Consider the following 72,089-nt stretch of genomic DNA (forward strand, 5'->3'; position numbering starts at 1 on the left):
ATTCCTACAAAATTTCAGATATTTATGGTCCCCCTTATGGACTTTGGAGATAGGCTGTGGGTTGTTAACCATTTCCCGATATAGCAGATGTGCTCATCAATTCTAGTTTTTATTTTTATTTTCATTTGTATATACTGATGTCTGCATGGACATTCCAAGATATATTTGGCTCCCTCTGTGTTACAGGATAAGTGTCTTTTTATTTTGTATTGTTTCTTTGTTTGATTGAAGATGACATAAGTAGTTGGTGTCATTGTGTTATTTTCTTTGTTTTTGCAGCCGTTACAGTTCTGACAGTAATGGAAACCTATTTTTCCCATATCTTTCCTCATGTTTGTTTCAGTTGGGAAGTAGCTTGCAGTTAGTTTTTGCTTTATATTTTTATATATTTAATTTTTTTATTTATGTATATTGGACTTTAATTCTTCAAATACAGTAACTTCAGTACATGCCAATGTCTGTGTATCATTTTCTCTATTATTTTGTTATTGCTGTTATAGTGGGTAATCATGGCTGTTTTCATTTCTTCATTCTGTTCTTGTTGTTTGAATGAGTGAGTTCCATTCAATGTATTTAACTTTCTGAACATATCCTCTTAGAACATGTTCCTGCCTGGTAACCTTTTTGAATATATGTGTCAGGTCTTTGTTCTTGAAATCTTTTAAAATCTGAACAGTTTCTCCTTAATCTACTGCATTGGCTACCTGGAATATTTGCTATCCATTTTTGTGATGATTACAGTTTGCTAGTAACATCATGTTGCAGTCAAACTCCTTTATATGGGTTCTTGATTTGATATTGCCTTCTTCAATATGCATTTCCAAATCCAGAAAAAAACATAAGTTTATTGCTTGTTGTTGTAGTAAACTCTAGATTCATAAGATTGTTATTCAAGTACATTATGAATTATTTTAGTTTTATTTCTGGTCTGTCCTTTATAAAAAGTAAATTGTCTATATAATGGTGCCAACAGATGATATGTTCTTTAAACGTGTTGTTGCTCCATATTATATCATCTTCCTACTTTGCAACAAATACGTTTGCATAACTTGTCATAAAACAGGTTACCATTGCTGTCCCATTGATTTGTTTATAGAAGTCCCCCTTATACTGGATATTGTGGTTTAAAATGTAGTTGATACAATCCACAATAAAATTATATTGGTTGATGGGTTGTGTGTCCATGGTGGAGAGGCAAAATCTAGAATGTGTTCACAAACTAATGTATATCATGCTGGATATGTATAGGGACTTGACATCACTAGTATATAAAGTATATGTATTTTTCCATCCCAGTTTCTGGAGCAATTGTAAGACCTGCCTAGTGTCCTTTAGATTACATTTTTGATTTTCTACATATTGTTGAAGATATCTGGGATTATGAGAGTCTCATTCTTTTTTAACCCTGGTCTCGTGTACTGCACTTCATAAACTACTGTCCATTACCCTTCAGTTACACAACACCACAAACACATATTGGTGCTTGAATGCAAATATATTTTAATAGTGACAGCAGAGAAAAGCAACAGAGGATATCCTGTGTATAACTCCAATGTGACCTGGTTTGCTTTGGGCAATCCCCAGTTTTGTCCCAATAACAGATTTAGCTTGCAAAGCTCCTTTTCTCATAAGAGCTCCAGTAACAGAAAAAAATTGGGTAAGGGGTTCAATTCCTATACCAGATCTGTTTACTTTGTGAATAAATTGATAGGATGGTGTGAATTTTATTGCCTTAACAAACAGCTCACATTGATGTCTCATTAATTCATTTCAATTTGACAGGAGCCCTAATACTGGCAACAAGTTACAGTATGTGAGGTCAAAGAGAGAATAAAAGTGGCAGATTAGGTGCATAGAATCCATCTTCTTTCTAAGCAATGAATACTTCACCAGTAGGGGTTTGTGGCAAAAGAGAATTGTCTTTATTTTCAATAGGCTTCTGTAATACAAAGCAAACAAATGGAATGTTATAGTATCTTACTATGACAGGCCTGACAATATATGACATTTTATTTTTTTTATATGTATTTTGCTTAAAAAGGGATGAAAGCCCAAACAAAAAGTGCCTCATGTCACAGTGATTTTCTTAGTTAATTGAAATGGATAAAGTCCATAAACCTAGGCGTATTGGGGCTGCAGAACAACCTTGGCATACCTCTATGGCCAGAAAAGGGGCATAACCACACCTCACGGGACTTGGTCGCGCCTCATGGGGCATGCCGTGAGTCACTGGGTAGTGGCCTGGTGATACACCCCTCGCCTCTCCTCATGTCATCCGAGCAGAGCAGAGACAGAGCTGCTCAGCCAGGCTTTTAGGCATTTGCCAGAAATGCCAGATGGCCAGTCCAGCCCAGTTTATAAGCATTTATTTATTGCTCAACTAATGTTGTCAAGCAAACAGTTATAATAAATGTACAGTATACTGCTAGAACTGAAGCCCTGCACTTTATTTTCCTTTGTGAAAAACATAAAATTTCACAATGATCTCATTCATTAAACATTTGTTTATGTTAGACTGAAAAATATTTACAAAAACATTAGCAAAACCATAACTGGATTTAATGGACATTGCTTCCACCTCTGTGTTTAGGTAATTAGATTTTTGTAGTTATGTTAGCATTTTACATTTAGACTATAGAGGGATCAAGCAACAGTATGGCACTTCAAACGTTCTTCACTAAGTCTCCCTGCAAGGAATTCCTCATATTTCTAATAAAGCCGAACAAATGAATATTGTGGAAACTGTGAGATGTATCAAGTATTGCAAATCATAATTTTCTGATACATTTAACACACTTATAAAACGCCTCTCCTATGGATTTTTTGTAGCTAATTGCTTTTTTTTAAATCTTTTCACCTACTTTAAGAAATGAAACCCCTTAATGACTGAACAGATTTCAGGCCAAAGGGCCTGATCAGACTCTGGGGCATCACTCTCCAATGTATTACTTTACAGAGCTTAGTACATCTCCCCCCCTCAGAGATGTACGCTAGCCTGATGGTTAGCATACATCTCTGATGTTTAGCGGTCTCTGCAGGCACATCTCGCTCACAGTGCCCCCTTAGCCTTGCAATGATTGGCTTTGTGTGGAAAAAGCTGTGGCCGCTGCATCGGAGCACTTTGCATGCTGATTGAGAGACTCAGACACACAAGTGTCACTTCTCAAATTAATCAGCACAGTCTCCTGATGCATTCCAGTCACATTGCATCGTATCACATAGTGACAGACTAATTTCCTTAAAAAAAAAAAAGACATGAAAAGATGTCCAGCATTAACATAGTCTCATCGGACCTGGCACCCTGAAAGGAGCTGATTGGTCCGACTGCAGCAAAGATATACGAGGACACATCTCTATGTTGTTTGTACTAGGGCCATAACAGTGCTGAACAGTGCCTGGTGTCTGGAAGATGGACATTTGTCCAAAACGCGTTGGTATTTTGAATGACTTTCAGGATCCGCAGCTGTCTCTACTGCATATACAGTAAAATCTTTGAAGGATTATACTATTTTCCCCTTATAACCATCCAAGGATTTGTAGATTCTGGACTTATTAGCTTGAGTTTACTTCATATAAAACCAGTGTTGAAGGAAGGTGAATACCATACAGATCATAGATTACTCCCAATAGATATTGAAAGAAACCTTTATGTGCACCATTATCACCTTTTCAGATGAGTGAATTTATTGGATGGCATTTGATCATCAACGTTGTATTCATAGTTTCACCACTAAACCCCTCTTTGTTTTACATGAATTGATGAGAAGAGACTTTGACACACATAGATTAACAATGGAAACAAACAGCTCTTTATCCACCTTCTATTGATTTTTGTATGGCTTCTTTATGTATGGACATCATACATTACCAATATGAACATTTTCTAGTACAAGGTGCCTATAAAAAGACAAAGTAAAGTAGAGTAAAGAAAAATGATCATTACTTACCTTACATGTGCGACCGCAACACAAAGCTTTCAGTTTATAGCCCAGACTAATGAGAGAGATGCAGAGACCCCAGATCATCATGAGCAAAGTCATAATCACCAAGCCTTTCAACAGGTTCTGTAGGGAGGAGAGGGTGGAATAGAATGAGACAATGCAGGGGACACTTGTGATCATGTGAGAGAGTCACTCCAACTATTGTAGCCGGTCAGTCATTCTCACCCCTAAATACGGGCAGTGCACTGCATTATGGCCAGGATGTAATAACCTGGTAATACTTTCTCAAGCTGAGATGAAATGGATTCATAATTTGGGGACCCTTGTTCCCAGGGGACTAAACAGAGATTTCGAATTGAAATATTTCCTCATTTGATATTATCCTCTATTCTAGTCTCATTTGTGCAGATTTTTTCTGCACTTTTGGGCACTACTGCACCTTATGCATAGTCTTGCACTTGATTGGTTAGTTTTGCACACTCTCTATATTTTTAATATGTCTTTAATTTGTTTTTTAATTATCTGCTTTTATATGTCTTTTTTATTGGTAACCTTTTGGACATTATTGAGGACTTTTTGTATGATGTGACCATTTGAGCCTCTACGATGGCTCAAGTAGTCACTTCTTGGTTGCTGCAACGCAACTGGAATGCATGGCGGCCATATTGTTTCCGATTTTCTGGAGATCAGTGCAGATGCACTATGGGATGGATGCCGATTAGCTACACCTGTGTAAGTGTCCATGGAGGGTTTAAATAGTGTGTTTTTAGAGCCGAGTACACGCTTCTGATGAAGGTCATTAACTGTCAGAAATGCGTTAAGCGTGGCTCTACTTGTTTCTTTGGATCCTCGTTTTGCTGCGTTTGCTGCACTGGTGGAAATTACCTGGTAACTGGCTGGAGTATCCAGATCTCTGACCAGGCTGTGTCCTATTCAACATCCGTGGACTGCCAGGACTTTCATCCAGATCGCTGCTGTGTGCCACTGTTGGATCCTATCTGATATGCCTGTACTACATCTATGTTTGTAAGTGCAACTTGTATATTAAAACCTGTGTTCTGTCTTTTATTTCCTGCCTTCCTGAACCTGTGTAATTGAGTTTATGCAGTGGAATTGGAGGACATGTTTTACAGATCATAAAATACATAGAGGAGAGAAGCAATCCTGTTATTCTGACTGGTTGTACAGATGAATAACGTTTTTTCCTTTACAGACAACTTCTTTATTTGAAAGGATATTATTTCTGGGTGATTATTATTATTCATCGGATATTTTTTTCTTTTTTTGGTGACCTTTACACTGTTTGGATTATGGTATATAGAGAGCGCCTGACTTTTGGTGCAATTTTATGTTTCATTTAAAACACAGTGACTGATAAGTTGCCGCAAATCAAAATGATTTTCTGGCAATTTTGTCCATCAAATTGCCGGATGTATGTAACCGTTGATTTGGAGGCTGAAATCAAGCCAATAGGCCAATTGCACATTTGCATATGTTGTATCAAAATGAGCTGTTAACAGGAAAAGCAGCGAATTCCTTACTATATATTGTGAATAGCAGAATATTTGAATATCCACAGTTGCTTTAGTAAGAAAATTATTTCTAAATAAGTTAATTTGTTTCTAAAACTATTAGCTAGTCTATGGTCTAGTGACACTTCTTTCAGGCAATTATAAGACAAATTTCCAAACTAGGGGCCTGATTGGGATTTCTAATCAAACCCAATAGCTTACGTACAAATCTAATGGCTCCAAGTCTGCGCAGGCACACAACCATTTCTGCGCAGACCTGGTCCAGCTGGACACTCGCATTCCCTTCTCGTTGCGGTGTTTGGAGCTTGGCAGCGAACAGGACCATTCTGCAAAAAAGGGGTGGTTTGTTGGCATTCCGAGCTCAGGCTCTGCGTTTGTGGATGCAGACTTCGGGACCCGACAGAGGGCTTCCAACAGTCAGGTAAGTAATCTTCAGCTTAAGCAGACTGGTCGAGGACAGCGACTATTGTTGACCTGAAGCAGTCTCTATGGATGCACTCAGATCACAGATGCATGAAGGGGATGTCTATCTCCTACAGACACCACCTGTTGTACAGGATTGCACAGCCGCTTCCCTGCACCTGTACAATACCATACAAATCTGAATTAGGCCCTAGATCCGGAACACAAAGACATTGATGATGATGACAGGTACTGATACTGTTCTGCAAGCCAGGGAAGTCTTGAGAGATGGGGCAAGAGAAACATTCTTCTAGGTAGCCCTGGATAATCGGGACTGATGAAGAATGAGCTGCGTCATGCACAATTCCCAACCAGTAAGAGATTTTGCCTGCACCAGAAACATTTCCACTCTTATGCCTCCCCACAGCTGCTGTTCTCACCTTAGCAAGCAGGAGCAGGGGGCATAATTTATTTCCCCTTGGGCGGAAAGTGTGGTGCTTGACTGTGGCACACTATCAGTATAATACTGAGGAGCAGCATCCTGTAGTGTCACATAAAAAAAAACACCTTGCTGCTTTCCCTTCATGACAGTAACTGGTGCTCAATGTGAGGATGATGCAGGGCTATTAAAAACATTTAATGCATTCAGGGTTTATGACCTTGGAGTACTAATGTGCATTCATGGCCAGTGCATGCGCAAGCTGCAGGAGGATGGAGAGGCATCCTACGGGAGGCTGGAGAGGCATCCTACGGATTCCTTTGATGGATTCATTGTGATAAGAAGCCCATAGGCTTCTATAGGCAACCACATCTATAGATGCCATTGCTGAATGGTCAGAATCAATGGAAAGTTAAGCTTTCTGGAGTTTGAGGCATATGGGAACATCACAGCCCTGTAGAATTTAGTCATCCCACCCAGCTAACCCATTTAGAAGTTAGGCAGGGGTAGGAAATAGCAAATTTGTCAAACTATACTAATGATCTTTATGGTGCAATGTTTTGTAAACCAGAATGATATAATAATAATAATAATAATAATAATAATAATAATAATAATAATAATAATCATGCTCAAAAAATTCCGTATTTCGGAATAGTCCGTATTTCAGAATATTTGGATATGGGAGACTCAACCTGTAATAATAATAATAATAATAATAATAATAATTATTATTATTATTATTATTATTTACATAAATTACAGTAAAACAATCAAACCATGAATTATGTGGTTAAATAAATATTACAATGAATAAATTAATTTAATAATGATGATAAAAGAATGTCAGTCTGAGTTGCAGTAAAAGGGAGGGAGTGTCCGGTAATTTTTTGAGGGAACAACTAGGTCATTACACCACATATTTATGTTGGTCACCATAATGGAAAGTCAGTTGGCTGGTTGGATAAACACAGCATCAGTAACCCGTGGTGCTTGGTTAACAGGCATGGCTGCATGGTCACATGGTTACCCAGTATGATGAATGCTTAAAAACAGTAGACAGTAGCCATAACCTCTATACTGCTCAGTGGTGTGTCATTCATTCATGGGTGATACTATGATGTGACTTTGTAGAACAGTGTGGCAGTTAGTTTCCAAGTAGAAGGTTAGGGACATACTTGAGATTGCACCAAGATGTAAACATCGAACACACATGCCAAGTTTCCCACCTGGTATTGCTGAAATCCCATCTTGCATCTGCTCAGTCCCCAGTCTGATTCGTAATAATTTCTGGGAGGTCTTGTTGTTCCATAGCCATAGTTATATCCGTCTTTCCCATAAAAAAGACGATCACAGAGATAAAGAAAGCTGTTATCCCAATTAACCCAGGTGAGATCCTTAATTGCACAAACCATGCCCGCAATAGAAACTCCAAGGCTGACCAAGACGCCGATGAAAGCTAGTGCCTCCTGTGTGTATAAGAAGAAACATAATTATAAGCATTACATATAGTGTGCAAGAAAAACCTCTGGGCACTGATCTTATTGGTGACAATATAATACCAACTAATTTGCAGCTTTCTAAGAAGTATTGCTCCTTTTACTCAATTGACAAAAATGTATTTATTCAAAAAACTTCCATAAAAAAGAAGAAAGCGCTATCAGTTGGTTTTAATTGAAGAATTTAACCATTCAAATTAGTAATACCATAAAATAAGGAATGGTCATAAATCACAATAATCGTCAAAAAGACTCAACATAATCCCAAATATGAGATAAGACCTCTTAATGTCAGATCAATACATTTGTTATAAAGTTGCTTTCCAACAATTACATAGTACACATATATTAATTATTCCACATTATCCCGTCTTAGTCATAACTGATACACAGCTCATAATAATTGACAAATTTATAAAAAATTAAAACATTAAACCTTGAAAGCATACTGACTATAATAGGCCTTATTTGTGTCCCAAAAAAATTGGCAATTCCCAGCAAGAAAAAATTGTTGAATATACAGTCACTTCAATGACTCATTGGTAGGATCCTTTCCACTACTAATTATTTAATATATAATATATTGTTTTATGGAACTTCAGAACTGTTTCTGACAGGCTCCTTGAAATGGGCTGTATAGCCCCACAGTCCAGGTCCCCAGTGAATAGATTTGATAAGTCGTATCACCTGCTGTTAGTGTTCCACAATCATGCAGTCATATTTATAAAGCGCTTTATGCAAAGTAAATACTTCACCACTAGGTCTGGTGGTCAGCCAAAGAACATCGAGCCTTGTCAGAATATAGCGGCAGTGTATCACGCATTTCTCTGCCTGCAAATACAGTGTCTGCAGCTTCCTCAGATAGCAGATATTCTTTTGCTGACCACCGGACCCAGTGTTGACGTATTTACCTTGCATAAAGCGCTTTATAAATATGGCTGGTGGGGCAAAAATGATGTGATCATGCATTACCCGCCCCCTGCTCTGCCCACAAATAACAGTAAACTGTCCAGCCCTGCCCCCTGCCATGCTGACCTGGCTGCTCCCTCCCAGAAGGGGCAGCCAGAATATTGGTAACCATGAGGTGTAGTAGTGGAAATCAGAGAGGACTTGTGGAGCAAGAAAAACTACCAGAGCATCACTAATAAGGCTAGCACTACCAGAGCAGTCTTTGGGCCTGAATCAAAGATGGACCCAGTAGAACAGTAGCTGTGTCTAAGGAAGCAGGTACTGTGCTAAAATATGGTTATGCTGCGGCATCGTAACTAGCGCTCCCGGCATCTGGTGCAGGCCACGCCCCCTCTGCATGCTGTAATGTGGAAGGGGCGGGGCCACAATTACTGGTGAATCTAGGCACCCTGCTAGCCAGATGCAGGGACTGTGGGTGAGAGCTGGTGCGGCACACAGAGTGCTGCAATTTGTGCAGCCGTATCGCTTACACAACCCTAGTTATGGGCCTGTTATGCTGCCACTCCCGTGACGAGAAACAGCTTCGGATCACTCTCAGTTAACATCAGTCAGCTGAGTAATCTGCAGGTGCTTTCACGCAGCTGAAGCCAGTAAAGTTGCAAACAAGGACGCAGCATTTGGTTTCAACAGGCGCAAAAAATGGGGCCAACATGCCCCCATTTTCTGGGACACTGCCTGGCGCCACCCCTAAATGGCTGTAGCCTCTCAATCAGGCTGCGGCATCCGGGCACTGCAAGGGAGCTTGCAAAAGGAGATCTGCAAATGTGCAATACAAATCTTTAAACATCGGAGATGCACACAAACCATAAGGTTCAGGGGCGCCGAGAGGGGTGGGTACTATTTACCCAGACCCGGGCTTGCTGGAGGGGCCCCGCGGGGGCTCGGGTCCTGCACCACCCCATCCCTCTTACTTCACAGCAGCCCAGCATACACAGCTGTGTGCTGGGCTGTAGTGGGAGATTGCTTGCAGCTGCAGCAGTCTCATATGCCTGTGATCACACTGATCGTGCCCCCCTGGCTTTGAGCCAGGCTGAGGGGCTCACAGCGCCCCTCTTCCCAGTGTGCAGAGTGTTTTTATACATTTTTATACTAAGGGGGTGTGACCACACCCACACAATTAGACCACGCCTCCTTCCCACCACAGCTCTCTGCATCCCTGATTAGATTTGCATACAACTCTGTAGCAGGGCCTATGTCAGGTGCAACAGACAGGACATGAATTACTGTAATTAATCACAAGAAAAAGATATGGCCAATTCTCTACATCCTGTCCCAGCCTCACAATGAGCTCATGCCACTACCTACAGATATGCCCAGTTTCATTGTTGCTGCTTGTGTGGTAAATCGCCCCATGCATTGGGGCAAATTGCGCGGCCGCAAATGGTTACACGCCGTGACCCCATAGGATTGCATGGTGCATTGCGCGTGCACTTTTGTAGCGCGATCAGCAACAATGTAAGCGGACACATCTGTAGTCTGCAAGCAGGGTTGGACTGACCCACAGGGGTACAGGGGAAATCCCCAGTGGGCCCTACTGCCTGAGGGACCCACCCCCTCCTCTAGGTTCCATGTTTCAGTCTATGCAGTGAATTCTACATTGTTACTTTATTACAGGCTCAGTTACCAGGTTGGGACAATTAATAAACATTGGTTCTTGATTTGCTTCTATAGAAACTACACCAAAATTTGCCTAATGGTTATTCAAGCTACTGTGGTGGCTGACCACACCCTTTATGCATGGGCCCCTGATATGGCAGCGAGAAGACAAGATGGTGGCTGAATGAAACCATTGCAAATTGTTTTTATATAACTATGACTTTAATGAAAATTTCTTATATGTGCACATATTTAATTCTTAATGCAACCATTGCAAGATTTGCAAGGCTATAAGGAAGTATATCCAGATGCATACTATGACTAGGCTTAAAATACAAGGTTGTGGTAGGCCATTTATCGGAATCATGGGGAAATTATAAGTTTGTATAAAGGTTAAACGTCCGTTTTGATATCTGGATCATACACTCGTGATTAGGGCTACGTGACTATCTCAAGATTAAACTTGAGAGCGATCAGTTAAAACAATACCTTCTCATATTCCCCAGACAAGTGGTCCTTTCCAGATAATACAGATTGATTTAATTCAGCTTCCAAAGGTTAGAATGCTTCAATATGCATTGGTTTGTGTGTTCGTTTTCAGGCTGGATCGAAGCTGCATCAATTACAGCAAATAAACTGACACAGGAATTTGTCTGTAGGTATGGTATACTATATGTGATATCATCTGATCAGGGTACACATGTTATGGGAATAGTGTTTAAGAATATGCGTCAATTATATGGAATAAAACAACATTTACACACCATTTATCATCTTCAGTCCAGCGCCAAGGTTGAACGTTATAACTCAACTATTAAGAATAAACTTGCCAAAATGTGTAAAGAGACTGGTTTACAATGGCTGGTGGCTTTACCCTTGGTCTTGCACTCAATCAGAGTCACCCCCAGAGGACAATTGAACATTTCCCCTTATGAGATCCTGTTTGGAAAGTAATTTAATGTTATTTTTGCACCCGCATATGAACTAAGTAAGAAAAATTACTTAACTGTGAATTATCTTATCTCATTAAGTAATCAGCTAAAGAAGATACAGACTGATGTGATAGGCACACAACCAGTTCCTGTGGAAGGTGCTTGTCATAACCTAAATCATGGTGATGAAGTAATGGTCAGGAATTTCCTGAAATCAGGTTCACTGACTGACCGGTGGGAAGGACCTTGCCAAGTTTTGCTGACAACTTTAACTGCTGTTAAGATAAAGAAGAAGACTGCATGGATCCACGCCATGCATTGTAAAAGAGTCACGCCTCCAGAGACAGCCCAAGCAGAGGAGATCCTTCAAGACAAGTAAGTGGTCTTTGCGGGCACAATAAACCCCGTGCCACTTGTCAATGCAGTAATTCTAAACAGATAGGCAACTCTAAAGAGTACTGTGAAGATCAGGACCATGCTGAACAGAGCAATGTTGATAGGCATTACCCAAGGCCAGATTCGAGACTTTGGGGGTGCAATTATCTCCTGGGGAACTCTGATTGTAATGACTTTTGCTTTAATTGAATTTACTTTATACATGACAATAATGTTAGATACAATGAAGAATGATACTGAAATTTCACATATGTCAAAGGCAAAAACGATTGGCACTTTTCATTCATACACTAGTGGTATGACCAATAATAAGCATGTTCGCAAAGCTTTACAACAAAGAGATCACAGAAATTATTTTTCGGGAAATTCAGTGATAGAAATGCATGGGAGAATTGCTAACACACTTAATGAGACCAATTGTTGGGTTTGTACACACTTGCCTATGAATGTAGAGTCAGGCATACCTATGCTAGCACACTTCATTAGCACGGCTTATGTTAAATTGAGAATGGTCTTGTCATAAGCATCCCAGTGGAAAAGATACCTATGCTATTCATGTCTGCTTTACGAGTTCTAGTTGGTATTACAGTAATGACAAATGTTTTTAATGATAGATCAGATTTTAGTTCAATTAAAAAGGAAATGTGTACTTTTGACAATGTAACTTGTATGGATGCTGCAAGAATTAATACAGCTTACTTTATGGCATATATGGGATATATGTATACCAGTGCAGGCTTGCCTATACCTAAGGTAATTTTTCCCTTATCTATTATATGTTTAGAAAATGTTATTTCAGACATTTTTAATGTGATGGACCAAATGGTGGAGGAATTGATTGATTCTATTAATCAGACAGTGGAGAAAGTTGCTCAGATAAGAACAGTAGCTTTACAGAATAGGATGGCATTAGATCAGTTGTTGGCAGCAGAAGATGGTACTTGTGCTGTGGTAGGACAGGAATGTTGCACCTATATTAATGATAACAGAGCAGAGATTGCTGGACATTTTACGAAGGTGGCAGAGATGCAGAAGGAATTACGGAAGATAGGAGGAAGAGCAGGTGGTTGGGACCCTTGAGGATGGCTAGGTACAGGCATTACCAAACTCATTGCTGGAATTATACAGTACATTGTGTTTGGGACCATGGCAATAAGTATAGCGTACATGAGTATCAAATGTGGGCCTACTATTGGTGTACGATGTTGTAAAAGGATAAAGAAGATAGAAACACAGCAGGAGATGACCATTGTGGTCATAGATGAGGAGATTCTGTTAGGTCAGGATCCATTGTCAGAAGAGTGATCTCATGTTCTGTATAGTGAAATGATGCAATCCTATGAAAGTCTACAAACACCACTGCCTGCTGATATATACCAGACTTTGTGCAATGAGGAAGTTGTTGAACATGAGAATTTCATATATGAGTTAGGTGATGAGGGAGGTAATAGAAATGATGATGAATACGTTACCCATGAATTACTGTAATTGCTAGCTTCAACTAGCTATATTATTCCTTTCATAGCCACACCAGAAGGTTCATTTAAAATTTAGGGTCCCCCCCTTGTCTGGTACGGTGAGTATTAGCATACAATCCTATTCTTATCCAAGTTACCTTTTGCATATGGTGTATGTATTTACCTACTCCTCCCTAGTGATTAATTTGAGACAAACCTTCTTGATTTGTTTATGTAGAATGCTCAGTGAATGAGTAGAGAAGGGAATGATATGGCAGCGAGAAGACAAAATGGCGGCTGAATGAAACCATTGCTAAATGTTTTTATATAACTATGACTTTAATGAAAATTTCTAATATGTGCACACATTTCTGAATAATGCAACCATTGCAAGATTTGCAAGGCTATAAGGAAGTATATCCAGACGCATGCTATGTCTAGGCTTAAAATACCAGGTTGCGGAAGACCATTTATCGGAATCATGTGGAAATGATAAGTTCGTATAAAGGTTAAACGTCCGTTTTGATGCCTGGATCATACACTCGTGATTAGTGCTACGGGACTATAATATTGAGATAATGATATTGGATTTCTTCCAATTACTGGATGAAATAATTATGTGATTGGCTTTAGATCTTAAGGGAGTTAAATAATGACAATTGTTTGAATCATTTGATTGGTTTATATGTAAATTCATTTTTGGTATATAATTTCTGTACAATCAATGTATGGGCAGCTTGCAATGATGTACTACCAGCTCTGTACGTGCGTACATAAAAATAAAATCTTCAAGGAGACTTCATCGTATATTTGATCATTTCCGTATCAGCCCCTATCACAGCATTCCCCCAGTCTTACACTGTCTGCAAGGCAGAGGGGGTGACATTATTACTGCTTGGATGGCACCTGTTTCCATCTTGTGTGGTGCCTGGTCAAGCACCCTGCTACACAGAAAGGCACAGAGCAGGGACAGCCCAGGAAAATGGCTGCTTAGAGCATCACGCTGAGGAGGGTGCCGCTGTAGAGATTGGCGGCCGATGCCAGTTGTCTACAGTGACAACAGTGTGGATTTGGTGCAGGGCCGCAAGTTGGTTGCAGCTCGCAGACTCACAGCCATGGAGAGAGAGCTGTGGCGTTTTGAATTTGGCACCACCTGCAAGCAAGTGGCTGCTCACGGATCAACAACCAATCGGGAGTGAACCTAAATGGCTGATGGTCTGCGAGTGGAATGCTGTTGGCGCCTCAGTCAGTTTCAAATGCTGCTGCTTGCACATTGAACTTGTGCAGGGATGAAAGAAACATTCAGGTCATGGCAATGCAGGAGAGCTGTGTGATGAATAGAGGGGAAACATCTTTTGGGGAGGGGGAATCTGTTAGGGCAGTGGTCCTCAACTGTATTCCTAAAGTACCCCTAACAGGTCATGTTTTCAGGATTTCTTTCTGTGGAAAAAGGTTGGATAACCACTGACCCAGCAAAATAGATTAACTTACCTGTGCTTGAGTAAAGGAATCCAGAAAACATGATCTGTATGGGGTATTTGAGGATTGGAGTTGAGAACCACTGTGTTATGGGGAAAGAGCTGTGAGGGGGGAGAGCTGTGAGGGTTAAGCTGTGTGAGAGCTGTACGGGGGGTAGAGTGATGTGAGGGATAATCTGTGTAAGAGCTATGGATACAGTATGTGTCGGTATATTATAGTAATACAGGTCCCCAAAGCAGTATCTGCTCCAGGGCCCTATGGGGTCTTAATCCGCTGTATTAACTTTCTAACCTGCTGCGAGGTATCCGAAAATCAGCTGTCTCTGCGAGCAACTTTATTGCTCTTTTTGGAGCAGTGACACTAGTGCACATGCGTGTCTCTGTTGTGCAGTGAGACTTGCAGTGTCTGCAGAAGGTCAGACCTGCTGTAAATGCGATCGCTGCTGCATTAGACCCACAGTTTGAATAAATGAATTACTAAAATGAAAAAAAAAAGAAAAAAGACAACACATGCCTAAACAGATAAAAAGAAAAACTAGACAAAACACTAAAAATAAATCTAGTAACTTTTGAGCACCCTCCCTTGCTCTAGCACAAAATGTTCTGCTATCTGCTAGTCCTACAGAGATTGGGGCCTATTTACAAAGCAGTGTTAGGAGACAGAGTGAAAAGTGATAAGGTGCCAGTCAATAAGCTCCCAACTCTCATTTTTCAAACACAGCCTGTGAGATGACAGTTGGGAGCTGATTGGCTGGCACCTATTCACTTTTCACTCTGTCTCCTAACACTGCTTAGTAAATATACCCCATTGTACTGTATAATTGCTGACAGGGAAGTGTGAACAATTTAAATTCCTCTGTCAAATTTGGGCAAATCTCAACAAACCAAACTTTTGGAAATGATACTTTCGAGCTATAATCACTAGTTTCTTGTTGTATTGTGATCGGCAGAGACAACCAATGTGATTTAGCACTGGCACTAGTTTACACTAACTTTCCTGTACTAAGCATTATATTTACATTTTTCACTCAAATGCGTATGACGAAATCTAAGCAAAATTACAGAGAAAGTGGAAAGGCAAAATGCTTACCCAACATCTCTTTGGATATCTGTAGGACATAACATTCAGAGCTCCACATATAATGAACTATAAGAAAGAGACAATAGTTAAAAACATGTCACTAGGATATTTCATGTGCACAAATACGGACCTGTCCCGCCATCTGGAAAGTTGGGAAATGTCACTCTAAATGGTGCAGGGACCATCTCTCACTGCGGAGTTACTGTGCCCTTGTGCACATGCATCTCAAAATTTGGCAAACAATAGGTTGACAATTAAAAGTTTTACAATGATTTGGCTGACACCAGAAGGTCTACATGGAAGAAGGTCAACATGACAAAATATAAACAGTGCAGAAGGTCAACAGGTTCAAAATGTCACATTGGAAATGGTCGACACCTTTTAGATTGTTTGTTTTTTAGGGTTAGAGTTAGGCTCTTACCGGCGGCACTTAATTGACAGTTAGGTTTAGGCACCAAGGGGGGCATTTAGGTATAGGCACCAAGGGAAGGGTTAGGTTTAGGGTTAGGGTAAAGATTAGGGTAAAAAAACAGGTGTCGACCATTTTTGTGTTGACCTTTTGACCCTGTTGACCCTTTCTACCTGTCGACCTTCTGTACTGTCTAACATTTGTCACGTTGACCTTCTTCCACGTCAACCTTCTGGTGTCACCCAAATGATTGTCGACTTTTTCATTGACAACCTTTTGTATCACACCCCTTGATTCTGGGTCTGATTTGGAGTCTGACAAATCAATGTCGACTTTTCCGTTCAGCTGCAATAGCCTACTTACTTCCTTATGCTAATGCTAGAATCTGCTAGTGCATGCCTGGCCAATCTGCAAAACTGGTGCCAGCATGCTTTACTAGCTGATCAGTGGGAGGGCATGCTGTGACTTATAGTTTCACAACAGCTGGAGAGCCACAGGTTTACCAGGCTTGTGCTAGTGAATACTAAAAATCTATGCATCCACATGCAGAAGCCTATCACACCCACTGCTTTATCTGGATTTGCACCCATGCCATGCTGGGTGCAAAAGATCCATCTGAAACAGTCATCCCATCTCCAGCTGCACTCTGTGATCCAGCAATGATGCAGACATCCTCGCCCACGACACTTCTATGACACTTCCATGCCACTTCAATGAGACTCTCAGGATAGAAGAGTTACTGTAGATTAGGGATATGTAGGCTCGGATTAGTTCAAATTTTCCCGCCAAATTAGATTTTTTTCCGGCCAAAAATTGGGTCTCAGAAAGAGGCAAAACATCATCTTTCATGGACAAACATCATCTTTCATGGACTTTTGTCCAGGAATGATGATGTTTGTCCATGAAAGATGACCTTTTGCCTCTTTCTGAGACCCGAGTTTCTCTGGAAAAATCAGAATTTGGCAAGAAAATCTGAACCAGTCCGAGCCTGCACATCCCTACTATAGAAGTGTCCACTTGGCCACTGCACAATTACCGGCCACTCAGAAATGCACATTTCACCAAATCTATACAATTAACCCATGCCCCATGAAGCACAATCGACCAGTCCTAGGAACTACTTGGCAGTGTGGTTATTGGTAAGACAGTGACTAATTTATATGTGTCTAACTCAAAGCATCCTCAAAGCTTGCTGTTGTGTTCTTACCAAATGTTTTGTTTTTCCCATGTGAGAAGGATTGGCTTGATTTTCAAGGCTATTGGGAAGTATTTGTAATTAAGCTTATTGTTGTATCATACACATTAGTAAACAGTATATTGTTAGTTTAAGCTACCTACAGACCCTCCAACATGACCTGCTCCATTAGGTACAAAATGCTCCACTCCTGGACTTCCCTTTTAATTTATGATTGCAGACACCTGTTTTGAAACACCCGTCCCATCAATTACCTAGCTCAACACAGGTGGCTGCAATCATACATTAGGTGGTAAGTCCAGGAGCAGAATGTTTTATACCTAATGGAATGGGTCATGTTGGAGGATAGGTACCTATAGTCCTCTGGTTCTGTATAGGATGCCTTAGCTCAGCCTCTGGTGTTTTGGTGATTATAATAGGCAGCATACTGTTTATCTTCAAGTCCACTAAAGCCTTTGGCGGAAATTTATTAAGCAGTAGGTTTGAAATCCCATCGAGTTTGCTGCATTTACCCAGCAGGATTGCATCCCCCAGAAATAATTGTAACCCTGGTTTCAGCAAAGGGAAATTTAACTACGTGCCCCCATCCAAGCTAAATGTTAGATTATATTTATGTATTGGTCTGCTTGGGAAGACCAGTGTACATTTGTTGACAGTAACAATAAAGCCTTGGACTAAATTACTATCTAATAGATGTTTGTGGTTTTATTTTCTTTCATATCTCACCTCCTTTATTTATTCTTTTTTTTCAGGTAAGTAAATAACACTTTGTCAAGGAATACATTATGATAGTTTAATAGAGTGATAGAGGTCATTTATCAATCTACATTAAATTAAATACCATACATCTCTAATGTGATAAAACATCTAAACACATTCCCCCAACACTATCAGACCCTCCAACATGACCCATTCCATCCGGTACAAAATGTTGATGATTGCAGACACCTGTGCTGTCTCATCGATTAACTAGTTCAACACAGGTGACTGCATTCATTAATTAGATGGGAAGTCCAGGAGCAGAGCATCTTGTACCGGGTGGAAGGGGTCATGTTGGAGGGTAGGCACTATTAACAAGTTCAATGTTTTCTACCCTATAGCAAATAATTATTATGTCTAGCGTATACAACCAATTCACATGTGAATGCCGCACAACATCACATGCAAGTTGATATCAGAGAGTATATTACCCTTTTTTCCTAACACATTAACACTTTTACTTTCCTTGACAACCAACTAATTACTTTATATTGTTCACATAGCTAATAAATATATAATTTTCCTGCTACTATGAGGCAATAATAGTAAAGAGACTTGACCTATCTCTTAGTAACATAAAACATCTGGTAGGGAATATACAGTAAGTCAGGGTATATTTAAAAAAGTGTGGGTTTTTAGAAGTGGAGATGTTGCCCATAGCAACCTATCAGATTCTACTTAACAATTATCTAGCACCTTCTAGAAGATATTAGCTAGAATCTGATTGGTTGAAATGGGCAATATCCCCACTTTTAAAAATGTGCACTTTAGTAAATATACTCCAAAATGTCATTGTTGCAGGGGCGGATTGGGCCACCGCGACAGCGGGTAAGTTCCCACTGGGCTGGTCCCATTCCCCCCTCTGTCGGGCCAGCTTACCCGTCTGAGAGGCCAGCCCACCCTGCATACCGGTACGGGCTGTTTCATGCTTCTGCCCAACACGTTGCAGCACTTCCGTGATTTGCGTGTCACATGTGAACGCAAACCGTAAGTTGTCATCGGCTCCCAGCTAGAAGGCACTTCCGGCCGTTAGCCGGGAGCAGCAGCATAGCGTAGGCACTGCTGCTCTCTTGTTTAAGTATTAGCCACTACCAGTGTGCGGGGGGAGGCAGAGTGTTAAACACTAATCACTCTCTCCTCACCCCATGATATACACTCACCCACCCGGCCCTAGACACAGAGCCCCTCCGCCCCAGGGACAGTCACAACAACAATAACCTCTAGCCCCCCCCCCTATCTGCCCCAAGGACCTACCCTGCATGCCTTAGCCCACCGGCCCCTGGGACATGGGACCTACACTGCCTGCTATACACCACCTCAGCCCCCCATCACTGGGGACATATACTACACAGATTCACCACCCCACTAACATCCCCACGCTACCTCCTGGACCCCTAAAAGAAGTGTCCCCCAGCCCCAAGGAGATATACTGTGCTATACACTCTACCCCACTGGCCCCAGGGACATACACTGCCTGCTCTATACCCCTGGCCCACCCTGCCCCTTAGCCCCAAGGACATACATTACCTGCACTATGTCTCCTAAAGTCGAAAGATTCATACACTCCCCAACTTAACCAGACTCTGCAACATGACCCCTTCCATCCGGTACAAAAAGCTCTACTCCTGAATTTCTCTCTTAATTGATGATTTCAGTCACCTGTGGTGAAACACCTGCCTCATCTATTACATGCTCAACACAGGTGTCTGCAATCATTAATTAGGTGGGAAGCCCAGGAGCAGAGCATTTTGTACCTGGATGGAAGGGGACATGTTGGAGGGTAGGCTTAACTGACACCCTAGACACAAAATCCCCCCAACCCAGGGACATACACTATACACCCTGCCACAACTTTGACCCCCCTCCCCGGTCCCAGGGACATACACTTCATGCCCCAGCCCACCGACCCCAGGGACATACACTACCCACCCTACCCCCCTTAGGCCTAAGGACATACACTGCCCGCCCTACTCTCCTTGGCCCCAGGGACATACTCTACCTGCCCTACCCCCTCCTGGTCCCAGGGACATACACTGCCTGCTCAACCTCTGCCAGCCCAGCCTCAGGGACATACACCAACTGCCCTACCCCCCACCTCTGCCCCAGTTACATAAATGAACCACCCAACTTCCTGGCCCAAAACATACAGTTTATCCCCTGTCCCATGGACATACACTAACCCAAGCCCGCCTGTCTCTGGAACATTCACTACCCCCACCCAAAGGGACATATCTGCACCCCCCAATCCATAGCACATAAATCACCCGCTTTGTCCCCCAGCCCCCGGATGCGGTTTGCAAGGCAGTTGGGTCTTGCCAATTCTTCCTGCAGTACCTGTGTTGGTACTGTTGACAGCCTGGGCACCTCAGTGATCACAACAAACTATAGCTCCCGGGAACTAAACAGTTGAATAAACATCACTTTTTGGGACAGAGCCAAGCATGTCAGCCAGCAGAAAGGTCGGCCCTCTATGAGAGACTGGGGCAATTATGTATGTGTAATTTTTTTTTCCTGTGGAAGCCATTTTGTTTTTTTATCTCCTGTGGGGACCAATGTGTTTATTTTTTCCTGTGGGGGGCCATTGAGTTTGTTTTTTTTCTGTGAGGGCTAATGTGTGTGTTTTTTTCCTGTGGGGACCAGTTTATTTTAGTTTTTTCATGCCGGGGCCAATATATTTTAGTTTTTTATTGTGGGGTCCAATGTGTTTTAGATTTTTCCGGTGGGGGCCATTTTTTTATTTCTTCTGTTGGGGGGCCATCGTGTTTTGGGCAATGTATTGAGGCCAATGTGTTTTATTTTTTTCTTGTGCTATGTTTTTCATCTGCACTTGCATCTGAGTTGCACCGTGTATGCATTACCAATGGTGTTCATACAGAGTTGCAGTACAGATTCAGGCGCACTCACCAAGAAGTCTGTCAGAAATGTTGTGTTGGGCGGTAAAAGAGGGTTTGCTAGTCAGACTCAGATGTATAGTAGTATGGGCGTGTTGCTGAAACATGGGAACTCCAGCTAGTACTACAGGGGTGACTCCCAGGTAAGCTGGCTCTCAATTTGGATGTATTTCTGTATGCTGCCTCTGCTGGACTCCAACCCTGTCAGAACAGATACAGAGCCCTCCTTTGCCCACACTGGCTGTGCTAAACCTGTAATCCCACCGCAGCTGTTACTATTTTAGTTGTGCTAAGTCAGTGTTGGAGGGGGTCCAGGATCCTCACAGTTGCCTCTGTGGAGGCAGCATTTATATCTTACTGACCTATCCATGCAACCCCCCTTGTCCCTTCGTGCATAAAAACATCCTCACAGTCTAGAACCCTCTCCTACTCAATGTATGGGGTGCGATAAGTCACCTTTTCTGGGGACCTGCTTTACTTTTAAACATCAATTATAATATAAATATATGCAATTACATTAACCACTTATCACTGTCCTTTATAAGTTATGCTCTACTAACTAAATAAAGTAATTAAATATGTATATGTGACTATAGGGGGTAAATTTACTAAGATTTGAGATATGTGAAGGCTGCTTGTGTGTTGTACCTGTAAAAATGTGTTAAATGAAGTCACTTTGCTGTTTTGCAAAGAATGTGGATGCTACGGAGAGCAGCGCGAGGATGGAGATGAGTATAGGATCTTTTTTGCAGGTACATCCAAATGGATTTCTACATGGGAGAAGAGGACAGAAACATTTGGCACAGGTAAGTATGTGTGAGTGGGTTAGGTGTATGTAATAAACTTTTACTGTATACGGTGTGTGTGTACTATCTTTTTTTAACTATTTCTTTTACAGTGTGGGTATGGGTGCTGGCCGCCTGCTGGCACTTGTAGTTCCACAAGTGCCAAAGGGCAGGCATGCTGGCACCTGTAGTTCTACTGTAAAATACAATAGTTTATTACTATTTAACAGTTTATTATCCCCGTACCCACAGTCCAGGGGTGTGGAGCAGAGCCCCGGGCTTCAGATCAAGCCTGGGGTTTCGGGAAAGGGGGACCCCTTTTTTGGGGGGTCCCCACCTCCCCTGAGATCTCCGGCTTGGCCTGATTGGCTTGGGGTGTTAATGCTTTGGCCATGGAGCCCCGGTGATAGGGTCTCCTGGCTGTGGCATTAAACCCCGGTCGGTTTGGGTCCGGTGCTGGTTTTAAATATAGGGGGACCCCTATGCTATTTTTTTCCCCCTATATTTAAATCCAGGACTGGCCCTGCAGCCTGGTGCTGGTTCCTAAATTACGGTGGAACCCTACTCATTTTGTTCCCTGTAATTATTGGAGCCAGGACTGGCTGACAAGTCCGGGCTGGTTATGCTTTTGGGGGGGTCCCTACGTCATTTTTTTTTTAAATGTAACCCTATTTTTAATATTTACAGGCAGAAATATACACAAATCACACTGATTTGTGTATGTTTCTGCCAAACTCGCAGTTCAGGAGGTGGAGAGTTTGAAACATCAGTTTGGCAGAGATGTTTGCTCCAATCTCACTCGAGCTTGTCATCTCGATTCTTGGTAAATTTGAGAGTTGCATCTTTTTCATGAAAAGTACTACCGAGTTATCCCGATGGTAAGTTGATTCGATGTTTGCCATCTCACCCGAGTTTTATGAGTGAGAAGAGAGAAATCTCTCTCAAACTCACCCGACTTTGCCTTTAGTAAATTTGCTTGTTGAAAAACATGCCTAATCTCACCTGAGATTGTCATCTCAACCAATCTTGAATCATAAGGTGCGTATCCACTACTCGATTAAACAGGTGGATTGAACGATAACGACATCGTTATCGTTCAATCGCTTGTTAATCGTTTACAAATCAGGCAGTTTAATGTACAAAACGACCAGTGATGCGCTGTCATATTTTACATCTATCACCGCCCAAACATGCTGGTCAACCTGACGATGACGTCAGGTTGCCCATGTTCGGGGGTGATTGATGTGCCTACACTGAACGACTGATCATTCAGTGTAGGCACATCACAGACTATGAAACGACTGCACGATTACAATGTCGTAATCGTGCACTCGTTTCACAGTCGTCAAGTGGATACGCAACATTAGAAACTTTACCCCTAGGTGTGCTTTACACATATCCTATTAAATTCATCTAAACTACAACAAAGTGTCACAAATACTTGATTAACTTACTATATATATATATATATATATATATATATATATATAAAATCATTTTACCTTAAATACTATAAACATACGTTATACTACAATTTTTCCTAATAAATTATAATAAAAACGTATAGTTTATAATTATATAATATACCTACAGTACAGTAACATAAGTATTACACAATGAAGCTCAAAACCACTGACAAGCCACACTTAGAATCGAAACTGCTGTTGTGAATATATCCCAAAGTATGAAAACCCCAGATTGTGTAATCGCACGCAATGCATCTGTGAAAATATGCTAAAGCCTGCCACCACTCATCCAGCATAGAGATGCCCACTACTGCTTTCTCACATCCGTAATACCTCACAGTGCTGCATATACAGGGCCGGCTCGAGGCATGTTCGACCAGTGCGGTCGAATAGGGGCTCCATCCCATAGAGGGCACACCCCTGCCAGCCATTCCCGATTTCAGCGGGACAGTCCCGTTTTTTGGGCACTGCCCCGCTGGTCCACCCGCGGGACAAAGTGTCCCACAGATGGTCGGGATGCTCGGCACCTCCAATCAACAGTCCAGGGAGAGAGCTGGGGGCAGCCCAGCTACTGACGTAGTGCTGGGCTCACCCCCAGCCTGACGTTACTGTGAGGCGTGCCATGCGGGCATGCCCCAAAATAATTGTCATTTTGGGGGCATGGCTTATGGTAATTAGGCCACGCCCCCATTTTCGGTCTTCGGGGACCAGACCGGCACATGGTGCGGCAACCCCTGGAGTCGGCTCTGTGCGTGTACCTCGGTAACATTGAAGCACTATGGCCCATCATGCACAATTACAGCAGGTCTGACCTGTCTCAGAAATTTTCGTTGCACACAGTGAGTACACAAGCTGTGTATGCCATCGCAGTGGCTAATTTATGCACACCCATGCAACAGCGTACCAACAGACAGGCACATCTGCATTTCTGCAACCACTCCCCCGTCACCACCCCCAAATGCTCACGGCCTGTCACTCACTCTGTGATGGATTCCTGTGCATGTGCGTGATCGCAGCAAACGTGCTATGCGGTGCAGATGAATGCGCAGTATTCAATGATTGGCCAATCTGCGTACGTGGTTACAATTGTTTTTCGCCACCTGCTACAGTAAATGACACATGACAGATGCACTGATGAAGTAACAAAGTAATCTAAAGTAAATTGTTTCAACAGGTGTGAAAATCTGGCTTTCATTGCAAATGAGTTTAGGCACCTGTATAGCTGCGCGGGCATAGGGTTTACAGCTTTTTTATTGTCTATGGAGAGTCACATACACAGACCTAATGCAGGCGTTTAGCTACAGTATACTGTACAAACAAGGAATGTGACTTTACAGCCTTTACTCACCGGAAATCCAACCCAGAAGTGAGTGCCATTATACATAATGATGAGGGACGGCTGCACAACACAGAGAAGAATAGCCAGCATGACACTGATGCAGCCCAAACTGATCAAGGACACCTACAGCAAGAGAAAGACATTGTTTAACTTGACCTCCAGTGTTTCAATTAAATTGATCGTATTATGATTTTGGGTTGGGTATGGGATGCCGACTCTCAGGATCCCAGCAGTCAGAATCCCGACAGGTTTAGGATACCGACACCTGCAGGTAAGTATCCTAACCCTACTCTTAATCCTAAACCCCCCAATAGCCTAACCCTAACCCTTCCCCTTGTGCCTAACCTTAACCGCTAACTCTAACCATAACTCTCCCCCTAACCCCAATACTTACCATTGGGCTGCCGACGGTCACTATGCCAGCACCAGGATTCTGACTGGTGTTGGTGTTCTGGTGTCGGCATTCTGAGCACTGGCATCCAGACAGTCAGGATATCAACTACATGCCGTGATTTTGGCCCTTTCAAGTCATATCAGAAATAGTCTTGGTACATCCAGGGATGAACACTTGTGTTATAGTACATACCGCACAACACAGTTGGAATACAGTCTCTTGCTATACAGGAAACCTTGTTGTCTGGCTTTTGCCAGTCGTAGTATATGGGCATTCATGAATCCAGTAATATCTTAAAGGGTGCGTAATATAATCCTAATAATCACAGCCTGCAGCACACTACAACTTCCCGAAGACTTCATGAAAAACATTCCCAATCTGCATCATCTGTTATAATAACTTGAGAACTTGACAATACTGAGGCTGAAACTGGGGTGTGTATAAACCCATTTGTGTGATAAGATTTGTAATTGCAACTGTCATTTTATATATACTGTGCAAGATAAATGATAGCTAGAAGCTAATTGGTTGTTATGGACAACTCCTAAACTTTTTGTTAAAAAAAATTCTAATTCAGATTAGAGGGTCTATTTACTAAGCCTTGGATGGAGTTAAAGTACCAGCCAATCAGCTCCTAACTCATTTTTCGAACACGGCCTGTGACATGGCAGTTAGGAGCTGATTGGCTGGTACCTTATGTCCGTTAACTTTATCTCCATCCAAGGCTTAGTAAATAGACCCCGGTTTCAGACTGACCCTTATAGACCAGATGTACCAAGCTCTGGAAAGTGATAAAGTGGAGAGTGATAAATGACCAGCCACTCAGCACCTAACTGTCATGTTACAGGCCGTGTTTGAAAATGACAGTTAGGAGCTGATTGGTTGTTAGTTTATCACTCTCCAATGTATCACTTTCCAGAGCTTAGTACATAGCTTCTTGGATTAAAGTCATGGTGCTGCCAATAAGACAACAACAATTATTATATAAACTAAACTTATTTTTATGGTCATCTAGAAGTCAGTGACAAATAAGCAAATGCATAATTGAACATAAATGTAGAAGGATGAACTAAAGTGGCTCTTTTCTCAATTTCTATATTTATTTCAAAGATCACTTTACCTACATCATGGCACTCTAACAGGTCTATACTGTAGTTAAAGGCACCTCACCCCAACTCCTAGACGCACTCCAGATGCAGTGTTATTGGTCGGCTTTGTGTCTGGAGCAGATTTTCCTTTGCTTTTGAGTGTCCGGATAGTATCCAGTAGACAGTCCAGGGCAGAACGCTGATTAATGTTGATGTGTACTGTGGTTCCCTCTCGTGTCTCACAGGAAACTTTCCCATTTTCAGTATTTAATAGTGTTACTGACATTGTTCTACAGAGCTACAGGCAAAAAGTGTGTGTTAGAATTGTAGTGTAATAGGGTTATAAAGGAGTTAAACAGTAGGTGAAGAGCAGAGGAACATTCTATCTGGAATCTCAATTTCTAAGGGGTCTATGCACTAAGCCTTGGAGAGTGATAAAGTGAGATAAAGTACCAACCAATCAGCTCCTAACTGTCATGTTACAGACTGTTTGAAAAATGACAGGTAGGAGCTGATTGGTTGGTACTTTATCTCTCTCAAAGGCTTAGTACATAGACCCCTAACTTTCTCCTGTGAGTTCAGAGGCAAACTGAGGATTTGTAGGGGAGGGGGGTCCAAATATATATACATATGGAAGTGGTATATTACTCAGACAGTCAAAATTTAGACATTCAAAATATATACACCATAATATCGAAAGGTTACATTATTCAAACAACCTAAATGTCAACATTTATTATTATACACGTAGTAAATTATATTATACTCATATAGACATATTATATTATACTAGTATACAATCAATATATACAGTCAAAATGTGGACAGGGACATAATGTAGACATGGACATAATGTAGACAAGTACCATATAGACAAGTTGAAATGTCAACAGGGTCAATGTGTCGACATTTAAAGTATAGACAGATCATTAGATCGACACCAAAATGTCGGCAGTCAAAATATAGATATTCCTATATTATGAATTCCAACATTTTGACATGGTCAGCATATCCTGCCATTGATTTGCTGTTAGAACATGTTGTAACTTTGGCAGGGCATGCTGGCATATGTATTTCCACAGCTACTGGAACGCCACAGTTTGCCTACTTAGAGAAGAGCACTGCACATGTGCAACAGTCATCCTAGCATGTCAGTCATACAGTTATATGGCTAAATGTCACATAATAAAAATCATTGTCACCTCACCTGCTAGAGAAGTGAGCACAGACCAACTGCCCACCCACTATGTGACCCACCATACATTAATTGCTGCAGCAGTAAATGACGTGGCCGCTAATCCCCTTCATAGTTGCGTTAAAGAAATGACAAGCACGGTAGCGCTAATTACCTGCATAGTTGTGCTAAACAGGGGCACAGAGGGGGGTACTAACTACTTACTGGAGGGGCCTGGCGGGGGCCCGGGTCTGATGCCCTCCTCCCTGTCAGCTGAGCAGCCCAGCACACGCTGCTGTGTGCTGGGCTGTAAAGGGAGACTGCTTGCTCATCCACAGGAGTCTCCTCTGCCTGTTGGGAGAGCGATCATCATTATTGCACCCCCCCTGGATTTGCGCTGGGCTAAGGGGCTCACAGCATCCCCCTCCCCAGCGCTTTGCGGCACTGCAACTATGTGTTTTTTTCTTAAGGGTGCGTGACCAAGCCTAGGTCAGGCCCCCTTCACTCAGGCCCGGTTTGACTCGTGGCAGCCCTCATGCTAAATAACTGACAAAAAAAGCGTGTACATCTACCTATATTTGGACTGCAGGTTACACTAAGTGCAGTGATCTTTGCCTCTCTCAGCCAATGAACGTTCAGCCAATGCATTTCTATAGAAAATGCTGTGGCTGAGCAGTGATTCGCGAAGTACCGTCCTTAGAGGTACTGTCCATGGGGTCCGCATTTTTTATTTTTTTTTGTTTTCAGAAGACAGTGGATGCTTACATGGAAAGAACAGGACACAAGGGGTAGTTAGAGTATGGATTTTTATTCACAGATCCCGGTCTTGGTTTCTACTGGACAAGGGGATAGACTGGCTCTAGGGACAGGGTAAGTATGTAGTGTGAGTGCAGGTGTGTGTGAGTGAGTGAGTGAGTGAGTGAATGCATGTGTAATAAAATAATTAAACCTTCGTTGTCTGTGTCCTGTTGTTTTTTTATATTTCTTTTGCAGTTTAGCTAGAGGTATCAGCGGGTTCTTAATTTCCTGCATGCTGGTACTTGTGGTTCTCCAAGTACCAGCATGCAGGGCAGGCTTGCTGGAACCTCTAGTTCTCCTGTAATTAATATATTATTTATTCTATTTATTCACACAATTAACAAGGCACCCACCGCCCAGGGGTGCCGGGGATAGCTCCAGGCTAATAGCCCAGGCCTGGTGTTCCCTGGAGAGGAATAACCCCTTTATTGGGGGACCTCACCTCCCTACGGGTCCCCAGTCTGGACTGGCTAGCATGGGGTGATAATGCTTTGGCCGGGGGACCCCATGAAGCCGGTCCCATGGCTGCAGCATTACACCCCCATTAGAAAAAGTCTGGTGCTGGTTGTGGCTAATACGATAGACCCCTACTCATTTTGTCCTCTGTATTTCCACAACCAGGCCTGGCTCACTAAGCCTGGTGCTGGTTGATGAAAATATGTGGGGACCCCTATGTATTTTCCCCCCGTATTTTCAAACCAGGACTGGTCCAGAAAAGCCCTGTGCTGGTTGTGCTTTTAATTTTAACACTTTAATGGGATTTTTTTTTAACACAGAAGCATGCACTGATTTCACTGATCTGTGCATTCCTCTGTGTAACTCACATCTGCTCAGGCTATACTCGCTAGACTGAAGAAGATCTACTTTTTTTCGAGTTTTAAGTAAGTAATATGTAACCCCTAGTTACTGCTTAAGTAATAAACCACTATAGTGCCTCCACCTAAACTGTATTTATCAGGGCCAGCTTAGGAACACTCTTGTTACCACACCAAATAGTTGTAACTGTATTCTTTATGTAATTACAGGTGACTTGCAAATGTTTATTTTAGAATGTAATACAATTTACAATATCAATGAACTACCTGATTCCCTCCATAGACATCCTCTCGACTCCTAAGATAAGTACTACACCTTTTTACTCTGGGGTTAGTTTTATTAAGTACTACACATTTACTGGTTACTGATAGTTCCACAATAGGTATGATTTACATTCATATAACACCATATACAGTTTAAAGTATCACAACAGTTCAACAGCATATTATACACAACAATAGGAATAATCCGATGGTACTAAGTAATCACTGCAGTTCATAAAAGTCTAACAGTATGAACTATACTACTACATAGTTATCCTTTCCTTAGATATTTTATAACACAGTTCATAGGCACATATTGTCCTGATAAGCTAATCCACCAAATGCCATTTGGATAACTATTTAATATGCTTGCAGAGATGATATCCCTAGATGCTTGGGATAATAAGTGTTCCCTTTGTTACAATCTAATTATAACTCATAGGTGCTCCTTCAGGTAAAGCCAGGATGTTTATTTATATACATTGGGGGCTGTACTCTTATCCCTATATTCTTAGGAAATCCCAGTTTATAGTAATTTGTCCCCTCAGTAACCCAATACTGAGGGATGTTGTATTGGCATAATTAACTCCCTGGTAGCGTCTTCCTGCGTTCCAATTAAAGAACTGGTTCTCCTTGTCAATCAGCAATAACTGTAGCTATGCGTAATAATTGTACTACTCCCCCAACTCTTCTGGTTTAGCTACAGAATATCCAGTCCCTTTAGTGGACAATTATCTAAACCTTTGGCTGTTACCAATCCTCCATAGTTGATTGGGTCTATTGTAATCCTGTGGATAAGAATTATGCTGCTGGCACTTTCAGTGTAGTCTGGTCCTCCACTACCCTCCTACTATCACTACCGAACCAGGGGCTTTACAATAAGCTCTGGATGCTGGCCACCTACAATCCACTGCTGTGGTGATGTGAGTAAATATCTCTAGCCAGTCTCTTACTACATGTGGGTGCTGTGGATAATTTAATCAGCCAAGTCACTGTCTGCATAGGAGTTGCTGCCAGTATGCTAGTATCTGCAGCTGCAGCTGCCATATAACGGATCACCTCTCCTCTGTCACTCACCACTCGCCAACCTGTCCTCTCCCGGAGATGACTGAACGTCCGAGTCCGTCCACCTAACTTGCCTCCTCCTACTGCTTATTGCCACTGCAACCGAGGACAATGCCTTCACCTCTGCAACTCCCGGGCAAGCGGAGCACTCTGGACCTGTCTGCGGCCGGAGCTTAGCCCCAGAACCAGCTGCTATCACTGGAGCCTCTGTCCCGGTCACCTCAGGGCCAGCTGCATGCTCTGGACTTCCTTGCCGGCGGAGCTCAAGCCGGACACAACCGCCACTCAGCTCCAGGTAAGCCCACTCTGGCTTCAGCTGACTAACAGAGCAGGTTAGCCTCAGCCTGAGCACTCATGGGGGAACCGCAGTCTGTCCTCCTGCACTAACACGGTGCCCTCCACTACCACAGCGTGACCCCCCTTGTCCTGCCTGCAGCACCAGCCCCTTTCAGTCTACAGCTACAGTTAACCTACGCTCGTGCTTTTTCACTTTTCAGAGCTTAGTACCTCTGGCCCGGAGTCCCCCCATCGGTGCCCTAACCCATACATGCCTACCCTCCCGGTTTTAGCGGGAAGCTCCCAACTTTTCACTCCCGGAAGGGTAGGCACTTCTCCCGCATTCTGCCCAATTTCTAGCAGAATGGGAAGAATTTCCAGGGTGATCGCAGGTCCCCGTGTAGGGGGTGGGCCTTAATGACACGATTCACAGTGAATCGCGTCATTTAGCTACACCCCCTATTTAAATTTCAGCCAATCGCAGCAATTTGCTGTGAAGGGGTGGGGCTTAATGACACAACCTGTCAGGCCCCGCCCCGTCACAGCCAACCTGCTTCTCCTACCAAGGCTTCTCCCGGGGAGGAGAATCCAAAGGTAGGCAACTATGCCCTAACCTAAACCCCCCTCTGGGTTAAGAGTTAGCAGTAGCCGGCTTGCCTTCATTCGGGAAGCCGTCTGTCAGGATTTTGTTTTCGGGCTAAAATCCTGACGCCTCTCTTTAGTCCCAAGATGGGATTTAGACGTTGGGATTTCATGTATTTTGACTACATCCCCAATAATGAGTATCTGCAGGCAACAGTGTAGCATGGTGGAGGTTCCTTGCAAGTTTGGGGCTGCATTTCAGCAAATGGAGTTGGGGATTTGGTCAGTATTAATGGTGTCCTCAATGCTGAGATATACAGGCAGCTACTTATCCGTCATGCAATACCATCAGGGAGGTGTCTGATTGGCTCCACATGTATTCTGCAGCAGGACAAGGACCCCAAACATACAGCCAATGTCATTAGGAACTATTTTCACCGTAAAGAAGAACAGGGAGTCCTGGAAGTAATAATATGGCCCCCACAGAGACCTGATATCAATATCATCGAGTCTGTCTGGGATTACATGAAGAGACAGAAGGATTTGAATAAACCTACATCCACAGAAGATCTGTAGTTCTCCAAGATGTTTGGAACCACCTCCTTGTCGAGTACCTTCAAAGACTGTGTGCAAGTGAATTGATGCTGTTTTGAAGGCAAAGGGTGGTCACACCAAATATTGATCTGATTTAGATTTCTCTTCTGTTCATTTACTTTGCATTTTGTTAATTGATAAAAATAAACTAACACTTCTATTTTTGAAAGCATTTTTACTTTGCAGCATTTTTCCACACCTGCCTAAAAGTTTTGTACTCAAAAGTTTTATATATGTACAGCACTGTGCACACTTTATATGTGTATCGGTCAGCACTCAATAACACGTATCTTTATCCAAAACAGAACAAGAGAGCATAAAGAGGCCCTAGACAAACTTCATAAGAATATATCTTTAAGCCGTCATCAGGGAAGACATGTTATATATCAAACATAGTATCCCCTCTTAATGTTTCAAGACTTTCTGGGATCACAGTCATGAGAATCAGAGAGCAGTTACTGTAGTTGTGGCAATCTGTATGCCATGAACAAAGAGTTCTGTTCATCGGAGCTCTCTGTTTGAAATGTGGCAGCTTCGGTTACGACCATGGGTAGTGCTGAGGCAGAGACACAGCTGTCTTTATCTCAGATAAATTCCAGTTAACCTTCTCCTCATGCGACTGGCTAGCTACAAAATGGCATCTCCAATAATCCAAGACCCATTTTTCTGGCTAGTGTTTCCACTTTTGCACTCCTTTCATTTCACTCTCCCTTTATTTCTTCTCAACCCATAACATATCCTTTATTCTGTTGTGTCCTCACATGTTATATTCATGTTTCCACCTCTTTTCCTCTTCAGATATAGTAAATAACCTGATAGGGTACTGTTTTTCTTTTTTACTGAGGCCCAACAAATTAACTCTTGCCATAGGCGTAGCCAGAACTTTATGGACCCCATAGCTACACTTTGAAGGGGCCCCATCCACAATGCATCTAGACAGGCTTCTCTCTCCACAGCGGCTGATTATTTTATGCCTCATTGTAGTGTCCTGGTTAATTTTATGCCCCATGGTAGTGCCCTTGTTCATTTTATGCCCCAGAGTAGTGCCCTGATTACATGTATGCCCCAGGTAGTGCCCTAGTTCATTTTATATCCCTTTAGAAGTGCCTAGGTATTTTTATATCCCATAATAGTGCCCTAGTTCAATTTATCATTCATGTTAATTAATGCCTTTCACATACTCTACTCAACTATTTATTTACAGCATCTATAAAAACAACAAAAGTTATTAGTCAGTGTATATATATAAAAAAGATATAAAACAGTAATATAGACTAAACAATTTGGTTTAACAAAATACTCGAAATAATCCATGTATTTTAAACACCTAATAGGAATTCAACAATATAAATACATCCATGTTACAAATTTAAGCATGGGATTCTGTTACCACAGAATAATTACATTGATACTTTGGGTCAAATGTAATAGGGTGAGAGCTTAGAAAAGGTGAGAGTTTAACAGTAACCTCTCACACTTTTTAAACTCGGCCAATGTAATAGAGTCTGAGAACAGGCAAACTCGCACATTTTTAGACGAAAGAAACTCTCACTATTTAAACTCTCATCCAGGTGTTTTCCCATTTTAAAGACAAAACTCGACCAATGTGAGAGGTTACTGCTAAACTCTCACATTTTCTAATCTCTCACCCTATTACATTTGGTCCTTTGTATCTTGCACTTTATATACGTTTGTGATACAAATCAATTGGAATTAAACATCTTGTTACAAATTATTTACAAATAACTGCAAACAATATACAGTAGTTACATTATACTGAAGCCCATTATACTAGATAAGATGGGATACTTGAATATACAGTATAAACAAAACTTCTTTCCTGAATATATGAAAAATACTACCTTTCTTTAAAGAGATAATAACTCGGATTATAACAGCTATATTTATTCTCACAATTTATTTTCTGTTTGTGTATATTCATACCATCTATAGCTATGGAGGTATATTACTGCTTAATGTAATAATATACTTAACGGCACTCAGTGTAGTGTCGAAATATAAGTGCTTATTAGGAGTATGTAATTGTGCAGGGTACAGTGACTATAAACTGTGGAGCTATTAAGCTACCTATTTAATGTCCAGATACCTGCTAATATTAATGATGATAGAGATAGAGGGTTATTTGGACAGAATAATATGGTATGAACTCATACGCATTAATGAATGTAGATATAAGACTACCTAAAATATGTATAATATATAAAAACATATGTATTGATCTGATACACCTACTGTATTGTGCTTTGAGAGCTACTATAATTCTTCTTATTTACAGTGCCTGATTAACCTTTTTGAATATGCCTTTTTAGTTTGTGCAACCAACATATTCATTCAGACTGAGAAATGTGAGAATAACTAAAATATATTCCTTAGAAAATTCTATCCCATCCACTAAGTACAATATCTAATACGATGAACTGTGTACTGTCTCTGTGAATTAACTAAATAAGAACAGCACAGCAAGGGCTCACAGTTTTTGAGAAAAATCTTTTTTATTTTACTTTGTATTTCACATCACATTCCTTATGTGTAATATCTTGCATGCATTGATATATTAAAAAAATTTATTTTAATACTTATAATAAAAGTTATATTTTAAAGTATCTAACTGTGCCTGTGGTAGCACACCCTTTGCATAATAATTATCACAAATAAATATTATCTGGATTCGTTAGTAGGGGTTTGAATAACAATAGTAAAGACTTGTAAGTGACATAATCCAGTGCAATAAAGCTGGCCATACATGTAAAGATTATCTGTCCAACCAGCCAACTAGTTGATTGGTTGGAATAAAAATTTGGTAAGGTATGAAAGCAAATTACAATCAGCAATTTGCTCCCAAACGCCGGAAAATCTATAAAAACTGTTGTTTGAACAAATTGTTTAGATCAAACATTTAACAAACTTGTCTGATGACCATTTTCATCTGTTTTCTGGCATTTAGGAGCAAATTGCTGATCATCAGTTACTCCCATACCTTACCAGATTCTCATTCCAACCAATCAACTAGTTGGATGGTTGGACAGAAAATCTTTAGATGTGTGGCCATCTTAAGTAACTTGCATTTTCCCCACTAAAGGGGTATATTTACTAAAGTGCAGGTTTTTAGAAGTGGAGATGTTGCCCATAGCAACCAATCAGATTCTACTTAATCATTTATCTAGCACTTTCTAGAAGATAATAGCTAGAATTTGATTGGTTGCGATGTGCAACATCTCCACTTCCAAAAACCTGCACCTTAGTAAATTTACCCCTAAGCATGCCACCAGAAAAAATATGCATCTTATTTGCATCACTAATGCAACCAAAGTACAATGTAGGGGCACACTGACTACTGGTGCTTGCACTTCATGTACAGTACAGTAGCTTCTGTGTGTGACTCAGTCACTAATATGAGTAATAAGGCAAAAGATAGAGGTCTGATACGAGTGACCCATGCCATGCCTTGCAGCATGTATATCGTTATGTTTAATTATTAATTATTTTTATTCTAAAAATTACATGGTCTTTAGACAGCTATAACACCTATGAAGAATATAATAACACAGACTGTTTTGCACAATGAATTATCAACCTATTGTACAGTAGTTTATGCCCCAACATAATTAAGGTGAACCTAGGGGTAGAAATTACTCATCTCCAGTGCTAATTGTTGGGGAAACAAGGGACAAGCAGGTTTGGGTAAATTAACATCTTGTATTATTTATCTGTTACTTTTAAGGTGACACAAATTTGTACAGTGCCACACACAGCAAAAAAATGTAACTGGGTAAACTGAGTAACAGTTTTGTCTCCCGCTCCATCTGATACAGTCCCAAATCTCCTGTGTCCCACGAGCTCCTATTGTCTCAGCATTGTCCTGTCCCGTTAGGCTGCAAGCTCTCACCAGCAGATCCTTTTGTCATCCTTCATGCGTACTTGTTCTGCTTTTATGTATTTGTCTTTTGTACAATTTGTTACTCCAACTGTATTTTGGAGTCTTAAAAATAAATGCTGATGACACACAAGTGCTGGTAAATAGTGTGCAAGGTCCCCAAATAATATGGAGTTTTTCAGTTTATATATATATATATATATATATATATACATAGATATATAAATACATATATATGTATATATATATATATATATATATATTATATACACACACACATATATGTGTATGCAGACAAGTTTATGGATCAAATCTTTGGTGAGAACTGCAGTTGTTCTACGTCTATTGTAAAATAAATATATATATATATATATATATATATATATATATATATATATAAATCACAGGGGCTCTGCACTCACCATAATAACTAACAATAATAATAATAAACATAATAAACTGAGCGATGAAAGGATTTGATCGCTCGGTTTATTATGTTTATTATTATTATTGTTAGTTATTATGGTGAGTGCAGAGCCCCTGTGATTTCTATTTAAACCATGTGGTTACATACCATGTTGCACCCCAAATCTAGGAATGGTGAGTGCCCTGGATTAGTGCTTTTTATATAAATATATATATATATATATATATATATATATATATACATAAGCACTCCACAATAGTAATTTTTAAAAAAAAAACAAGCAGAAAGAGAGCAGTGCTGAAAGCCAGAACTCCATGTACAGTAAGTTGCAGTATGTTGCAGTTGAAGTGAATTAAAACAGTACACAATACAATATAATACTATTACTCACTGTCAGCCTTCAACACGGTCAGTCAGTAGTTCAAAGTGTCTTTCTCCTGTCCCTTCCTTAGTGAAAAGTCCTGGGTGTATATTGTGAATATGTGGAGGCGAGGCATTTACAGTATCAGGCGGAAGGATATGGAAGGAAGTAAACAGAGTATTTTTCATAGCAAGTGTTTGCTGATTTTATTACGGAACAGTTGTGCGATCATCATTGATGCTGCTGATACTGAGTAGTGTAGTTACAGTAATTATGAATTATTTCAGTGGTGCATTAAAAATTTTGGGTAGTCATTTGTAAATCATTCACTAAGGCAGGGGTTCCCAATTCTGTCCTCAAAGCACCCTAAGAGCTATTTCACACACAACGGTTTTGTCCATCTGGCAAAAAAAAATGGACAGTTTTTTACCGTTGTTTAACTTTAGTGGAAGTTACAAATAGATAATGGCGCCCACATTGCACTAACACGGCACGAACACCGCACGGTCACCGTGGTACAGCCATAATAACCACTGACTAGTTCGGCTGCCGACCACGATTTCAGTGTTTAAATAGAGATACAAAAACACAGCAAAAACATTACACACGGCACAAAACCGTTGTATATGAAAGGGACAGAACCACAGGAGAACAAAACTGATATTTTTTTTTTCTGTCCAGACAAAAAACGTTGTCTGTGAAAAGAACCTAACAGTCCAGGTTTTAAGGATAACCATGTTTGTGCATAGACGATATAATCAAACTGACTGAGGTGCTAATTAAGTCACCTGTGCTTAAGTATGGACATTCTGAAAACCAGGACTGTGCCTAGAGGAACGAGTTTGGGAACCACTGCACTAATGAAATCTATTTTTGAGTTAAAATCCAACATTAAAATAAAAGCTAACAAACATACAGTATTTATTGTTTAGAATAAAATAGGGAACCTAAATCATCAAACATTATTATGGTTTATATCATAGAGTAGAGCTTTTAAAATAAAGGTATCATTTTTACCCTGATTGTTTTTATTTTAGTATTTTTGAATGTTATATTAATGCTAATATTTGGTAATGACAGAGGAAACTGCTTAGGAATGAGGCACTGTGGGGTTTATGTATCAAGCAGTGAAAAGCGTGGAGAAGTGGACCAGTGGTGAAGTTGCCCATAGCAACAAATCAGTTTTCAAGTAGCATTTATCAAGTACAGTCTATAAAATGCTAGGTAGGAGCGGATTGGTTGCTATTAGAGATGATCGGGTCCAGACCCACCCGAACTTTGTGTATCCGAGCCGAGGTCCGAGTCTGGCTCGGGTTTTCCCACCTGACTTGGATTTAAAAACGAGGCAAAACGCATCATCCTCCCGCTGTTAGATTCTCGCGGTTTTGGATTGTATAAAGGTCCCGGTCAGGACCGCCATTAGGGGGGGGCTGCTGGGCCTGGAGTCCCAGGCCCTGATACTCGGGGGGCCTGCCCACTACCACCCCCTGCTAATGAACAATAGTAACTGCCTGCCCACTCCTATCACCTCAATAGTGAGCGACAGGCCCTAACAGAGAGCCACCCACTGCTAACACCCACCACCATACAAAAAGTACCCAGCCACCATCCTGCTCTGCCTCCTACCTAAGCAGCAATAAAGTTTTGCTCTGAGCCGGCGCAGTGTGACATCATGACGCTGTGTGTGAGTTTGGTGTAAGGGCTGAAGAGCCGGAGCAGCCAGAACAGAAGAATGAACGAGGTTAGTAAGGTAAGTGATTCTTCTTGCATTATTGCAGCATGTCAGATGTTGCAGATGTGGGGAGTGCAACTGGCAGTTTTGTTATTTGGTTACTTTCTCCAAGCCAGTAGGGAAGGGAGGATGTGGGTGAAGTGTGTGTGGTGGGGGTCAGGGGAAGGAAGGCTTGAGTGGGGGCTGGGGGGAGCTACCTATTTTGTTAGTCCCGGTCCCCACAATTCCTGATGGCAGCCCTGGTCCCAGTGATCAGCGCCATTTTCACTCCGACTGTGGAGAGTGTACAGAACAGATGTGCTGCTCTGTCTGTGCACGCTGTTGTGTCACTGTGTTGTCCTGTCGGGGGCTGGGGCTACAGGTTGCTGGTGTGAAATCCATAAAGGGGCTGGGACTGCAGTATATAAAGGGGGGCTTCAGTAATCAGTACATAAAGGGGTGCTGCTGTGTCACTGTTGTCCTGTCTAATCAAGGGGCTGGAGCTGGAGTACATAAAGGGCTGCTGCTGTGTTGTCCATAAAGGGGTGCTACTGTGTTGTCCGGTCCATCAAGGGGCTAGGGCTGCCGTTCATAAAGGGGTGCTCTGTTGTCCAGGGGGGTGCTTTGTCAATCAAGGGGTGCTCTTCCCAAGTGTAAAAAAAAAATAAAAGTTAAAATTAATAATAATTATCATTCCTCAAACAATAAAAAAATATATATTTTTTTATTTTTTATTTTGTGTGTGCGCTACCTAGTAGCTACGCTATTATTGTTTGGTGACACTGCCGGCGAGACAACAGTTTATCATCCACTCATTTGTGACTCTGCAGGTGGTCCATCCTCACTCTGCAGGGATGCTTTGTTGTCCATAAATGGATGCTCCCTCATCCAGGGGTACTTTTCCTCAGTGTAAAAAAAATAAAAGTGAAATAAAATTATCATTCCTCAAAAAATTTAAAAAAAAAGATCTTTTTGTATTTTTATTTTTGTGTGTATGTTAGCAATTTAGCTATGCTATTAGGGATAAATTTACTAAGATGAGACTGTTTAGAAGTGGAGATGTTTCCCATAGAAACTAATCAGATTCTAGCTATTATCTACTAGAAGGTGCTAGTTAAAGTTAAGTAGAATCTGATTGGTTGCAATGGGAAAAGTAAAAACGTTGTCTCTGCGATATCTCCTCTTTTAGCAAACACAGACAGCTCAAAAAACTAAAAACTCTCATCTTAGTAAATTTACCCCTTAGTGTTCGGTGACACTGACGGCTATTGTTCACACCTGCTCTCCCCTCCTCCCTCATAAATTTGCTTCGGCATCAAAAATTTTTATTAAATTTACTACCAATCAATCCTTCCTGTCCCTGCCTTCGACTACATACATACACCATCTTCCTCAGGCCTCTTGATTAATGAAAACATATGTTTCCTTATATGCCATGTTGGAAGTTGAACTGCCACGTGTTTGTGCCGCTCACTGCTGCCCCTTAACTTAGTCAGCCAGCTAGCTTGGTGCAAAGTTTGGGCCTAAACCGGATGAAGACAATACTGTTTGCTGTGAGGTGGTCAAAATTGAATGAATATTAGTGGAAATTAATATTATTGAGGTTAATAATACTGTAGGAACAAAAAAAGCCCAAATTATGTGATTTTAGCAGTTTTTATAAATATTTGAAAGAAAATACAGATCCAAAACCAAAACACACAAGGGTGGTTTTGGCAAAACCAAATCCAGATCCATAACTTGAAGGAGATACAGATCCAAAACCAAAACACGGAGGTCGGCGCACCTCCCTAGTTGCTATGGGCAACTTCTCCATTGGTCCACTTCTCCAAGCTTATCACTGCTTGATACAGCTGTGGGTGGCAACCCACAGCATATGCGAGCGGCCAAAAAGATGGTCGCGATGGTCTTGACCATCACGACCATCGGACTTGCGATGGAGACCCTGCGGTAGGGTCTCCCTGCCACAAGCCCTGGAGTGATTTTGGCTCTATCAGAGCCAAAATCATTCCCACTGACATCACTAGTGATGTCAGTGGGGCCGGCTTCAGACGGTAGGCGTTCCCATGGGAACGCCTCCGTCTGGCAGGCACGCCCCTGGCACGCCCACCAAAGGGGGCGTGCTGTCAATCAACATCGACAGCACGCTCCCTTTGGTGCGAGACCCAGAGCGATGGAGAGCCCATCGCTCTCCGGGTCTCGCGCATGCGTACGACGGAGCTCCCTCCGTCATGCGCATTGCGCAGGGGGGAACATCGACCCGCTTGCGAGTGTACTGCCGCTCACGAGCGGGTCTGAATGACCCCCTAAGTTCATTGTCATGGCAAAGAGGGACTTTGCAATTAATCTGATCATTCTTCATGACATTCTTTAGTATATGCAAATTGCCATCATAAAAACTGAAGCAGCAGACTTTGTGAAAACCAATACTTGTGTCATTCTCAAAACTTTTGGCCATAGCTGTACTTGTGAAAGTAGCTGTCATCACTATCAGGGTCTAAGTCAGGGTCGCTTACTATGCCAATATGAGACCAGTTGGCCATTGTTTTAAGTACTGCGCATGTATCTGATTCGCACTACACATGAGTCTTGATTGTTAACGTACCTAGATGTAGAACAAATTTAGATGCAGGGAGTGTGGTTGTTAGGTGGCTTTTTTAGGAGGTAATAGGGGGCTGGCTAGGCACTGGCATGTTACAGGCATGTAGCTGATAGTGGCTGCCTCTAAAGATGCACAACAGCTCACACAGGAGGTCATGTTCAGACAAAGAAACTGCGTTTGTCTTAGCTTAGGGCTCATGCAGGATTTGATGGTGAGTTTGATGGTGCACTGATGGTGAGTTTGATGGTGCACTGATGGTGCACTGGGATGGATTCCACAGACGCAAGAGGCTGCAAGTGGGTGTCTCAGTTTTGAATAAATCTTTGTGTGGGTCAGAATCAGGCCATCTCTGTAAATTTGCACCTTGGTTCAAGAGATCTTTTAAACATCAGATGGATCTGAGTAGCCCAATGTTCCAGACCTATGATAAGTCCTCAGAACAATTAGTCTATGTATGAATGCCAAGTTGCCGCCCAGTTACTCCCACTAAGCTGCAAGTGGAGTTGCAGTCGAGATGTACATGGCCCTAGGTTGCTGAAAGGTCCTGATTCAGAGAAGTACGCTAATGCCATCACTGCTATGGATTTGTGCACAGCTACAGTGTGAAAATATGCAAGTGTCACAGATGCCAGGATTTATATTGAGACCCCCGCAGACATCATCGCAAATCCAAGCCATCATGTACAAAGACCCAGCCGCATTTGCAGCATACTTGCCTACTTTTTTTCTCTTCCCGGGAGAAGCCCAGTTAAGAGAAGCAGGTGGGTGGCAATGGGGGGGTGGGGCCTGGTGATTTATACCATTAAGCCCCACCCCTCATCGTAAATTGCCATGCTTGGCTCAAATTTAAATAGGGGGCAAGTCCAAATGACGCAATTCATGAAGAATCATGTCAGTAAGCCCCGCCCCTACACAGAAACCCGAGATCGCCGCCGAAATGCTCCACATTATGCTCACTTTACTAGGAAGTGGGCAGAAATGCGGGAGAATGCCTACCCTTCCGGTGGTGCGGTAGGGGTTACCCGAAATATCGGGAGCCTCCCGCGAATTCCAGGAGGGTAGACATGTATGATTTGCATATCCTTCAATAATCGGACTTCTGAGTAAGCCTATGGCCACACAGAAAGACGTAGGGAACTGAGACACCACGGCCATTTTATCTGCATATGGGATTGCAGATACAGGATGCGTCAAGCCCCGAAAACAGTTGCAACACCTGCGTTTTTGTTGTCTCTCCCTGTTACCTCCCCTAACCTCTCCATGTCAATCTGCAAATAAATAGTCACAATGAGCAAATACTATAATGTACCTTGATACATGTGCAGTGTGACTCAGATGCATGTGGAGATTGCTGATAATCGCTCAACTGCATAAACATCGGCTTAGCGCACTTCACTGGGTGAGACCCAAAGTACCTTCTGCTCTGCTATGGAACATGTGAGGTGGAACTTCATAGTATTACAATTGAAGCAGTATTGCTATATATAGTATATCATATACACGCTCACTACAGTGTATATATTGTATGTGTGTGCAGGGGCGCCGAGAGGGGGGTGGAGCATGTACAGATTACCGGGGCCCGGGCTTCCTGAGGGGAGCGCCCCCCTCCCCAGCACGCAGCGCCGCTCAGCGGCGCTGCAAATCTTTTTTTTTTGTTTCGGGAAGGGGGCTGGCCACGCCTCCCACAATTAGGCCACGCCCCCTATTACCTGGGCCCGCCGCGGCTCTCAGTGGGCCTGTGTGTGTGATGGTGTGTGTGTGTCTTTATCCACCATACACTGCCACTTTATAATTTTTTATTTCAAAGAAGGAGAGGGATGTCTTTCGCACTAGGAAAATTCTTTATATATCAGACGTAATAATAACCCTTATATCTCTCAAGTGTATATTGGTTCCAAATTTTTCTTCCAGATTTGGGGTTGCAAGAACAGACAGGAGAGAATTCAATCAAAGCATGCAAGAATAAGTGTCTGTAAATGGTGCACTGCAGAATTAAACATAACTTTTAACACTCTACTATATATTAGAACATATTGCGACAATGCGACAATGCGACAAAGTGACAGAGCGACAAATCTTATATATAAAATTCATTGGTCTGTTTGTTTGTCTGTCCGGTTATGCATTGGACACCCTTGGAGGGGCGGATTGGGCCGCCGGAACAACGGGCCAGTTCTGGCTGGGCCGGTCCCCACAGTGTTCGGCAGCTGCCCTTCACTTACCTTACCTACCTCCGCTGCCACGATCGGACCTCAGCTCCAATCGGGCAGCTCTACAGCTCAAACCCTGCTGGCTAAAGATAAAGGCTGACGGGGGAGCTGCTGACTCCTCCCACAAGCCTCTGTCCTGCCCCTCTGAAGCCCGGCCCAACTCCCAGCCCTAATTACGACCAAGAAGACAGCAGTGACGATGCCACAGAGACAAGAGCAGCGGAGCTGCAAGTAAGTGGTGATGACGGCGGCGGCTGCACAACGAGGGGAAAGGGGGGACGGGATATGAGGTGAGGCTAACATACATAAGGAGAGGGGGGAGTAGGGTTGAAATACACAGGGGCTGGTGGGAATGGACCAGGGATATACAGGGGCTGCTGGTAGTATTGAGGCTGGCATACTGAACATTGGGGCTGGCCCAGCTGGGGTACACAGGGGCTGCTGAGACAGGGGCTGGTTGGAATGAGGCTGACATACACAGCGGCTGAGACACACACAGCGGCTGGGGGGAATAAGGCTCACACACTCTGGGGCTTGGGAATGGGATTGAGACACACACTGGGGCTGGGGGAATGGGGCTGAGACACACTGGGGTTGTGGGAATGAGGTGGAGAGCTACAGGTGGGCCTGAGTATGGAAAGACACAGTGGGTCCTGGAGAGACATATGGGGTCCTGGAGAGAGATGTGGGGTCCTGGAGAGAGATATGGAGGCCTGGAGATGGAAAGACACAAGCAGCCTGGAGAACTAGGTGCCTGAGGATGTAGAGATGTAAGGGGGTCTGGAGTAACACTGGGGCCTGGAAAGACACAGAAATTGTTTGATTAGGGAAATTCACATTTTTCCCAGCTCTAAAACTTGTTACTATACATTATCTGGTTATGATGATAACATTGGTTATATTTCCACGTAAACAGGCATCTTCCAGACAGTGTGATCTACATGACGAGTGAATACCGGGTGAAGACGCTGCCCAGTGAGGCTCAAATTCTTTAGGGGTTCTCCGTTGCAGAGAAACCGCCATATAGGTAAGAAAAAAGACTTCCAAACTGACTGGCCTGTACCTAATGCAGAGGGATGGGGGTTCCCAAAAAGAGTGTATCATTCACCAAGAATTCTGTTGCCAATCCTGCTCCCTTCAGTGGCTTGTAAAAGCCCCTCCTGGCCCTAAGATGAGGGAGTATCCTGCCTTTCTCCACAGACCCCACCCCCTCAACAGACCCAGCCCCTCAACAGACCCATCCCCATAAGGGCTGCTTCCAGAAATTCCCGGGCTGGTTTTCCATCCCAATCCGCCCCTGCACCCTTGCACCGATTGGGATGAAACAAGCGCGAGATGGTCCAGGTTTTAGGGAGGTAAGGGTCTTGGTTGTACCATCCCTTTGGTTTACACTCAGGGACATATATCTATAATGGGTGCAGTGTGTGAGGGGAACACGGGCCGCTGGGGGGCCCCGCACCGCACACCCTGCACCCATAGAATTACTTACCTCTACGGCATCCCACGTCGGCGCGGGGGTCCGGCACTGTAAAAATGACTGAAAAATGGCTGCCATGGACATTTTCCCATCTTTTGAGCATGCGCGGTACAGGGAAAATGGCCACCGTGGCCATTTTTTTTACTGGTGACCAGTTCATCCTCTATAGACTCAGGGCACACTCTAGTGCCCAGAGTGTATAACTCTGGCGCTGGCCGCGCACAGCTCAGTGCGCTGCTGGCCGCCAGACACAAAGGAGGGGGCCCGTGTCGGAGACTGCACACGGGCCCCCTCCTCTATAGAAACGCCCCTGTGTACGCTGGGCAGAACTTTGACCCAGGAGCCTGTTCTGAGACTTCCACTGGATGGATTTGGACGAAAACTTCACAGAGTGGCAACATTGGATCACAGAAGACATACTAAGGGATTGAGTCCCAGTTGAAACTTTCATTAGTATACTGTATGCTGGGCAGAACTTTAACCCGGGGATGCTAGACAGAACTTTTCCCAGGGAGCCTATTCTGGGCATCCACTTGATGGATTTGAATGAAAACATCACAGGGGGGTGGCAATTGGTTGGGTTACCGGTTGGACCTCGAGGTGGAGTGCGCCGTGCAGAACTTTGACCCAGGGAGCCTGTTCGGGGCCTTCCACTGGATGGATTTGGACAAAATCACATAATTTGGATGAAAACTTCACAGAGTGGTAACGGATCCCTGAAGACATTGGATCCCAGAAGACATACTAGGGGTTCAAGGTCCTGGTTGGAACTCCTGTTGATGTATGCTATGCAGTACTTTGACCTGAGGAGCCTGTTATGGGCCTTCCACCGGATAGATTTGGATGACATCACAAAATACAACTTAATAACTTGAAGACTTAAACCCGGGTACTTCAGCTAGTATATATATATACATATAATATATATATATATATATATATATATATATAATAAACACACCACTCCAAACAGAAGGCCTGATTCAGACCCAGTCGCAAGCGCTGAGCGCTCACAACCGGGTAGATGGTGGCCCAGAGGGCATGCGCACGATGGAGCCGGCTCCATCATGCGCACGCTTGAGACCCGGATAGCGATGGGCAATCCGTCGCTCCGGGTCTCATACCAAAGGGGGTGTGCTGTCGATGTTGAGTGACAGCATGCCCCCTTTGGTGGGTGGGCCAGGGAGTGGCTGGCCAAACTGAGGCGTTTTCATGTGAATGCCTCCGTTTGGGGCCGGCCCCACTGACATCACGAGTTATGTCTGTTAGAGCCGAAATCTCTCTGGGGCTTGCGGCAACGAGACCCTACCACAAGGGCCTTGTCGCAAGCCCGATGGTCGTGACCATCGTGACCATCTTCCTGGCCGCTCGCTATAGCTGTGGGTGGTCACCCACAGCTATGTGAGCGGCCAGGAGGCCGTTCTAAAAAATAAATAACCTGGCCCTGATTCATAGCGAGCTCTCTGTCAGACCACCCGGCTCTGAATCAGGGCCAGAATTCACAGGCCCCAGGCCAATACAAGTGACTACAGGTGAAGTACTAAGTATTTAGTGACGTGGAAATAACTAATAAAACACAATCCAACCAGCAAATCACAGGCTCAATCAAATCAACTCATTCATATACAAGATACAAATACAAATACACCTGTGACAAGTGGCTGTTCAGAACACGATGTATTCTGCTGCTTATGATGGATGATCTTGCAAGATACAGAACATTTACACCCCAGTAAAGTACAGTAATATACACTGCCTGTCAAACACAGAAAATAAAGCGCATAATGAAAAGTGGTGCCTATCATAAAGTTACATTCTAGTGTGATGAAACGTGTTAGGATGACCACATTCTCCCTTATCTCATTGAGAAGTGCTAGTGGCTGGTCATTCACAACTAAAGGTGCGTTGGCCATTGGATTGTACTTTGCTGCTTAAGCGCTTAGTGCACCTAGCCAGACACAGAGGATCCCAGCTCTGCTGCCATTGGATTTATGATCTATCAGCAGCTGGCCTTGTATATTATTGTGAGTTTCTCTGTACACAACCTCATTACTACGGCTGTACCAACTACATTATACTAAGACTTTCAGAACAATAGTTTCTTCAGAACTCTGAAGATTAGCGCCACTCACCGCCCTGTGGACCTGATTCAGACCCGCTCGCTAAGGCGCGATCGCTCGCTCGGAATGATTTTCTCCCATCTGCGCATGCATATAATTTGCAGTGCGCGTGCGCAAGCCATTCGTTGCGATCTGATTTTGGTAGCTAACAAGCCTCTATCAGGTCACTACTTTGAGTGACAGATAGTGCCGTTTGTGGGAGGTAACAGGGGAAGGTGCTTGTGAACGGGGGAGTGGATGTGCGAACGCAGGCGTGTCTGGCCGCCAAAACGCAGTTTAAAGGGCGTGCATAATTAGCAAAGTAGCATCATTGTACACGTCACCTGCATGTATTTCAACCAGCGCTGATCGATGTGCTTGCGGCAAGCTATGGCAACCCCAAGGGCTGCAAGCAGCTCCGATGGCTCACGATGGTCCTGATTAATCCTTAATTTCCCAGAGATGACGTGTGTTTTGCGAGTGGCAAGGGGGCATCTTCAGGCATTTACGAGCGCACTTTGCCGTAGCTCGCTAAAACATAGTGGGTGTCCTTACGCGACACAGTGCGAGTGCTTAATTTAGATATCCGTCCCCTTTTTGCCAGCGATCGCATCTTGCGAGCGGGTCTGAATGGGCTCCTGTGTATATTTTCACTAACCGACTGTTTGTATGTGGTAATACAGTGCTATACTAATACCTGGCTATGGCTCATCGCACCCCATTTCAGGGAAATACAACTGTGGAATTCAATTGAATTGAGGATTATAGTGCAATCTGACAACGGCTTATTTTTCATCCATGTACTGTACTTCTCTTTGCAGGAAAATGAGGGTTTGACACCTGGATTTCCCACATTCGGTAACTATTATCCACTAGCATTATAACACTGTTTGGTCGTATTATGACAGGCTAATTACAATCATTTGAGTATTATGAGGTTATTCATGCTTGTCAGTTTTTATTCAAATATGTGTTTTGTCATATTTTTTATAAGTTACCCCTTGTATGAATTATTTGGTTTATTGATTTATTTATTTGTCTAGAATAATGGATGATAGGAGATGCCTGTATCTGTGGTGAAGCTGCTGGAAACAGGGCCTATATACGCCTGGATGAGAAGCTGGTGGATATATATTAAAAGAGCCCTTGCCAAAGGCAATCAGGGGTTAAGCTGAAAAACCTACTGTATGTGTTTCATATTGCTCCCGTTTTTAACTTTTAGCTGGGGAGATGTTTTTAGATATATATCTACAATCTGATAATCCTCTCTTAAATGGTAAGTATATCAAGAGCTCATAAAAAGTGCTTTTGAGTACAGGGTTTTATGAATAGTCTTTTTATCCCTTATGTTAGTTACTTACTGGTGGGATTGTGGGCAGGTCTGTTCCTCTTCCCCACCTTGGCAGAAGACGGCTTAAGCCAAAGGCATTCTAGTCTATTAAAGAGCAGTAACAGGGTCATCACTCGCAAATAAAGGCCATGATCTGCCTTTCCTTGCCACTGTGTGCGGTGTATGGCATGTTGGCAATTTTAAATTTTTTGGCAGTCATTTTTCCCTTTATAGTTAGAGGTGATGTTGTCAAACATTGTTCAGATCTAGATTTTCTGTGACACCAGAATTTGTTTTATTTTTCCGTTTAATATTTTGGGGTGCAGCTAATGGGGACACCCCAACATTCAGTAAGTACAGTAATATACACTCTCCAGGACACTCACTCTTGAAATACGATTTAAATTGAATTATATAAGGCTGCAGATTTTTTTATCACAAGAAAGAAAATGTCCTTTTCCACTTTAATTATTTTGGGGTGCAGCTAGTAGGGACTCAACAACTCCCAGAGTATGTACAGTAATATTAGCTGCCTTGCCAAGTCACACACTCTTGAAATATGATTTAAATTGAATTACATAAGACTTCAAATTTTTTTTGACACCAGAAAGAAAGATAGAAAGACAGGGATATGTCCACACCCAGTAAGTACAGTAATGTATGCTGACTCTCCAAAACACACACTCTAGATAAAAAAAACAATTTAAATTGAATTATAAAAGACATAAGACAATTTTATTTTTCCTGCAATAAGTTTTTTAATACAGAAAAAAAGGTCAAACACACACACACAAGCCTGTTTACAGTTTGCAATGTACCGGATGCTAGGTAGTGTATCTGACAAATAAACAAACATAAACATTGACAAAGGGGCCTGCAGTCACCCTTCACACCTACTCCGTCTACTTGCTACAACTCTCGAATCTGATTGGCATCCTAATGGCATCTTTTGAAGAGCAACTACAGCCCACACCCTCTATATATTGTACACTCTCCTGTGTGAAATGATGCTTGATCATGAGGGAGGGACTCTTATATGAAATCTAAAACATTGTGAGATCTGAAATTTCCGAGAGAAAAAAAAAATTAACCTTGTGTTGAGTTTTGAACTTGGTGAGAAGACCTGAGCTGGGACTTGGTTCTACTCAGAAACCCCAAGTTTGGGTATTTTTTGATTTCTGCGAAACCAAACAACTCATCTCTAATTATAAATAACATAATAAAACTAATTTCTGTAGGGAGTAAACCAATCTTTCTGGCAAAGACAGTTGTGGCTGATCACTTTATCAAAGTCCCTCATTTGGGGATAGCTATCGCTGAGTCTCCCTGATGAAAATATTTAATTTGGATAGCTATGGTACAAGTATGAGGTTCCTGTTGCCCAATATAGGGTGTCCGTTCTCCTAAATAAAAATCTACTATACATTTTGAAAGTGATGTAAGAGTAAACACAGGGCCGGCTCCAGCAGGAGATGCGCCCTGTGTGATGAGGGATCCAGACACCCCAAATCTTGCACGCGGCAAACCTGCGCATGACCTAAAAGGGGGCATGGCCTAATTCCCATAGGCCACATCCCTTAAATGACGGTATTTGGGGCGTGCCCATATGCCACGCCTCCCATTTAACGCCAGGATGGGGGCGAGCCCAGCACTACGTCAGTAGCTGGGCTGCCCCCAGCTCTCTCCCTGCACTCAATGGATGCCATGCATCCATTCTTGTGCACAGGGGCTGGCACAGCTGCGGTGATGGAGGTGCCCAACATCCCAACCGTGTCCCGCGGGTGGAACTGCAGGGCAGTGCCCAAAGAACGGGACTGTCAGGCTGAAATCGGGAAAGGCTTGGAGGGGTGCACCATCTATGGGGTGGCACCCTTGTTCGACCGCACTGGTCGAACATGCCTTGAGCCGGCTCTGTGTAAACGGATCACCTGACAGACACCTAAACTGAGTCAGCATAGTAAAATGTATATAGGCCACTTTCACAAGGGTGATCTCATTTGTGACTGTACTGTACTATGCCATAAACAGTAATTTTATTTTATCCAAGTGTATACTGGTTTGGAAACAGAAGAGGTGTTCACTTAAACTGAACACTGGGAAACTGGAGAAGCACACAGGGGCGCCGATAGGGGGGGGGGAGCGGGTACAAATTACCCAGGCCTAGGCTTGCTGGAGGGGCCCGGCGGGGGCATAGGTCCAGCACCGCCCCCTCTCCCTTCTACATCACAGCAGCCCAGCACACACTGCTGTGTTCTGGGCTGCAGTGGGAGACTGCTCACAGCTGCTAAGCAGGAGCTGAAGCAGTCTCCTATGCCTATTGGCTGATCGTGCCCCCCATTAGCTGTGCGCCGGGATGAAGGGCTCAGTGGTGCTGCTAAAATGCTTTTTTTTTCACCTGTGGTTTTTTCCCTAAAGGGGTGTGGCCATGCCTTCCGTGATTAGGTCACGCCCCCTTTTACCTGGGCCCACCGCGGCTCTTGGCGAGCCTGGAAGCACATACAGTATATGTAGTACTGTGGCTGTTTTTCTTCCTAACTGTGTTTCCTCTATTTTTGTTTGCCTCTTTACCTCTTTGTATTTAAATATATTTGTGATGTATTGGCACCAGCAGTATTTAGTAACTGTATCATCTGGTTGCACTTTTTAGATATATAATTTTGTTTCTTTAAAGGTGGTACAAGTACTTCTGCTGTCCTGTCACTATCCCCATACTGCAGTGGATCTTTAGCTGAAAATACAATATATAATATTTTTTTCATAGTATTAAACTTTTTTTTTTTAAAGCTGCAAAATCCCAAGATCTGGCTTACAGACCACTGTGAAAGAGTCACTTAAGCATAGCTGTATGCAGGATTGATGGGTGAAGCATTAAGATAGCTCTTGAGCTCCAGCTGCTGGCTAGTATCACATCTGACGATGCTGAAATACCTTTTGATGCATGTTTTGCACCATCAAAACCAGCTTCTCTATCTGAATATGGCCTCCTATGTGAGCGGCTGAGTATCTGTGTATGCAACCACCCATAAGACGGGCGTCTCCGCTAAGCTCCAGTACCTTAACTGCCCAGGATCTCCCACTACAATTTCAACACATCTGAATGTATATGCAGTTAACATCTACGCATGCACAGAAGAACAAATAAATCACTCAGCTGCGTCCGACATCTGCATTGTCTGAAACTTCTAGAATCAGGCCCCATATCTTCTAATGACTGACAAAAATTCTCTAGTTCATATTTCCTGGCAAGGAAAGTACCCAAATGGATTAGATAACTGCAGCTATCAGATCACTGTGGAAAAACCAAACTTACAGTGCTGTAAGTATCACGGCAAAACAGCAGGGTGTATATAATAGCCAACAAGTTGCAGGCAGCTGCCCGATGTTGGCAATTTAGCAGGTAAATTATATTCAACATTTTCAAAATACAAAATCAACCTGGTTTTGGCTTTCTAAAAAGTTGCTGCTTTAAATCTTGCGGCTAAATTGCAGAAATATTGTGACTGTTTTTCTAACTGATTGCTGCAGTAAAGATGATTCATATAAGCAGAGGCGGTTTAAGAGAGGATGGGGCCCGTATGCAGGCTCTGATCGGGCCACCTCCTCTCCGGCGGTGCAGTAGACTCTGTAATTGTGCCAGAGTCTACTCATGTATGCGCAGGGCTCCAGGAATATGGCACCCACACCCCGTTCCTGCGACATCTCTACTGAGCATGTGCAGATCACCAGGAAAATGTCTGCGGTGGCCATTTTCCTGGTGATTTCTGCAACTGTTGCCAGGCCAATGGAGCAGTATGTATAATTATATGGGTGCAGGCTGTGCAGTGCGTGGGCCCCCCTGGAGCCACCACACACCTTGCACCCATTATAGATATGCCATTGCATATAGGGTTAAAAAAGTTGTAAACAACATATACTGTATAGGGGTATTTAGTTATTAACAATATATATAGGAAATGGGACTTTGCATTTAGTAACAGGTCCAAGACACTATTTAGTGTATATGACACTTCATTACAATATACTGTATACAAATATGGTAATGTGGCTTTTGCATTTATAACTTACACTGGCAAGCCAAATGCCTTTCCTCCTATAGGATATAATGACATTTGCATGCTGATGCTTTCAATAAAATCCAATGTATATAACACTTTTTTGGGTCCTAGCACAAAATGTATAGTTGATGCCACATCTGCTATAGTTACACAGAGTAATATGTATTATAATAGTTCAATATTACACCATCACATGACCTTTGCTTCTTAGGAGAATTTCTTATATGGACAGCCATGTTGCTGGGGATATTACCAAAGGCATAGAGACTGCATATGAACTTTGACAGTTGTAAAAGGCCATTATCATTCAATTACAGCATGTCCAGTGTGTGCTTTTTATTGAACTTATTCCCAAGATTAATTATTGAGCAATGTGATCAATCTTTGTTTGTTTAAGGTGTGATGTGTCTCTTCATACTGTACTGTATGTGCCAAGAGATTAGCAAGTTGCATTCTTTACACAACAGCTACTGTGTATCTCATCAATTTTGTGTATGTTACATTCAACCCTGTCTCATTCAAATATAGGGGCATATGTATCAAAGCTTGATGTGAGATAAAATTGTGAGATATATATCACCAACCAATCAGCTTCTAACTTACATTTTGCAGGCTGTGTTTAAGAAAAGATAGTTTGGAGCTGATTGGTTGGTGATATATATTTCACAATTTTATCTTACATCAAGCTTTGATACATATGTCCCATAGACTTTAATAAAAATTTTGGGCCTGATTCTCAGTTGGATACATCCAATCGGCCACGGCAGCCTGCTTACTATATTATGCTAATCAGATCCAGCTCCAGAGCCATTCAAGTGGAGCAACTGAATGGGTTACCCGGAGCCAGATAACCACATGGTGAGGCCACACAAACTGGTGACCGAGCAGGCAGCAGCAGTTCCCTGACCCCGATCCGTCATCCTAGAAGCTTGCTTGACCATTCAGCTAAGACATGGCCACCACAGAGCTTCAGTATAGGTTAGCGAGACTTGCTTACTGCCAATACCAGGACTCTGCACAGCAGGCCGCCCAGAATCCATCCTCCCTGCTGCCTAAATCTCTCCTTATCCCTGCAGTGCATCCTGAATTCCCCCTTCCCCCTGCAGACTGAAACCCACCTTTCCCCTGCAGCCAGAAGCCCGCCTACACCCTGTAGTGCAGCCCGAATATCTCCTTCCCCATGCAGACAGAAACCCACCTTCCTATCTATCTTTCTGGTGCAAAGTGACAGGGGGAGCACTCCAAAGATTCCTGCACAAGTTGCTACTAGACCTGGAGCTGAGCCTATTGCTAATAAGTATATGCTGATTATCCATCAGTCTTCAGGCAAAAGGCCAGACCACCCACTGTTTTTCTGTCCGCACTTGTCATCATTACTATTGGAAATTACAAGCAAAGGTCCATCAGAAATATTAGTCCATCCTTACGTGCCAAACTAGCATGGACATCAGCCTACACAGCCGGGACACAATCCAGCGCATATATAGTATGGTTAGCTGTATTAAGTGGTGCCGTGCACGGCTAATTATTGGTACAGTCCTTTAACTCTCCATTAACTTGCATTTCACTGGAGTAGTAACATGTCCGGGTATATTGGAGGCCCGTAGTAGTATATCTATTCCCGAAAATGCTGCATATAACGGCACTTATTTGTCTTTCTTCAGTCACCGTCTGGCTCCACAGAAGCGTAATGTGGATAGGTAGCCGGACCGACGCTTGCACCTTCCTCCCGTCTCCCACACTGACAATATATGCTGCTGGATTAGACTTTTGAGTCATTTCTGATTGGGAAACAGGACTATTTAAGTGATATTTTTATTTTATTTTTTCATGATGTTCTTTTTATTATAGGCAGGGTCCACAAGGGTATAGGAGAAATCCCCGGTGAGGCCCCACTGCCTGAGGGCCCACCCCCCTTCACTAGGCATCAGATTCCAGATCTCAAATCATACATTGTTAGTCTATTAGATAATCAGTTACCTGGTGGAGTAGTTACACTTATCTACATGGGTTCTTGGTTCCTACAGATGTGCCCAGCTAGTTTGTTGCTCCATACGCTATGTAGCACGCCTTGCATGTCGCGCCACACACCACGCCAACAGTCGCACCACACAGAAAGTTTCATAATGTAGCGTAGCGTATCACTGGAAAAAAGTGATAACATGTAATACAACTTTTTGTCTACCAGGTGTCACTTTTCTTAAACTACACAGCGCATGCGTCTGATTTCCAATGCATGGTCTGTATCACCGCCCGATGATTGGTTGACAGAAGCTGTGATTCGGCACTCTATACAGTATTACAGCATTTTCCTCATGGAATCAGGAATGTATAATAAAGCGGTAGAAGAATGTCTAATAAAGTTTGAAATCATTAAGCTCTGTATTACACACTGACTGTGCGGATGAAATTGCACACTTCCGCCAATGTAAGTACTGTCAGCACTGTCCCAGACTTAGACATTGTAGTGATTTCATTACTTTAGTACAGTACCCACGTAGCACAAAGTTAATCATGCTACAGTATGGTGTTTCGAGTCTATTTATACAGCGCGTGCCCAGTGTGTCGGGAGTCAAACACAACGAAAGTGGGATGTCTGTATTACAGTACATACTGACTGTGCATTTAAAGCGCAAAATTGCGTCATTGGCGATGTCCCAGACTTGGACACTATAGTGATTTTTCATGACCAGTAATTGGTAGTGGGCTCTGTTTGAGAGAGAGGTCTCTGTATTACAAACTGACTGTGCGTTCAAAGCGCAAACTTGTGTCAATGTCTGCACGGTTGGTGCTGTGATGGCTGTCAGCCAGCTCCGAGGGGTTACAAATGGGATCTCTTGTGCATGCCCAGTGGAGGGGTTGCAATGGGATTTCTGGTTCATGCCCAGTGAAGCCAAGCCATACAGTACGCCATGTAGCGCTACAGTATGCCATGGCATATGGAAGATCACAGCACTGCGCATGCCCAGTAGGTCGGGCATATATTAAGAACCGCACATATCGGGCTCATCCTTGTGCACTCCACCCACCTGCTGCTATTTTTAATAGTTAAAAAATTGTCTTCCTTTTCAAATATTATACAGTACTAGTACATACTGTACTGTATATACACAGTACCCCACCATTAGAGAAAAATTCATCCCATCTCATTGAAAGCTGTGCATGCATCTCTACGGTATCGGTTATACGGTGGTAACGACTCGGGCAACTTCACTACTGTACAGTTATGTACAATATGTGTACTGATTTGCGTCCCATTCTAAGAGCTTACTGTATGTATGTGATATTAAAAATATTGGTTGTGCGAACATGCAAATACAGTGCGTGAATGTGATATCCATCTAATTTAACAGTATGGTATTCAGTACAAATTACAACAGTGGAGCACTCCCCACTCAGCGCTTAAGCGCTATATTACATGCCGTAGCATATCCTTCATTGAAGAATACCACGGTACGCCACAAGTCCAGCCATCACGTAACGTTCCATGGTGCAACACAGAGCCCTGAATTGCGCGGCATGAACAAAAAACTAGCTGGGCACATCTGTACCTATAAAAACTACACAAAGAATTGCCTACTGGTTAGCCAAGCATCTGTGGTGACTGGCCATACCCCCTCTGATGGCTGGCTCTTCATGTCCGAGTCCGACACTGATTATAGGCATATGTCATTTTAGATGTGGTGTCATATTTTTATCATTGTTTATACAAACGTGAATAATTAAACTGTGGTTATTATATGTGGTCAGTGCTCCCATTTTTTCCTTTGTTAGTTAATCTGTTTTGTTGAGGGATAGCACCTCACACCAGGTAGCTGCAGTCTGCATTTAGCATCCACGGTTATCTTATTGTATTGTATTTGAGGGATATTGTACATACATTTTATTGTATTTGAGAGTTATATTCAGCGCCTTTAGTGTGTGTGTTTTTTATATTGAAATGAAAGATTAATTCCACCTAACATCCCCTCTCACCCAATATTGTGTTCTATGTAGTACATTCATAGTGTAGCCATACTGACTTATGGCTAAGTATTGTTCAATAAAAAAGCCCATACTTTATTCACTCATAAGCATTTTGGTGTGTACATATATGAAGCTTTTATTGGGGGCATATATATAGTGCTAGAAGTGGTATATAAAGTAGGGTAAGGTTAGCTGGATAGGAGGTATAGGGTTAATGGGTGTGTAATGTATATATTATACTGTAAACCCTGTAAACATGTGGGTTGAGGGTTTGAGCCAGTGAAGCAGCACGAGACCTCTTAGGAATGTGCTAGAAATAGCACATGCAGTAGGTAGGCTATTAGTGGGATAGGGTCAGAGTGTGCAGTGGCTCGTGCTGTGGGCGGGAAGGAGGTAGGTCACACGGAGGTAGGGGATATATAGGGGCTGCCTGAGCACTGAAGTTCAGTCTGCTGTTCTCCCTTGAGTGCTCAGGTGAAGGGTCCCTCTGGCGCTGCTTGGCCATTAGCGCTGTTAGTGGCAGTAGCAGAGGACCTTTGGCACTGGAGCCAGTAATGGCTTACCTTGGTGGGAAGTAACGCTGCCATAAGCCACTGTGCTCTGGCAGGCGGCAATCATCCGGTGATGCCTGGAGGCTGGTCGGAGATTGGCTACCCTAAGTGGAGAAGGGTAGAGGCGGAGATTTGCCTGACAGTCAGCGACGGAGGTGAGGGGCGTGGCCTTCAGTCAGCACCCCTTGTACAGCAGCAGCAGTAGGTATATTATGTAAAGTAACAATGCTAATCTCTATATGTATGTTACATCACATGTAAAGTATCTGGGAAATAACTATCCTAAACAAAACAAAGATATCTCATATGGTTATCCTAAGTAGACCAATTCATTAAAGCTTAGGTGGAGGCACACAGCAATAAAAGAGTATTAGCAACCACACTGAGGAATAGTGGGTTACATTTGGAGGCACTGTGCTGAGATACACTCAGGAAAATTAATTATAATGGAGTATTTTAGTGGAACTGATTCGAGGGCCTGGTGCCATAGGAAAGGAGTAAACCCCAAACGATGCTTTGGAGTAGAGGAAAATTTCTCGGAACTTTCAAATGATTATATTATCAAACAAGTAAGATCATTATATGGTGTTATACAGCCACATATTGTAGATAAATGGAGAGGAGATTTGGGATGGGTATGCTCCATGCTGATAGAGACTGAGAGGAACTTAGACCCAAACTTAATCCCAATGATGATTGTGGCTGACAGCATTTCAGGAAAGAAATGGAACATTATTTGGCCCAGTAATGGAGAGGACGAAGAGGCTAAATCATCTCCCTTGTTAATTAACTCAAATTCTCATGGAGGCAATGCTGACCAGGGTAAAGATGGAGAAGGGGATAGTAATATAAATAATGAGAAGTTAGGAAGCCAATTTGAGACCATAGTAGAAAGAGTTGTAACTCAGTTAGAAAGGTGGCACTATGAAGGCAGCTATCGTAGACTAAGAATATTTCCGGGCATTCAACCAGTTCCAGCAGGGGAGGAAACTTTCGAGGCTTGGAAAGAGGCGGCCATACAACAGACTGAGGAGTGGAAATGTCCCAACCACATAAAAAAACAAAGGGTGGTGGAAAGTCTTAGGGGGCCTGCAATGGGAGTCATACAGGCTACCAGGCATAGCAATCCAGACGCTACTATTGAAACTTATTTTGAGGCATTGGACTATACATATGGCACCCTGGAGGATTTCTAGATTACACCATACTTTCCAGGAACCGGGGGAGAAATTAAGTGTATATCTATTTAGATTAGATAAATTGCTGTATAAAATATTAGAGAAAGATGGATTAAAAAAAGAAGATATTGCTGAAAGTAGAATGAAACAACTATTGAGGGGTGCTTTGACCACTGATCCAGTGACACAGAAAATAAGATGCTCAGAAGTGAAGAAACCCCCACCTTCTTTGAATGAGCTTATGAAGGAGATAAAGCAGGATAAAATGCTAATAGATATGCGGGAACGCACAGTTAAGAAAGTCAAAGTAGTGGTACCCGCTCTTGAGCAACAGTCATTTGATAAAAAAATAATTAAGTTAATGGAGGAACAAAATAAAAAAAATTGACCAATTTATAAGTTCACAAACTTCAGTCCCCTCACTCATTGCTGCCTAGTAGAGGTATGGGTAGAGGGATTAGACCTGTGACCAGAGGATGTTTTAGGTGTGGACAGATGGGACATAGAGCTTACCAATGTAGTCAGAACCCTGGAACTGGCAATAATAATACCCCAGGAAATAGTGATCGCAGTAGGGAAAGAACAGGGCTGGGAAACGGTCGTGGGAGGTCTGTGACCCCTCACTGGCCCCTAGTGCTTGAGTGCCATGGGGTGTACATGGTGGAGTGGGATCTTACCTGATGGTCTTATGGGACCCACCCCCATGATGTCAGCCAGAATAAATGGATGCCCATGTGAAATTCTATTAGATAGTGGCTCACAGGTCTCTATCACTTTTGAGTCCTGGTACAATAAATATTTATCTGAAATTCAAATACAGCCATTAAATGGATTAGTCATTTGGGGACTGAGTGTGGAGAAATATCCTTACCTAGGGTATGTACAAGTGACCCTGGAAACCACTGATCCAGTGCATGGGGAGTTACATATACCCTTTGTCACATTAATTTGCCCTGAAATTCCAGGAAGAGATAATTTGCCCATAATAGTCGATACCAATACCAAACTATATCATTGCCTATCAGAGTGGTGCAAGAAGGAGGAAGGACAGTCCACGACAAATGTGTTGACTTTACAAGTAGGAAGGGTTAAGTCAGTTATAACGAGAGAAGATGTTAACAAATATACCATCTGTTTTCAAGGAAGTGATATTCCTGTCCTTGAACAAGAGAAACTAATAAATGAAATACAAAAAAGGGCCCAAGCTTTTTCAGCTGAAGTATGGGATTTAGGTAGAGCAAATGGGGTAGAGCATAGTATCCTATTAACTGATGAGAACCCATTTAGAGAGCGTTCTCACAGGATAGCGCCTGCTGATTTTGATGATGTCCGGCATCATTTAAAAGGATTATTGCAGAATCAGGTCATCATTGAGTCCCGTAGACCCTATGCCTCCCCAATTGTGGTGGCCAGAAAAAAGAGAGGAGATGTAAGGATGTGCGTCGATTACAGGACTTTAAATCAGCGCACCATACCTGACCAGTACTCAGTACCTCGAATAGATGAGGCATTAGATTGTCTTCAGGGAAGTAACTGGTTCTCAGTTTTGGATTTAAGAAGCGGGTTTTACCAGATACCCATGAACCCAACTGAGAGAGAAAACGGCTTTTATTTGTCCACTGGGGTTCTTAGAGTTTCTCATGATGCCTCAGGGAATCAAGTGAGCCCCAGCAACATTTCAAAGGACAATGGACAAAATTGTTGGAGATATGAACTATAGGGAAGTCATAGTTTATCTAGATGACATAATAGTGTTTGGCAGTAGCCTGGAGGAACATAACATCCGTTTGCTCAAAGTACTAGATAAACTGGAGTTTCTGGCTTTAAAATGGTGTATAATAGAAAAGTTTCTTGACTACCTATATGGAGTATTTTTTGAAGTGCATACGGATAACAATGCACTGATGTATATCCAAACCACCGCTCGACTGGATGCAACTGGGCACAGGTGATTATCTGCACTGGCCTTGTACAATTTCAAACAAAAATATAGGCCTGGCATTAACAATATAGATGCCGACTCACTATCCAGGATCCCTGATCAGTCAATGAATATCAGTGCGGAGGAGTGGATAGAGGTTCCTGCTGGGGAGATAAAAGGGATGTGTTGGGTAATGAAAGTGGAAAATGGAGGGCAAGAATTAATAAGTAGTATAGGTGCAACAGGAGAAGCTTTACCACTCTCTTTTTGCTGGCTTAGTCTGGTTGAGTTGGAAGGAATCCCAAGAATGAGACGTCAGGAACTAATTGTAGAGCAACAACAAGATCCCAGTGTTAGATGTGTCATAGCACAGATGACTCAGAATACTCTCCTACCATTTTGCCAACCACGGACACAAGAGATACAATTACTGCTGCGACAACAGAAAAAAATAGTTTTTAAAAATAGGTTGCTATGCAGGAATGCTGCAACAACAGGGGATGCATCCTCAGATAGTACTACCCAAGAAACTACGCACAGTCATCCTACAGGCATTGCATGATAATCATGGACACCTTGGATTTGAAAAAACCTTAGGACTAATCTCGGATAGGTTTTATTGGCCTGGGATGAGGAGTGAGAATATTGTAAGACTTTACAAAGTAATGGACCAAATGGATCTTGTGTGCATTGATTACCTAACACTAGAAGTGGAAGAGGGAAGAAATACAATGTATTGATTGTTACCGACCATTTTACCAGATATGCACAGGCATACGTGACTCCTAATCAGTAAGCATCCATAGTAGCAAAAACCCTCAGGGATAAATTCTTTGCACTCTACGGGCTGCGTAACCAATTACATTCAGATCAAGGTAGAGACTTTGAAGGCCGTCTGATAAGGGAGCTGTGTTATGCCTGTTGCATTTCCAAATCTAGGACAACTCTGTACCACCCTCAGGGTGTTCCTCAACGGAAGCGTTTTAACCGTACTTTGTTAGACATGTTGGGGTCTCTAAATCCTTTGGATAAGTATCAATGGAAGCAGTTTAAAAGTAGATTGGTGCATGCATACAACTGTACCAAGAATGAAGCTACCAGAATGACACCTTACTCTTTGATGTTCGGGATGGAGGCCAAGTTACCAATAGATGTATGTCTGGGAATTTCTCCTGGTGGAGGGACTTCTACTTCCCACACTCAATATGTCAAAGAGTTAAGAGAGGAGTTAAACAAAACTTATGACCTAGCTAATCATACTGCTTTAAAGCTTGGAAAGAAAAATAAAACTTATTATGATAGAAAGGTCAGAGATCAAGAATTAGCTCCTGGGGATAGGTGATCCTAGATGTTTTATGAGTACTCTAAGAAATTCAAAATAGCTAATCGATGGAAAGAGAGGACCTCAGGATTACCAGTTTACCGGCTAAAGCCTGAAGACGGATCTGATGTCATACTTACCTACCACAGACAGCACATACTTCCCATAGGGCGAGATGTATACATGGATGAAATTGTTAAGGAGGATAAAATCTGCAGTGATAATCCAGTACTTGCAAAGAAGAGATCAGGGGTAAACCAACTGACTAACATAGTACCAGAAGAGGATAGTGATGGAAATGAGGAGGGGAGAGAGGAATCTGGTTATTTTTACAAAGATAGTGTGGGTGAGAACCCAAATTTCCCTGTGACAGAAGTACCTGAGATAGATTACTTTAATAGACCCATTCACCAAGATGAAAGATGTATTACACCCATTCACACTTCTGATGGAAATTATGTGTAGGGATTAGATGAGGATGTCTCTTGTAGTGACAGGGAAAAAATGTCACAAAGGTCTAAAAGACAGTTGAGGCCACCCCTCATTTTAACATACGATCAATTGGGGAATCCCAAGAACACACCTAGAGTAATAAACCCCAATATTGTATTTATCTGGCCTTATTTTGGGTATGATAAGTAGATTACATTGTATATATTAGAACGCTATAGATGGTGACATTTGTGACATTGTATAACCAGGGGGAGAGTGTAGCCATACTAACTTATGGCTAAGTATTGTTCAATAAAAAAGCCCATACTTTATTCACTCATAAGCATTTTGGTATGTATATATATGAAGCTTTTATTGGGGGTATATACATGGTGATAGAAGTGGTATATAAAGTAGGGTAAGGTTAGCTGGATAGGAGGTATAGGGTTAATGGGTGTGTAATGTATATATTATACTGTAAACCCTGTAAATGCGTGAGTTGAGGGTTTGAGCCAGTGAAGCAGCACGAGACCTCTGAGGAATGTGCTAGAAATAGCACGTGCAGTAGGTAGGCTATTAGTCAGAGCGTGCAGGGGCTCATGCTGCGGACGGGAAGGAGGTAGGTCATGCGGAGGTAGGGGATATATAGGGGCTGCCTGAGTGCTGAAGTTCAGTCTGCCGTTCCCCCTTGAGTGCTCAGGTTAGGGTCCCTCTGGCGCTGCTTGGCCATTAGTGCTGTTAGCGGCAGTAGCGAAGGACCTTTGGCACTGGAGCCAGTGAGGGCTTACCTTAGCTTGAAGTAACGCTGCCATAAGCCGCTGTGCTCCGGCGGGCAGCAGACCACTGACAGTGGAAACGTGTCAGTGGGTGGGCAGCAATCATCCGGTGATGCCTGGAGGCTGGTCAGAGATTGGCTACCCTAAGTGGAGAAGGTTAGAGGCGTGGAGATGGAGGTGGAGGTGAGGGGGCGTGGCCTTCAGTCGGCACCCCTTTTACAGCAGTAGCACTGGCTAACAAAGTCAATGACAGGCAATAAAGCACAAGCCTATCCATAGAGTACTGCAAAGCCACAGCTGAGGACAGTGTGCGTGAGTAGTTACAGTAATACACTGCACAGCAAGCAGCATTTATTAGCAGCAGCGCTCTGCTGAACTGTTTACATCCAGAGAACATTAATTATTCCCTGGACATTGTATTGCAGCTTACATTTAAGAGAAAAGGAACAAGGCTAAGGCAGTACTGGTCTAGAATCCTAGGCTAAATGTTGAACTTTACAGTGAGCCTATTATAAGAGCCATGGGAAAGAGAGGAAGCATAGGGAGATATATAGTTGGAATTCAGACATTGAATTCTCTATAAAGGGTGTATCTTACTGGAGTAAGGTATAAAGAAAGGAAATATATTAGCATCAGTAATTGAAAGTATTATCACTTGGATGCAGGATAACATAGATATTGGACTCCAAATCCGATACCACGTACTACGGGGAGACAGCATTTATTAGCTGTAATAAGATAGTACTGGCTTCAACCCTTCATACTTATACGTAATTACATATATACTTTGTCAGTGTAACTTCATGAACAGCACAGTAGCCTTATTAAGGACAACTTTGAACCTTTAACTGCATCTGGACTTCCTTCTATTTGTCCTGATAAGTGCTACTGGATTTATGCTCACGAGTCTGGACTTATATGGACTCTTTATCTGCTACAAGATAGACATTTTAGCAGAGACTAAGTGCATGAGCATAATAGTAAATGTCAAAGTACACAAATTGTTATTTAAATATTCCATTTGCATATGGAAGCTGCAATATGTTATTCTCATGATGAAAAATTGTCACAATATGTCTCAAGAAAACTGATGATATACAGAAAAGTGTTACTATATCTTAATTGGTGTGTAGTACTTACCTTTAGGAGTTGGAGGAGAGTCATCGTCAAAGATCTGTGGAGAAAAATAACAGATGGTTGGTATATTGTAGGTATATTATGTAAAGTAACAATGCTAATCTTTATATGTATGTTACATCACATGTAAAGTATCTGGGAAATAACTATCCTAAACAAAACAAAGATATCTCGTATGGTTATCCTAAGCAGACCAATTTATTAAAGCTTAGGTGGAGGCACACAGTAATAAAAGAGTATTAGCAACCACACTGAGGAATAGTGGGTTACAATAGCAAATACCTGTATCTTAGAATATTGTATTTTAGTGATCGTAAAACTTTCCAGGTGGGTTCTTTAGCCATTGATAGATTCTCTAACATCCTCACAAAGCTTGTGCTTACCACCATAGGCATCTTTCGACGTTGCAGGATCTTTCTCTTCTATCAGTCAGTCATGGTGAGCTGAGACTACTGTGCGAGCACATTTGCTCAAAAAGGCACTCAAGGGCTAATTCTCAGATTTGACCTAGGATTAAGTGAGCTATTATTTAAGGATGGTCAAATGTATAATTATTGTTCTTTTCCAACCTGAGCTAGACTTCCGAGAGACTTGCTCTTCTGCAAATTAAATTTTAAGAGAGGTTCATTGTCATCCCACTGTAAAGTAGGTTCCCAAACCAGTAGGAAATGGCTATCAAAGTTCAGTTCCATCAAGACAAAACCACCAGGAGAACCAGATTAGACTTAAAAGAAGAAGGTTAACTACCCTGTCTAAGTTCTATATTTTATTTTGAACAGGATATCTAGAAGTCACTACTTCTTGTCCAATATTGTGTCTGTTTGGAGCATGAAGTCTTCATGGACTTTGCTTCTTTGTGGACCTGCCAAAGCAGGAGGACATGCTATGGGTTCCTGTCCTGCCAGTAGAAGAGTGAAAATGGTGTAGCTTGATGGATTGAACAGCGCTCCAGATGAACTAGTGGTTATAGTCCCAATACTGTATGGTAGAGCTAGAGTCATCCAGTAGAAGGACTTCTCCACATCCAGAGAAAACAATGTGGAGAAGGATGGATAGTAACTAGCACTCTGAAGCATTAGGTTGTCCTCTTCCTGCCTTCTCTCCCCAACAGTACACCCCTGCATTGCCATACACCATTGGTTCACTACTGTTCCAGGGACATACCTCACAACAGTTACTAGACAATTGTCTTGTCAGGAAAGATGTCCAATGAGATCACTAAATTCAGGGCTGCTCACCCTAAATTAGATCATTTGAGAGGTATATCCAGAAAGTGAAGTCTGAATATATGAGCAGCACTATTTTTGTCTTATTTAATTTTTTTCCTTATTTGTGTTTTGTTAATATATTCAGTTTGTAATAGTTTAGACTTTTACTAGAAATAGTCCTTACATCTTCACATATATTATTTGGAATTCCCTTCTGTATGTACAGTATACAATGGTAGTGCTAATAATAACTCTTTAATTTAAAAAGGAATGAAACACAAAAACAAAAACAATAACTATATGCATAACTATTCATGTTCCAAAATGAATCTACAATCTAAAAATAGCAAATGACTTTCTTTCGTAACAATTTATTAATTCACCTGAATTATTTGCAGACTGGCCAATAAAGGCGGGCACTGGGATTTTTTTTATTATTGCTTATCTACAAATATAATAAATTAACTGACCTTTGAATACACTGATGTACTTCAACCCGAGAGAAACAGCACAGACAAGTAGAAGGAACATCATACGGTAAGAAAGATATTTGTTTAATACTTAGCCGGATATCTTTTTTTACTAAAGATTGGGGAGTGGGAGTGATTCTGGGGGGCATCAAATGTGAAATGAAAGTATTTACTGTTATTGAAATACAGTAGATGTGATAGTACAGTATGATATAAGTACAGTATGATACTATAAATTTCCAATTATCTATTTCACAAATGTTATATAAAAAACTAATACAGTCTCCATCCAAAGTTACTATACGCATGTGTGCTGTGTGTGTGGGTGTGTGTGAAGGTGAGAAGACAAAGGCTCCTACAAGAATTTGTAGAATTTAATCACGCAGTTTAAATATTCAAGTGCGAAAATATATGAAAAAAAGTGTGCTGGTACCAGAGCCACATAAAAACGAGCATGTTTCCATCCATATAAAATATTAGAAAATAGCCAACCATAAAGCAATACTGTATAGTGTATTTATTGAAAACAATATATGCGTACAGATGTGTCCGCATACATCTACCTCTATGTGCTACAAGTCGCGCTAAACATAACAAGTGAGCGTCTAAGTGACTCGGTAGAGCCGTGCATCTCGGTAGCGTAAAGTGTGTTTTTGTGCACCCTTTTACCTTTAAATGTGTCATATTCACAAAGCGAAAATTATATTCGGTATGCCTACATTCTGTGTGGGACTGTGGGTGTATCTGCAGGTGAAATGCTACGTTACCATGTCAGCGGCTGTGATACTGTAAAGTAGCATTTCGCAGGCCAATACACCAGCAGTTGCACACAGAATATAAGCATGCCGCATATCATTTTAATCAGCAGAAGCTGCTTGTGCAAATAAGCATTTGAAGGTAAATAGTCACACGAAAAGACACTTGGCATCACCAAGTCACACCACGGCATGGCGCAACTAAGACTGTTTAACGTGCAAGGAAGTAAGATGCACGTGGACACATCTGTACATAAGGGTGTCTTTAGCAGGAACCAGCAAAAAATTAACGCGTTTCGCCCTGGAGGGACTTCATCAGGAAAATGAGAGTAATGAAAATACAGAGGGACTTATACTGGATAGAACTACATTAATACTAATTGAGCACCTGTGCTGTCTTGCTCCAGGAAGTGCTGAGGACCCGATGTTTGGGTTTGGCCAAAGTATTGTCTTTCTAAATATAATCTGGAATGCTATGGATGCACTTTGAGATGAATTATGCTACTGTATATGCGGCACTATTCCAAAGAAACACAGATTAGCACATTTTTATTTAGCTCTGGTACGAGCACACATTTTTTTTTCATATATTGTCATAGTTTAGTATTTAAACTGTGTGATTAAATACTATGCCTAGCAGACGCCTTAGTCTCCTCACCTTCACAGATCAAAACAGCCAGGAATACAAATGGATATTTGAAATCGGCTACCACCTTGAAATTCTGGGGAGTTGTCTTCATTCTTTTATAAGGAAATTCAGAAATTAATTTTCAAAAATACTTTTGTTTATGCGCCAACCATATATTTATTTTATATTTATACTGTATATATGCTTTTTTTTTTTCAGTTGGATGTCAGCTGAATTGTACCATACTCATGTGCTATAAATTATTTTAGAGTTATTCTTTCCATCTATTTTCTTTAAAATTGTTCCTCTTTTGAGTCAACTCAGTATGTGTCTCTATTGCCCACCCAAAGGTGTCTTTTTTGCTACTAGGGGGTAAATTTACTAAAGGTCGATTTTGGTTCTGAACTGCCCGAAAACGATAGACATCGATAGAAAAAAAAATCTATATTTATTTATTAACTTACTGTCGACGGCAATGTCGCTTATTCCTGCTCTTTCAGTTCAAAACCAATGGCATTTAGTAGCACGAACACGACAGTAAACCCGCTCAAACAAAAGCACTGCACAGATCAGTATGATCAGCCTGGTGCTGGTGTTTTGGAACCCACTTTTCCAGTACCAGACCAGACTGAGAGGTCCTGGGCTGGTTAAGAGTTTTGAGGGGATTTAGGGGGGACCCCACACAATTTTTTTCTAACTTTTAACTATTTCTAGCATTTTACAACTATGGAGCCTGCACAATTCATAGTGATCTGTGCAGTGCTTACCCCAAACTCACCTGCCACAGGCAGGTCTATTGCTTAGGTGGGTTTGCCATCATTTTGTAGTCGGTTTTAGTAAATGTTCGTTTGGTCCCATGTTCTAAAGTGTTTAAAAGTCCGGTTTGTGATCGGTTTTCTGTCGGTTTTGCCTGTAGTGAATATGTGGTTTTGGTCGGTTTGCAAAATCAATCAACCAAAAACACAAAAACGACCTTTTGTAAATTTACCCAAAATAATTTTTTATAACATGTGTCCTCATTAGAGATATGCGGTTCAGTTTCCCTAAAAAACTAAAACAACCAAACGTAAGGGTTCAAGGTCGAATGGAGTCCCAGTTCGGAATCACTTTGGGCATCCGAGTGGAACCGAGTCCTGGCTCAGGTCTGCTGTCAGTTCGAAACTGAGATTTAAAAAACAAACTTAGGTTTTGGATTGCATGTAAACAGGTCCAAATTAGATGTGCGACAGACACTCCAAGAGGAGTGCGGGTATCATTGGTTTCTTTATATTATGCTTTGTGTGAAGTTATGTTGTCATGTTTTTTTTCTGAAATGTCACCAACTAATCAGGGTTTTTATTACATGAAGTGTATATATGACAGTGTGTCTCGTTCTGCTCCACCCCCTCCTCTCTCTGAGACAGGATAATTCAATCAGCTGGAAGCAGGTTTTCCAGGTAAAACGCAGGTATGGTTTTAGTAAGAAGAGGGACTCACCATACACACTCTCCTTCATTAGGTCCGTTCCTATTGTTCCAGTAAGAGAGCAGTTAAGCTGGGTATACTCTAGATGTTAAGTTGTCCAATATGGCGGATCGGGCCAACAATCTGTGCATATCGTCTAGTGTGTACAGACAATTGATCACTCCTGCGGGTTGTTCATCACATCTTCTCATTGGCCTGCAGTGTGAAACGATCAGAACAGTTCTTAAACGACACCATGCTCCTGGATGTGGCCACTGAACGACATATCTGCAGTCGCACAATATATCATTTAATGTTTATGGCCAACTGACATATCATTCCATCGGGCGTGCTGTTCACCAGGATCCAGATCGTGTAGTGTGTACCCAGCATTAGACTCAGTGGCACTTAGACATCAGGGGATACCTAGAAAACGAGGAAATAGCCTTTACACATCGCATACAGCTCTCTTAGGGGGAGATGTTTAAAACATTCAAAAGGATAAAGTGGAGTAGTTTCCCATAGCAACTAATCAAATTCTCGCTGTCATTTTATAGAATGTGCTCAATGATTAATAGCTAGAAGCTGCTTGTTTGCTATGGGCACTTTCTCCAATTTATCTCTGTTCAAGATTTGATACATCTTCCCTCTGGCAACTCACAAGTTATATGATAATATGGTCTCAGTCAGGGGATGGCACAAAGTAGGAAAAATAAGAGGGAAAAAAGAGTTCTTTGGAGTTCTGCTGTTGCTGTGACTAACATTAGTCAGTACTTAAGGTTTGGATGGCTTTCTCCTCCGGAAACACTATGGGGGAGATGTACTAAGCCTTGGAGAGAGATAAAATGGAGAGAGGTAAAGTAACAGCCAATCAGCTCATAAATGCCATGTTACCAGCTGTGTTTGAAAAATGACAGGAGCTGATTGGTTGGTAGTTTATCTCTCTCCACTTTACCACTCTCCAAGGCTTAGTACATCTGCCCCTGTGTGAGTTAGTTCTGTCCTAGGGTATTGAGTGGTTAACCTTCCGATTGTTTAAGTTACCAGTTAGTGTGATATTGGTGTACTGGATTGTACTGCTACCTTAAAATATCATGAAGATACAGTTGTGTATTCCCTGTTATCATGTGTGTGCCATCATGAACCTTAAAGGTACCTTGGTTATCTAGTAAGCCTCGGCTCTCACACCCAGGTACTTCACGTGGGATCTATGTACTAAACCTTGGAGAGAGATAAAGTGAATGGAGCTAAAGTACAAACCAATCAGCTCCTACAGGCTATGTTTGAAAAATGACAGTTAGGAGCTTATTTGTTGGTACTATGGACTTCATTCAGAGCCGCTCGCAAAAAGCGAGCGCTCGCTCTGAATGAGGGCGTCTGCATTTTTTTTAAGCTGGCCTCCTGGCCGCTCGCTAAGCTGTGGGTGACCACCCACAGCTTTTGCAAGCGCCCAGGTGATGGTCACGATGGTCGCGACCATCGCGACCATCGGGCTTGCGACGAGACCCATGTGGTAGGGTCTCGTCTGCCACAAGCTCCAGTGAGCTTCCAGCTCTAATAGAGCTGGAAGCTTACTACTGACATCACTGATTATGTCAGTAGGGCCGCCCACAAATGGCAGGTGTTCCTCCGATTGTCCAGCCACCCCCCCACCCCACCTACAAAACAGGGCGAGCTGTCGATCAACATCAGCAGCCTCCCCGTTTGTAGTGAGCCCCGGTGCGAGTGAATTTCTCACTCGCTACAGGGCTTGTGCACGCGCATTAAGCACGCCGCGTGTGCACAATGCACAACCATCCACCCGCTTGCGAGCTCATAGCGCTTGCGAGCGGGTCTGAATCAGGCCCTATATCTCTGTCCACTTTATTTTACTCCAAGGCTTAGTACATAGAACACTAATTTACCAATCGATAAGCTCCAAACTCTCATTTTTCAAACACAGCCTGTAAAGTGACAGGAGCTCTCTCCAAGACCTAGTACATAAACCTCAATATCACTAGTCAGTATTGTTCATTAAACAAAACTATGTACAATTTTAGCTTAGAGGATAACACTAGTCATTTATTTTTTTATTATTCTATCTCTATAGCTTTTAGTAGGTCTCAATAATGGATCTTCCCACCGTTCCAAGCTATGGACCTTATCCTGCAATGCAGCAACAACGCAACATTTTTCCTGTGGTTCCTCATGCAGGCCAAGAATTTTACAAGTTATTTCTGAAAGGCCAGCCAAAACTTTTCGGGGTGAGTAAGTACAGTAAGTGTATGCAAAATAGGTCACATACAATTACAGGCAGTGTAAGAATAAAAGGGATGTTCAACTCTTTCATGGCTCTATTTATTAACATTATTTTTACTAAAATAATGTGAAAAAGGGTGTTTTCACATTATTTTAGTGTCACCTAAAATTACTACAGGGCAATTGGGGTAGTATTCATAAAATTCTTCTCCAAGCCCTAAGTATCACTTATATTTAGTAAGCAGATTGCATTTCCCATAATTGTAATGGGAAATGTGATCTGACCAAAGTTACTAAAAATAAATTGTGAAAAAATACCGGGGGAAGCCCTGTGATAATAACGCCACCTGGAGGTGGCGTTATCCAGGGTCTTCCCCGGTTACCGGACTCCTGTTCCACTCTAAAAGGCAGAGCAGAGCCAAGAGCCGGCCCCAGTGATCAGCTGTGTGGTCTAAACAGACCACACGCTGATACACTGTAAAAAAAAGTAAAAAAAAACAACAAACTTACTTGAGTCCAGGGACCGGTGATCGGAGCTCCGGTAATATCCTCTCTCTGGCCAGCTGGTCTCCCAAGCTGCACTGCAGCCCGGTCATCACCTGACAGGATCCCAGTGCAGTATGGGATGTTCGCTGACCGGAGGACATGGAGGACATCACCAGAGTCCGGATCATGCAGGTAAGTGTAATTATGGGAGAGGGGGGTCGTGGGGGGGAAGGGGGGCTTGGCGACAGGGGCTGGGCTTAGCACCGGGGGGGTAGCAGGGACGGCCGGTCGGCGCATGTGCAGGTCACTTGTCATGGTATTTTTTGGCGAAAATACCGTGACTAGTGTGCGGAGGGGATTCGCAGTGACAGAGCTTTCTCGCAAGCTCTGTCCCTGCAAGGGATTTGTAGTAAATCCCTGTGATATTGCCTGAATTTGCAATGCAAATTCACTCAGTAATATCATACTACAATCTGCGTTACCAATGCGGATTGTAGTAAATAGAGCCCTCAGTGTCATTAGATGAATGCTTTTGAAGTATAGTGTCTGAATACAGTCTATACAAACATGGGTGAAAACAGACTGAACAAATACTTGTCTCTTAAAGCCAATCCCTGGGTGTATTTCTCTTGGAAACAGTCAAGTGGAGAGGGGGGTTTGCTAACTCTTACTGCAAGCAAGGCAAAGTCTTCTATTCAAGGGTAACCTCAGTTTTTTGACAGGGTCAAAACACAAAGTTTGTATCCTATAGGTTGGTATCCACACTTCGCATACATTAACTTAATCTCAGTTCATGACCCACGGCAGTCCATCAAGACCTGTGACCCCACAACCAGTTATTTCTTTAAGTGTCAATTGAGTTCTCTACCTTGCGGTGGGACTTAAACTTTCCCATTTTATCATAGTTTGGCCCCATGGTAGATGGTGAGAATATGCCTTGGTCAGTGGATTCAGTGAATTACATTATTTGCAGGTGGCTGGTCGGTACCAATCAATGCTGGCTGCTACCCTTTTAAATCCCTACTAGGGGCAGTTTCTACAGATCCAGAAATCTTTCCAGTGGAATGGACAGTCTACACAGAAGACAATACCCTTTCAACCTTGTTAGCCACCTTCCCCAGTTTAACTACATTGATCATTTCTGAGTCCATAGCCAACAGACACCCCCTTCTCAATTAACTCCTGTTACGGTCTAGGTCTTCACTTCAGGGAGTAATAAGAGAGATAAGGGGTCACATGTAATAGGGTGAGAGTTTAGAAAATGTGAGAGTTTAGCAATAAACCCTCACATTTTTTTAAACTCGCCCAATGTAATAGAGTATGGGAACAGGCAAACGCTCATGTTTTTAGACTCAAAAAACTCTCACGATTTAAACTCTCATCCAGATGTTTTCCCATATTTAAGATAAAACTTGACCAATGTGATAGTTTACTGCTAAACTCTCACATTTTCTAATCTTTCACCCTATTACATTTGGCCCAAGGAGTTAGAACCGGTACACACTAGATGACCCCAGCCGGATCGGACGACATGTTGGCAGCATAGTCTAGTGTATAAACTCAATGTCACTAATGATGCGCGCTCCCATGCATCGTCAGCGACAATGCCCGTCGGACCTGCATGCAGGTCCGATGAGCGACATCATGAGCAAGGGCCATGCTGTTGAATGCAGTATGGCCCCCGCTGCTGCGATGTCGCTCCTGACATCGGCAAGTGTGTATGCACTTGCCAATGCTGGGCCCCCCTCCGGGTCCCATCGCATGATATTTCGATTGGGTACACATCGTTAAATGTT

At 42.4% G+C, this 72,089-nt stretch overlaps 3 protein-coding genes across 3 annotated transcripts in view; 2 read left to right on the forward strand and 1 right to left on the reverse strand.

Annotated features, from left to right (window-relative positions):
• Positions 1-1,476: 1,476 nt before the first annotated feature.
• LOC148522954 (transmembrane protein 176B-like) lies at positions 1,477-36,415 on the reverse strand. Its single transcript, XM_088473593.1, has 7 exons — positions 36,330-36,415; positions 26,131-26,346; positions 24,576-24,689; positions 15,732-15,788; positions 7,544-7,783; positions 3,948-4,064; positions 1,477-1,939 (listed from the first exon to the last, which is right to left on the reverse strand). Exons 2-7 carry the CDS (start codon positions 26,332-26,334, stop codon positions 1,871-1,873), a joined length of 801 nt encoding a protein of 266 aa, XP_088329719.1. The 5' UTR covers positions 26,335-26,346; positions 36,330-36,415; the 3' UTR covers positions 1,477-1,870.
• Positions 36,416-56,746: 20,331 nt separating this feature from the next.
• LOC148522955 (paraneoplastic antigen Ma3-like) lies at positions 56,747-57,496 on the forward strand. The gene has a single exon (XM_088473544.1). The coding sequence runs from the start codon at positions 56,747-56,749 to the stop codon at positions 57,494-57,496; it is 750 nt and encodes a 249-aa protein (XP_088329670.1).
• Positions 57,497-69,677: 12,181 nt separating this feature from the next.
• The window catches only part of LOC148522956 (membrane-spanning 4-domains subfamily A member 4A-like), a 15,562-nt gene continuing 13,150 nt past the window's right edge, over positions 69,678-72,089 (forward strand). Inside the window, exon 1 of the mRNA XM_088473594.1 lies at positions 69,678-69,812. Within this exon, the coding sequence (XP_088329720.1) occupies positions 69,678-69,812 (135 nt within the window). The remainder of the gene's footprint in view (positions 69,813-72,089) is intronic.

The sequence above is a fragment of the Taudactylus pleione genome, unplaced genomic scaffold (genome assembly GCF_031769625.1).
Source record: "Taudactylus pleione unplaced genomic scaffold, aTauple2 ptg000136l, whole genome shotgun sequence".
Classification (NCBI taxonomy): domain Eukaryota; kingdom Metazoa; phylum Chordata; class Amphibia; order Anura; family Myobatrachidae; genus Taudactylus; species Taudactylus pleione.

Coding starts and splice junctions, on each gene's coding strand:
- LOC148522954 (XM_088473593.1), bottom strand. CDS start 26,334: ATGTCAGTAACACTATTAAATACTGAAAATGGGAAAGTTTCCTGTGAG. Junction 7,784..15,731: donor GATATCCAAAGAGATGTTGG/GTAAGCATTTTG, acceptor TTATACACACAG/GAGGCACTAGCTTTCATCGG. Junction 4,065..7,543: donor TGGGATTTCAGCAATACCAG/GTGGGAAACTTG, acceptor TCCTCCCTACAG/AACCTGTTGAAAGGCTTGGT.
- LOC148522955 (XM_088473544.1), top strand. CDS start 56,747: ATGGAGTATTTTAGTGGAACTGATTCGAGGGCCTGGTGCCATAGGAAA.